The sequence below is a fragment of the Onthophagus taurus genome, unplaced genomic scaffold (genome assembly GCF_036711975.1).
Source record: "Onthophagus taurus isolate NC unplaced genomic scaffold, IU_Otau_3.0 ScKx7SY_14, whole genome shotgun sequence".
NCBI lineage: Eukaryota > Metazoa > Arthropoda > Insecta > Coleoptera > Scarabaeidae > Onthophagus > Onthophagus taurus.
Genome location: NW_027248939.1, coordinates 2,077,858 through 2,149,946, shown reverse-complemented (window position 1 = coordinate 2,149,946; position 72,089 = coordinate 2,077,858). Strand labels below are relative to the sequence as shown.

Below are 72,089 nucleotides of genomic sequence, written 5' to 3'. Positions count from 1 at the left end.
GGCGTCTGAATATCACAAATATGGTCAACAGAATTATCGGAACCAAAAGTGATAGAAAGTTCAAACATGTCTCAGAACGGCGTATAACGTCAGAATATCACGTTTTGGGCACATTTTGTTTTTTATCTCCAACAGGCTCCAACATGTCATTTGGCGCCTGAATATCACAAATATGGTCAACAGAATTATCGGAACCAAAAGTGATAGAAAGTTCAAACATGTCTCAGAACGGCGTATAACGTCATAATATCACGTTTTGGGCACATTTTGTTTTTTATCTCCAACATGCTCAAAGATGTCATTTGGCGTCTGTATATCACAAATATGGTCAACAGAATTATCGGAACCAAAAGTGATAGAAAGTTCAAACATGTCTCAGAACGGCGTATAACGTCATAATATCACGTTTTGGGCACATTTTGTTTTTTATCTCCAACATGCTCCAACATGTCATTTGGCGCCTGAATATCACAAATATGGTCAACAGAATTATCGGAACCAAAAGTGATAGAAAGTTCAAACATGTCTCAGAACGGCGTATAACGTCATAATATAACGTTTTGGGCACATTTTGTTTTCTATCTCCAACATGCTCAAAGATGTCATTTGGCGTCTTAATATCACAAATATGGTCAACAGAATTATCGGAACCAAAAGTGATAGAAAGTTCAAACATGTCTCAGAACGGCGTATAACGTCATAATATCACGTTTTGGGCACATTTTGTTTTTTATCTCCAACATGCTCAAAGATGTCATTTGGCGTCTCAATAACACAAATACGGTCAACAGAATTATCGGAACCAAAAGTGATAGAAAGTTCAAACATGTCTCAGAACGGCGTATAACGTCATAATATCACGTTTTGGGCACATTTTGTTTTTTATCTCCAACATGCTCAAAGATGTCATTTGGCGCCTGAATATCACAAATATGGTCAACAGAATTATCGGAACCAAAAGTGATAGAAAGTTCAAACATGTCTCAGAACGGCGTATAACGTCATAATATCACGTTTTGGGCACATTTTGTTTTTTATCTCCAACATGCTCAAAGATGTCATTTGGCGTCTGTATATCACAAATATGGTCAACAGAATTATCGGAACCAAAAGTGATAGAAAGTTCAAACATGTCTCAGAACGGCGTATAACGTCATAATATCACGTTTTGGGCACATTTTGTTTTTTATCTCCAACATGCTCAAAGATGTCATTTGGCGTCTGTATATCACAAATATGGTCAACAGAATTATCGGAACCAAAAGTGATAGAAAGTTCAAACATGTCTCAGAACGGCGTATAACGTCATAATATCACGTTTTGGGCACATTTTGTTTTTTATCTCCAACATGCTCCAACATGTCATTTGGCGCCTGAATATCACAAATATGGTCAACAGAATTATCGGAACCAAAAGTGATAGAAAGTTCAAACATGTCTCAGAACGGCGTATAACGTCATAATATAACGTTTTGGGCACATTTTGTTTTTTATCTCCAACATGCTCAAAGATGTCATTTGGCGTCTGAATATCACAAATATGGTCAACAGAATTATCGGAACCAAAAGTGATAGAAAGTTCAAACATGTCTCAGAACGGCGTATAACGTCAGAATATCACGTTTTGGGCACATTTTGTTTTTTATCTCCAACAGGCTCCAACATGTCATTTGGCGCCTGAATATCACAAATATGGTCAACAGAATTATCGGAACCAAAAGTGATAGAAAGTTCAAACATGTCTCAGAACGCCGTATAACGTCATAATACCACGTTTTGGGCACATTTTGTTTTTTATCTCCAACATGCTCCAACATGTCATTTGGCGCCTGAATATCACAAATATGGTCAACAGAATTATCGGGACCAAAAGTGATAGAAAGTTCAAACATGTCTCAGAACGGCGTATAACGTCATAATATCACGTTTTGGGCACATTTTGTTTTTTATCTCCAACATGCTCAAAGATGTCATTTGGCGTCTGTATATCACAAATATGGTCAACAGAATTATCGGAACCAAAAGTGATAGAAAGTTCAAACATGTCTCAGAACGGCGTATAACGTCATAATATCACGTTTTGGGCACATTTTGTTTTTTATCTCCAACATGCTCAAAGATGTCATTTGGCGTCTGTATATCACAAATATGGTCAACAGAATTATCGGAACCAAAAGTGATAGAAAGTTCAAACATGTCTCAGAACGGCGTATAACGTCATAATATCACGTTTTGGGCACATTTTGTTTTTTATCTCCAACATGCTCCAACATGTCATTTGGCGCCTGAATATCACAAATATGGTCAACAGAATTATCGGAACCAAAAGTGATAGAAAGTTCAAACATGTCTCAGAACGGCGTATAACGTCATAATATAACGTTTTGGGCACATTTTGTTTTCTATCTCCAACATGCTCAAAGATGTCATTTGGCGTCTGAATATCACAAATATGGTCAACAGAATTATCGGAACCAAAAGTGATAGAAAGTTCAAACATGTCTCAGAACGGCGTATAACGTCATAATATCACGTTTTGGGCACATTTTGTTTTTTATCTCCAACATGCTCAAAGATGTCATTTGGCGCCTGAATATCACAAATATGGTCAACAGAATTATCGGAACCAAAAGTGATAGAAAGTTCAAACATGTCTCAGAACGGCGTATAACGTCATAATATTACGTTTTGGGCACATTTCGTTTTTTATCTCCAACATGCTCAAAGATGTCATTTGGCGTCTGTATATCACAAATATGGTCAACAGAATTATCGGAACCAAAAGTGATAGAAAGTTCAAACATGTCTCAGAACGGCGTATAACGTCATAATATCACGTTTTGGGCACATTTTGTTTTTTATCTCCAACATGCTCAAAGATGTCATTTGGCGTCTGTATATCACAAATATGGTCAACAGAATTATCGGAACCAAAAGTGATAGAAAGTTCAAACATGTCTCAGAACGGCGTATAACGTCATAATATCACGTTTTGGGCACATTTTGTTTTTTATCTCCAACATGCTCCAACATGTCATTTGGCGCCTGAATATCACAAATATGGTCAACAGAATTATCGGAACCAAAAGTGATAGAAAGTTCAAACATGTCTCAGAACGGCGTATAACGTCATAATATAACGTTTTGGGCACATTTTGTTTTTTATCTCCAACATGCTCAAAGATGTCATTTGGCGTCTGAATATCACAAATATGGTCAACAGAATTATCGGAACCAAAAGTGATAGAAAGTTCAAACATGTCTCAGAACGGCGTATAACGTCAGAATATCACGTTTTGGGCACATTTTGTTTTTTATCTCCAACAGGCTCCAACATGTCATTTGGCGCCTGAATATCACAAATATGGTCAACAGAATTATCGGAACCAAAAGTGATAGAAAGTTCAAACATGTCTCAGAACGCCGTATAACGTCATAATACCACGTTTTGGGCACATTTTGTTTTTTATCTCCAACATGCTCCAACATGTCATTTGGCGCCTGAATATCACAAATATGGTCAACAGAATTATCGGGACCAAAAGTGATAGAAAGTTCAAACATGTCTCAGAACGGCGTATAACGTCATAATATCACGTTTTGGGCACATTTTGTTTTTTATCTCCAACATGCTCAAAGATGTCATTTGGCGTCTGTATATCACAAATATGGTCAACAGAATTATCGGAACCAAAAGTGATAGAAAGTTCAAACATGTCTCAGAACGGCGTATAACGTCATAATATCACGTTTTGGGCACATTTTGTTTTTTATCTCCAACATGCTCAAAGATGTCATTTGGCGTCTGTATATCACAAATATGGTCAACAGAATTATCGGAACCAAAAGTGATAGAAAGTTCAAACATGTCTCAGAACGGCGTATAACGTCATAATATCACGTTTTGGGCACATTTTGTTTTTTATCTCCAACATGCTCCAACATGTCATTTGGCGCCTGAATATCACAAATATGGTCAACAGAATTATCGGAACCAAAAGTGATAGAAAGTTCAAACATGTCTCAGAACGGCGTATAACGTCATAATATAACGTTTTGGGCACATTTTGTTTTCTATCTCCAACATGCTCAAAGATGTCATTTGGCGTCTGAATATCACAAATATGGTCAACAGAATTATCGGAACCAAAAGTGATAGAAAGTTCAAACATGTCTCAGAACGGCGTATAACGTCATGATATAACGTTTTGGGCACATTTTGTTTTTTATCTCCAACATGCTCCAACATGTCATTTGGCGCCTGAATATCACAAATATGGTCAACAGAATTATCGGAACCAAAAGTGATAGAAAGTTCAAACATGTCTCAGAACGGCGTATAACGTCATAATATAACGTTTTGGGCACATTTTGTTTTTTATCTCCAACATGCTCCAACATGTCATTTGGCGCCTGAATATCACAAATATGGTCAACAGAATTATCGGAACCAAAAGTGATAGAAAGTTCAAACATGTCTCAGAACGGCGTATAACGTCATAATATCACGTTTTGGGCACATTTTGTTTTTTATCTCCAACATGCTCAAAGATGTCATTTGGCGTCTGAATATCACAAATATGGTCAACAGAATTATCGGAACCAAAAGTGATAGAAAGTTCAAACATGTCCCAGAACGGTGTATAACGTCATAATATCACGTTTTGGGCACATTTTGTTTTTTATCTCCAACATGCTCAAAGATGTCATTTGGCGTCTGAATATCACAAATATGGTCAACAGAATTATCGGAACCAAAAGTGATAGAAAGTTCAAACATGTCTCAGACCGGCGTATAACGTCATAATATCACGTTTTGGGCACATTTTGTTTTTTATCTCCAACATGCTCCAACATGTCATTTGGCGCCTGAATATCACAAATATGGTCAACAGAATTATCGGAACCAAAAGTGATAGAAAGTTCAAACATGTCTCAGAACGGCGTATAACGTCATAATATCACGTTTTGGGCACATTTTGTTTTTTATCTCCAACATGCTCCAACATGTCATTTGGCGCCTGAATATCACAAATATGGTCAACAGAATTATCGGAACCAAAAGTGATAGAAAGTTCAAACATGTCTCAGAACGGCGTATAACGTCATAATATAACGTTTTGGGCACATTTTGTTTTTTATCTCCAACATGCTCCAACATGTCATTTATCGCCTGAATATCACAAATATGGTCAACAGAATTATCGGAACCAAAAGTGATAGAAAGTTGAAACATGTCTCAGAACGGCGTATAACGTCATAATATCACGTTTTGGGCACATTTTGTTTTTTATCTCCAACATGCTCCAACATGTCATTTGGCGCCTGAATATCACAAATATGGTCAACAGAATTATCGGAACCAAAAGTGATAGAAAGTTCAAACATGTCTCAGAACGGCGTATAACGTCATAATATCACGTTTTGGGCACATTTTGTTTTTTATCTCCAACATGCTCAAAGATGTCATTTGGCGTCTGAATATCACAAATATGGTCAACAGAATTATCGGAACCAAAAGTGATAGAAAGTTCAAACATGTCCCAGAACGGTGTATAACGTCATAATATCACGTTTTGGGCACATTTTGTTTTTTATCTCCAACATGCTCAAAGATGTCATTTGGCGTCTGAATATCACAAATATGGTCAACAGAATTATCGGAACCAAAAGTGATAGAAAGTTCAAACATGTCTCAGACCGGCGTATAACGTCATAATATCACGTTTTGGGCACATTTTGTTTTTTATCTCCAACATGCTCCAACATGTCATTTGGCGCCTGAATATCACAAATATGGTCAACAGAATTATCGGAACCAAAAGTGATAGAAAGTTCAAACATGTCTCAGAACGGCGTATAACGTCATAATATCACGTTTTGGGCACATTTTGTTTTTTATCTCCAACATGCTCCAACATGTCATTTGGCGCCTGAATATCACAAATATGGTCAACAGAATTATCGGAACCAAAAGTGATAGAAAGTTCAAACATGTCTCAGAACGGCGTATAACGTCATAATATAACGTTTTGGGCACATTTTGTTTTTTATCTCCAACATGCTCCAACATGTCATTTATCGCCTGAATATCACAAATATGGTCAACAGAATTATCGGAACCAAAAGTGATAGAAAGTTGAAACATGTCTCAGAACGGCGTATAACGTCATAATATCACGTTTTGGGCACATTTTGTTTTTTATCTCCAACATGCTCCAACATGTCATTTGGCGCCTGAATATCACAAATATGGTCAACAGAATTATCGGAACCAAAAGTGATAGAAAGTTCAAACATGTCTCAGAACGGCGTATAACGTCATAATATCACGTTTTGGGCACATTTTGTTTTTTATCTCCAACATGCTCAAAGATGTCATTTGGCGTCTGTATATCACAAATATGGTCAACAGAATTATCGGAACCAAAAGTGATAGAAAGTTCAAACATGTCTCAGAACGGCGTATAACGTCATAATATCACGTTTTGGGCACATTTTGTTTTTTATCTCCAACATGCTCAAAGATGTCATTTGGCGTCTGAATAACACAAATACGGTCAACAGAATTATCGGAACCAAAAGTGATAGAAAGTTCAAATATGTCTGAGAACGGCGTATAACGTCATAATATCACGTTTTGGGCACATTTTGTTTTTTATCTCCAACATGCTCCAACATGTCATTTGGCGCCTGAATATCACAAATATGGTCAACAGAATTATCGGAACCAAAAGTGATAGAAAGTTCAAACATGGCTCAGAACGGCGTATAACGTCATAATATCACGTTTTGGGCACATTTTGTTTTTTATCTCCAACATGCTCCAACATGTAATTTGGCGTCTGAATATCACAAATATGGTCAACAGAATTATCGGAACCAAAAGTGATAGAAAGTTCAAACATGTCTCAGAACGCCGTATAACGTCATAATATCACGTTTTGGGCACATTTTGTTTTTTATCTCCAACATGCTCCAACATGTAATTTGGCGTCTGAATATCACAAATATGGTCAACAGAATTATCGGAACCAAAAGTGATAGAAAGTTCAAACATGTCTCAGAACGCCGTATAACGTCATAATATCACGTTTTGGGCACATTTTGTTTTTTATCTCCAACATGCTCAAAGATGTCATTTGGCGTCTGAATAACACAAATACGGTCAACAGAATTATCGGAACCAAAAGTGATAGAAAGTTCAAATATGTCTCAGAACGGCGTATAACGTCATAATATCACGTTTTGGGCACATTTTGTTTTTTATCTCCAACATGCTCCAACATGTCATTTGGCGCCTGAATATCACAAATATGGTCAACAGAATTATCGGAACCAAAAGTGATAGAAAGTTCAAACATGTCTCAGAACGGCGTATAACGTCATAATATAACGTTTTGGGCACATTTTGTTTTTTATCTCCAACATGCTCAAAGATGTCATTTGGCGTCTGAATATCACAAATATGGTCAACAGAATTATCGGAACCAAAAGTGATAGAAAGTTCAAACATGGCTCAGAACGGCGTATAACGTCATAATATCACGTTTTGGGCACATTTTGTTTTTTATCTCCAACATGTAATTTGGCGTCTGAATATCACAAATATGGTCAACAGAATTATCGGAACCAAAAGTGATAGAAAGTTCAAACATGTCTCAGAACGGCGTATAACGTCATAATATCACGTTTTGGGCACATTTTGTTTTTTATCTCCAACATGCTCAAAGATGTCATTTGGCGTCTGTATATCACAAATATGGTCAACAGAATTATCGGAACCAAAAGTGATAGAAAGTTCAAACATGTCTCAGAACGGCATATAACGTCATAATATCACGTTTTGGGCACATTTTGTTTTTTATCTCCAACATGCTCAAAGATGTCATTTGGCGTCTGAATAACACAAATACGGTCAACAGAATTATCGGAACCAAAAGTGATAGAAAGTTCAAATATGTCTCAGAACGGCGTATAACGTCATAATATCACGTTTTGGGCACATTTTGTTTTTTATCTCCAACATGCTCCAACATGTCATTTGGCGCCTGAATATCACAAATATGGTCAACAGAATTATCGGAACCAAAAGTGATAGAAAGTTCAAACATGTCTCAGAACGGCGTATAACGTCATAATATAACGTTTTGGGCACATTTTGTTTTTTATCTCCAACATGCTCAAAGATGTCATTTGGCGTCTGAATATCACAAATATGGTCAACAGAATTATCGGAACCAAAAGTGATAGAAAGTTCAAACATGGCTCAGAACGGCGTATAACGTCATAATATCACGTTTTGGGCACATTTTGTTTTTTATCTCCAACATGCTCCAACATGTAATTTGGCGTCTGAATATCACAAATATGGTCAACAGAATTATCGGAACCAAAAGTGATAGAAAGTTCAAACATGTCTCAGAACGCCGTATAACGTCATAATATCACGTTTTGGGCACATTTTGTTTTTTATCTCCAACATGCTCCAACATGTCATTTGGCGCCTGAATATCACAAATATGGTCAACAGAATAATCGGAACCAAAAGTGATAGAAAGTTCAAACATGTTTCAGAACGGCGTATAACGTCAAAATATAACGTTTTGGGCACATTTTGTTTTTTATCTCCAACATGCTCAAAGATGTCATTTGGCGTCTGAATATCACAAATATGGTCAACAGAATTATCGGAACCAAAAGTGATAGAAAGTTCAAACATGTCTCAGAACGGCGTATAACGTCAGAATATCACGTTTTGGGCACATTTTGTTTTTTATCTCCAACAGGCTCCAACATGTCATTTGGCGCCTGAATATCACAAATATGGTCAACAGAATTATCGGAACCAAAAGTGATAGAAAGTTCAAACATGTCTCAGAACGCCGTATAACGTCATAATACCACGTTTTGGGCACATTTTGTTTTTTATCTCCAACATGCTCAAAGATGTCATTTGGCGCCTGAATATCACAAATATGGTCAACAGAATTATCGGAACCAAAAGTGATAGAAAGTTCAAACATGTCTCAGAACGGCGTATAACGTCATAATATCACGTTTTGGGCACATTTTGTTTTTTATCTCCAACATGCTCAAAGATGTCATTTGGCGCCTGAATATCACAAATATGGTCAACAGAATTATCGGAACCAAAAGTGATAGAAAGTTCAAACATGTCTCAGAACGCCGTATAACGTCATAATATCACGTTTTGGGCACATTTTGTTTTTTATCTCCAACATGCTCCAACATGTCATTTGGCGCCTGAATATCACAAATATGGTCAACAGAATAATCGGAACCAAAAGTGATAGAAAGTTCAAACATGTTTCAGAACGGCGTATAAGTCAAAATATAACGTTTTGGGCACATTTTGTTTTTTATCTCCAACATGCTCAAAGATGTCATTTGGCGTCTGAATATCACAAATATGGTCAACAGAATTATCGGAACCAAAAGTGATAGAAAGTTCAAACATGTCTCAGAACGGCGTATAACGTCAGAATATCACGTTTTGGGCACATTTTGTTTTTTATCTCCAACAGGCTCCAACATGTCATTTGGCGCCTGAATATCACAAATATGGTCAACAGAATTATCGGAACCAAAAGTGATAGAAAGTTCAAACATGTCTCAGAACGGCGTATAACGTCATAATATCACGTTTTGGGCACATTTTGTTTTTTATCTCCAACATGCTCAAAGATGTCATTTGGCGTCTGTATATCACAAATATGGTCAACAGAATTATCGGAACCAAAAGTGATAGAAAGTTCAAACATGTCTCAGAACGGCGTATAACGTCATAATATCACGTTTTGGGCACATTTTGTTTTTTATCTCCAACATGCTCAAAGATGTCATTTGGCGTCTGAATATCACAAATATGGTCAACAGAATTATCGGAACCAAAAGTGATAGAAAGTTCAAACATGGCTCAGAACGGCGTATAACGTCATAATATCACGTTTTGGGCACATTTTGTTTTTTATCTCCAACATGCTCCAACATGTAATTTGGCGTCTGAATATCACAAATATGGTCAACAGAATTATCGGAACCAAAAGTGATAGAAAGTTCAAACATGTCTCAGAACGCCGTATAACGTCATAATATCACGTTTTGGGCACATTTTGTTTTTTATCTCCAACATGCTCCAACATGTCATTTGGCGCCTGAATATCACAAATATGGTCAACAGAATAATCGGAACCAAAAGTGATAGAAAGTTCAAACATGTTTCAGAACGGCGTATAACGTCAAAATATAACGTTTTGGGCACATTTTGTTTTTTATCTCCAACATGCTCAAAGATGTCATTTGGCGTCTGAATATCACAAATATGGTCAACAGAATTATCGGAACCAAAAGTGATAGAAAGTTCAAACATGTCTCAGAACGGCGTATAACGTCAGAATATCACGTTTTGGGCACATTTTGTTTTTTATCTCCAACAGGCTCCAACATGTCATTTGGCGCCTGAATATCACAAATATGGTCAACAGAATTATCGGAACCAAAAGTGATAGAAAGTTCAAACATGTCTCAGAACGCCGTATAACGTCATAATACCACGTTTTGGGCACATTTTGTTTTTTATCTCCAACATGCTCAAAGATGTCATTTGGCGCCTGAATATCACAAATATGGTCAACAGAATTATCGGAACCAAAAGTGATAGAAAGTTCAAACATGTCTCAGAACGGCGTATAACGTCATAATATCACGTTTTGGGCACATTTTGTTTTTTATCTCCAACATGCTCAAAGATGTCATTTGGCGCCTGAATATCACAAATATGGTCAACAGAATTATCGGAACCAAAAGTGATAGAAAGTTCAAACATGTCTCAGAACGCCGTATAACGTCATAATATCACGTTTTGGGCACATTTTGTTTTTTATCTCCAACATGCTCCAACATGTCATTTGGCGCCTGAATATCACAAATATGGTCAACAGAATAATCGGAACCAAAAGTGATAGAAAGTTCAAACATGTTTCAGAACGGCGTATAACGTCAAAATATAACGTTTTGGGCACATTTTGTTTTTTATCTCCAACATGCTCAAAGATGTCATTTGGCGTCTGAATATCACAAATATGGTCAACAGAATTATCGGAACCAAAAGTGATAGAAAGTTCAAACATGTCTCAGAACGGCGTATAACGTCAGAATATCACGTTTTGGGCACATTTTGTTTTTTATCTCCAACAGGCTCCAACATGTCATTTGGCGCCTGAATATCACAAATATGGTCAACAGAATTATCGGAACCAAAAGTGATAGAAAGTTCAAACATGTCTCAGAACGGCGTATAACGTCATAATATCACGTTTTGGGCACATTTTGTTTTTTATCTCCAACATGCTCAAAGATGTCATTTGGCGTCTGTATATCACAAATATGGTCAACAGAATTATCGGAACCAAAAGTGATAGAAAGTTCAAACATGTCTCAGAACGGCGTATAACGTCATAATATCACGTTTTGGGCACATTTTGTTTTTTATCTCCAACATGCTCCAACATGTCATTTGGCGCCTGAATATCACAAATATGGTCAACAGAATTATCGGAACCAAAAGTGATAGAAAGTTCAAACATGTCTCAGAACGGCGTATAACGTCATAATATAACGTTTTGGGCACATTTTGTTTTCTATCTCCAACATGCTCAAAGATGTCATTTGGCGTCTTAATATCACAAATATGGTCAACAGAATTATCGGAACCAAAAGTGATAGAAAGTTCAAACATGTCTCAGAACGGCGTATAACGTCATAATATCACGTTTTGGGCACATTTTGTTTTTTATCTCCAACATGCTCAAAGATGTCATTTGGCGCCTGAATATCACAAATATGGTCAACAGAATTATCGGAACCAAAAGTGATAGAAAGTTCAAACATGTCTCAGAACGGCGTATAACGTCATAATATCACGTTTTGGGCACATTTTGTTTTTTATCTCCAACATGCTCAAAGATGTCATTTGGCGTCTGTATATCACAAATATGGTCAACAGAATTATCGGAACCAAAAGTGATAGAAAGTTCAAACATGTCTCAGAACGGCGTATAACGTCATAATATCACGTTTTGGGCACATTTTGTTTTTTATCTCCAACATGCTCAAAGATGTCATTTGGCGTCTGTATATCACAAATATGGTCAACAGAATTATCGGAACCAAAAGTGATAGAAAGTTCAAACATGTCTCAGAACGGCGTATAACGTCATAATATCACGTTTTGGGCACATTTTGTTTTTTATCTCCAACATGCTCCAACATGTCATTTGGCGCCTGAATATCACAAATATGGTCAACAGAATTATCGGAACCAAAAGTGATAGAAAGTTCAAACATGTCTCAGAACGGCGTATAACGTCATAATATAACGTTTTGGGCACATTTTGTTTTTTATCTCCAACATGCTCAAAGATGTCATTTGGCGTCTGAATATCACAAATATGGTCAACAGAATTATCGGAACCAAAAGTGATAGAAAGTTCAAACATGTCTCAGAACGGCGTATAACGTCAGAATATCACGTTTTGGGCACATTTTGTTTTTTATCTCCAACAGGCTCCAACATGTCATTTGGCGCCTGAATATCACAAATATGGTCAACAGAATTATCGGAACCAAAAGTGATAGAAAGTTCAAACATGTCTCAGAACGCCGTATAACGTCATAATACCACGTTTTGGGCACATTTTGTTTTTTATCTCCAACATGCTCCAACATGTCATTTGGCGCCTGAATATCACAAATATGGTCAACAGAATTATCGGGACCAAAAGTGATAGAAAGTTCAAACATGTCTCAGAACGGCGTATAACGTCATAATATCACGTTTTGGGCACATTTTGTTTTTTATCTCCAACATGCTCAAAGATGTCATTTGGCGTCTGTATATCACAAATATGGTCAACAGAATTATCGGAACCAAAAGTGATAGAAAGTTCAAACATGTCTCAGAACGGCGTATAACGTCATAATATCACGTTTTGGGCACATTTTGTTTTTTATCTCCAACATGCTCCAACATGTCATTTGGCGCCTGAATATCACAAATATGGTCAACAGAATTATCGGAACCAAAAGTGATAGAAAGTTCAAACATGTCTCAGAACGGCGTATAACGTCATAATATAACGTTTTGGGCACATTTTGTTTTCTATCTCCAACATGCTCAAAGATGTCATTTGGCGTCTGAATATCACAAATATGGTCAACAGAATTATCGGAACCAAAAGTGATAGAAAGTTCAAACATGTCTCAGAACGGCGTATAACGTCATAATATCACGTTTTGGGCACATTTTGTTTTTTATCTCCAACATGCTCAAAGATGTCATTTGGCGTCTGAATATCACAAATATGGTCAACAGAATTATCGGAACCAAAAGTGATAGAAAGTTCAAACATGTCTCAGAACGGCGTATAACGTCATAATATCACGTTTTGGGCACATTTTGTTTTTTATCTCCAACATGCTCAAAGATGTCATTTGGCGTCTGAATATCACAAATATGGTCAACAGAATTATCGGAACCAAAAGTGATAGAAAGTTCAAACATGTCTCAGAACGGCGTATAACGTCATAATATAACGTTTTGGGCACATTTTGTTTTTTATCTCCAACATGCTCAAAGATGTCCTTTGGCGTCTGAATATCAAAAATATGGTCAACAGAATTATCGGAACCAAAAGTGATAGAAGGTTCAAACATGGCTCAGAACGGCGTATAACGTTATAATATCACGTTTTGGGCACATTTTGTTTTTTATCTCCAACATGCTCCAACATGTCATTTGGCGCCTGAATATCACAAATATGGTCAACAGAATTATCGGAACCAAAAGTGATAGAAAGTTCAAACATGTCTCAGAACGGCGTATAACGTCATAATATCACGTTTTGGGCACATTTTGTTTTTTATCTCCAACATGCTCCAACATGTCATTTGGCGCCTGAATATCACAAATATGGTCAACAGAATTATCGGAACCAAAAGTGATAGAAAGTTCAAACATGTCTCAGAACGGCGTATAACGTCATAATATCACGTTTTGGGCACATTTTGTTTTTTATCTCCAACATGCTCCAACATGTCATTTGGCGCCTGAATATCACAAATATGGTCAACAGAATTATCGGAACCAAAAGTGATAGAAAGTTCAAACATGTCTCAGAACGGCGTATAACGTCATAATATAACGTTTTGGGCACATTTTGTTTTCTATCTCCAACATGCTCAAAGATGTCATTTGGCGTCTTAATATCACAAATATGGTCAACAGAATTATCGGAACCAAAAGTGATAGAAAGTTCAAACATGTCTCAGAACGGCGTATAACGTCATAATATCACGTTTTGGGCACATTTTGTTTTTTATCTCCAACATGCTCAAAGATGTCATTTGGCGTCTCAATAACACAAATACGGTCAACAGAATTATCGGAACCAAAAGTGATAGAAAGTTCAAACATGTCTCAGAACGGCGTATAACGTCATAATATCACGTTTTGGGCACATTTTGTTTTTTATCTCCAACATGCTCAAAGATGTCATTTGGCGCCTGAATATCACAAATATGGTCAACAGAATTATCGGAACCAAAAGTGATAGAAAGTTCAAACATGTCTCAGAACGGCGTATAACGTCATAATATCACGTTTTGGGCACATTTTGTTTTTTATCTCCAACATGCTCAAAGATGTCATTTGGCGTCTGTATATCACAAATATGGTCAACAGAATTATCGGAACCAAAAGTGATAGAAAGTTCAAACATGTCTCAGAACGGCGTATAACGTCATAATATCACGTTTTGGGCACATTTTGTTTTTTATCTCCAACATGCTCAAAGATGTCATTTGGCGTCTGTATATCACAAATATGGTCAACAGAATTATCGGAACCAAAAGTGATAGAAAGTTCAAACATGTCTCAGAACGGCGTATAACGTCATAATATCACGTTTTGGGCACATTTTGTTTTTTATCTCCAACATGCTCCAACATGTCATTTGGGGCCTGAATATCACAAATATGGTCAACAGAATTATCGGAACCAAAAGTGATAGAAAGTTCAAACATGTCTCAGAACGGCGTATAACGTCATAATATAACGTTTTGGGCACATTTTGTTTTTTATCTCCAACATGCTCAAAGATGTCATTTGGCGTCTGAATATCACAAATATGGTCAACAGAATTATCGGAACCAAAAGTGATAGAAAGTTCAAACATGTCTCAGAACGGCGTATAACGTCAGAATATCACGTTTTGGGCACATTTTGTTTTTTATCTCCAACAGGCTCCAACATGTCATTTGGCGCCTGAATATCACAAATATGGTCAACAGAATTATCGGAACCAAAAGTGATAGAAAGTTCAAACATGTCTCAGAACGCCGTATAACGTCATAATACCACGTTTTGGGCACATTTTGTTTTTTATCTCCAACATGCTCCAACATGTCATTTGGCGCCTGAATATCACAAATATGGTCAACAGAATTATCGGGACCAAAAGTGATAGAAAGTTCAAACATGTCTCAGAACGGCGTATAACGTCATAATATCACGTTTTGGGCACATTTTGTTTTTTATCTCCAACATGCTCAAAGATGTCATTTGGCGTCTGTATATCACAAATATGGTCAACAGAATTATCGGAACCAAAAGTGATAGAAAGTTCAAACATGTCTCAGAACGGCGTATAACGTCATAATATCACGTTTTGGGCACATTTTGTTTTTTATCTCCAACATGCTCAAAGATGTCATTTGGCGTCTGTATATCACAAATATGGTCAACAGAATTATCGGAACCAAAAGTGATAGAAAGTTCAAACATGTCTCAGAACGGCGTATAACGTCATAATATATCGTTTTGGGCACATTTTGTTTTTTATCTCCAACATGCTCCAACATGTCATTTGGCGCCTGAATATCACAAATATGGTCAACAGAATTATCGGAACCAAAAGTGATAGAAAGTTCAAACATGTCTCAGAACGGCGTATAACGTCATAATATCACGTTTTGGGCACATTTTGTTTTTTATCTCCAACATGCTCGAAGATGTCATTTGGCGTCTGAATATCACAAATATGGTCAACAGAATTATCGGAACCAAAAGTGATAGAAAGTTCAAACATGTCTCAGAACGGCGTATAACGTCATGATATAACGTTTTGGGCACATTTTGTTTTTTATCTCCAACATGCTCCAACATGTCATTTGGCGCCTGAATATCACAAATATGGTCAACAGAATTATCGGAACCAAAAGTGATAGAAAGTTCAAACATGTCTCAGAACGGCGTATAACGTCATAATATCACGTTTTGGGCACATTTTGTTTTTTATCTCCAACATGCTCAAAGATGTCGTTTGGCGTCTGAATATCACAAATATGGTCAACAGAATTATCGGAACCAAAAGTGATAGAAAGTTCAAACATGTCCCAGAACGGTGTATAACGTCATAATATCACGTTTTGGGCACATTTTGTTTTTTATCTCCAACATGCTCAAAGATGTCATTTGGCGTCTGAATATCACAAATATGGTCAACTGAATTATCGGAACCAAAAGTGATAGAAAGTTCAAACATGTCTCAGAACGGCGTATAACGTCATAATATCACGTTTTGGGCACATTTTGTTTTTTATCTCCAACATGCTCCAACATGTCATTTGGCGCCTGAATATCACAAATATGGTCAACAGAATTATCGGAACCAAAAGTGATAGAAAGTTCAAACATGTCTCAGAACGGCGTATAACGTCATAATATCACGTTTTGGGCACATTTTGTTTTTTATCTCCAACATGCTCCAACATGTCATTTGGCGCCTGAATATCACAAATATGGTCAACAGAATTATCGGAACCAAAAGTGATAGAAAGTTCAAACATGTCTCAGAACGGTGTATAACGTAATAATATATCGTTTTGGGCACATTTTGTTTTTTATCTCCAACATGCTCCAACATGTCATTTGGCGCCTGAATATCACAAATATGGTCAACAGAATTATCGGAACCAAAAGTGATAGAAAGTTCAAACATGTCTCAGAACGGCGTATAACGTCATAATATCACGTTTTGGGCACATTTTGTTTTTTATCTTCAACACGCTCCAACATGTCATTTGGCGCCTGAATGTCACAAATATGGTCAACAGAATTATCGGAACCAAAAGTGATAGAAAGTTCAAACATGTCTCAGAACGGCGTATAACGTCATAATATCACGTTTTGGGCACATTTTATTTTTTATCTCCAACATGCTCCAACATGTCATTTGGCGCCTGAATATCACAAATATGGTCAACAGAATTATCGGAACCAAAAGTTATAGAAAGTTCAAACATGTCTCAGAACGGCGTATAACGTCATAATATAACGTTTTGGGCACATTTTGTTTTTTATCTCCAACATGCTCCAACATGTCATTTGGCGCCTGAATATCACAAATATGGTCAACAGAATTATCGGAACCAAAAGTGATAGAAAGTTGAAACATGTCTCAGAACGGCGTATAACGTCATAATATCACGTTTTGGGCACATTTTGTTTTTTATCTCCAACATGCTCAAAGATGTCATTTGGCGCCTGAATATCACAAATATGGTCAAAAGAATTATCGGAACCAAAAGTGATAGAAAGTTCAAACATGTCTCAGAACGGCGTATAACGTCATAATATCACGTTTTGGGCACATTTTGTTTTCTATCTCCAACATGCTCAAAGATGTCATTTGGCGTCTGAATAACACAAATACGGTCAACAGAATTATCGGAACCAAAAGTGATAGAAAGTTCAAACATATCTCAGAACGGCGTATAACGTCATAATATATCGTTTTGGGCACATTTTGTTTTTTATCTCCAACATGCTCCAACATGTCATTTGGCGCCTGAATATCACAAATATGGTCAACAGAATTATCGGAACCAAAAGTGATAGAAAGTTCAAACATGTCTCAGAACGGCGTATAACGTCATAATATCACGTTTTGGGCACATTTTGTTTTTTATCTCCAACATGCTCAAAGATGTCATTTGGCGCCTGAATATCACAAATATGGTCAAAAGAATTATCGGAACCAAAAGTGATAGAAAGTTCAAACATGTCTCAGAACGGCGTATAACGTCATAATATCACGTTTTGGGCACATTTTGTTTTCTATCTCCAACATGCTCAAAGATGTCATTTGGCGTCTGAATAACACAAATACGGTCAACAGAATTATCGGAACCAAAAGTGATAGAAAGTTCAAACATATCTCAGGACGGCGTATAACGTCATAATATATCGTTTTGGGCACATTTTGTTTTTTATCTCCAACATGCTCCAACATGTCATTTGGCGCCTGAATATCACAAATATGGTCAACAGAATTATCGGAACCAAAAGTGATAGAAAGTTCAAACATGTCTCAGAACGGCGTATAACGTCATAATATCACGTTTTGGGCACATTTTGTTTTTTATCTCCAACATGCTCAAAGATGTCATTTGGCGTCTGAATATCACAAATATGGTCAACAGAATTATCGGAACCAAAAGTGATAGAAAGTTCAAACATGTCTCAGAACGGCGTATAACGTCATGATATAACGTTTTGGGCACATTTTGTTTTTTATCTCCAACATGCTCCAACATGTCATTTGGCGCCTGAATATCACAAATATGGTCAACAGAATTATCGGAACCAAAAGTGATAGAAAGTTCAAACATGTCTCAGAACGGCGTATAGCGTCATAATATCACGTTTTGGGCACATTTTGTTTTTTATCTCCAACATGCTCAAAGATGTCATTTGGCGTCTGAATATCACAAATATGGTCAACAGAATTATCGGAACCAAAAGTGATAGAAAGTTCAAACATGTCTCAGAACGGCGTATAACGTCATAATATCACGTTTTGGGCACATTTTGTTTTTTATCTCCAACATGCTCCAACATGTCATTTGGCGCCTGAATATCACAAATATGGTCAACAGAATTATCGGAACCAAAAGTGATAGAAAGTTCAAACATGTCTCAGAACGGCGTATAACGTCATAATATCACGTTTTGGGCACATTTTGTTTTTTATCTCCAACATGCTCCAACATGTCATTTGGCGCCTGAATATCACAAATATGGTCAACAGAATTATCGGAACCAAAAGTGATAGAAAGTTCAAACATGTCTCAGAACGGCGTATAACGTCATAATATCACGTTTTGGGCACATTTTGTTTTTTATCTCCAACATGCTCCAACATGTCATTTGGCGGCTGAATATCACAAATATGGTCAACAGAATTATCGGAACCAAAAGTGATAGAAAGTTCAAACATGTCTCAGAACGGCGTATAACGTCATAATATAACGTTTTGGGCACATTTTGTTTTTTATCTCCAACATGCTCCAACATGTCATTTATCGCCTGAATATCACAAATATGGTCAACAGAATTATCGGAACCAAAAGTGATAGAAAGTTGAAACATGTCTCAGAACGGCGTATAACGTCATAATATCACGTTTTGGGCACATTTTGTTTTCTATCTCCAACATGCTCAAAGATGTCATTTGGCGTCTGAATAACACAAATACGGTCAACAGAATTATCGGAACCAAAAGTGATAGAAAGTTCAAACATATCTCAGAACGGCGTATAACGTCATAATATATCGTTTTGGGCACATTTTGTTTTTTATCTCCAACATGCTCAAAGATGTCATTTGGCGTCTGAATATCACAAATATGGTCAACTGAATTATCGGAACCAAAAGTGATAGAAAGTTCAAACATGTCTCAGAACGGCGTATAACGTCATAATATCACGTTTTGGGCACATTTTGTTTTTTATCTCCAACATGCTCCAACATGTCATTTGGCGCCTGAATATCACAAATATGGTCAACAGAATTATCGGAACCAAAAGTGATAGAAAGTTCAAACATGTCTCAGAACGGCGTATAACGTCATAATATAACGTTTTGGGCACATTTTGTTTTTTATCTCCAACATGCTCCAACATGTCATTTATCGCCTGAATATCACAAATATGGTCAACAGAATTATCGGAACCAAAAGTGATAGAAAGTTGAAACATGTCTCAGAACGGCGTATAACGTCATAATATCACGTTTTGGGCACATTTTGTTTTCTATCTCCAACATGCTCAAAGATGTCATTTGGCGTCTGAATAACACAAATACGGTCAACAGAATTATCGGAACCAAAAGTGATAGAAAGTTCAAACATATCTCAGAACGGCGTATAACGTCATAATATATCGTTTTGGGCACATTTTGTTTTTTATCTCCAACATGCTCAAAGATGTCATTTGGCGTCTGAATATCACAAATATGGTCAACTGAATTATCGGAACCAAAAGTGATAGAAAGTTCAAACATGTCTCAGAACGGCGTATAACGTCATAATATCACGTTTTGGGCACATTTTGTTTTTTATCTCCAACATGCTCCAACATGTCATTTGGCGCCTGAATATCACAAATATGGTCAACAGAATTATCGGAACCAAAAGTGATAGAAAGTTCAAACATGTCTCAGAACGGCGTATAACGTCATAATATCACGTTTTGGGCACATTTTGTTTTTTATCTCCAACATGCTCCAACATGTCATTTGGCGCCTGAATATCACAAATATGGTCAACAGAATTATCGGAACCAAAAGTGATAGAAAGTTCAAACATGTCTCAGAACGGCGTATAACGTCATAATATATCGTTTTGGGCACATTTTGTTTTTTATCTCCAACATGCTCCAACATGTCATTTGGCGCCTGAATATCACAAATATGGTCAACAGAATTATCGGAACCAAAAGTGATAGAAAGTTCAAACATGTCTCAGAACGGCGTATAACGTCATAATATCACGTTTTGGGCACATTTTGTTTTTTATCTTCAACACGCTCCAACATGTCATTTGGCGCCTGAATGTCACAAATATGGTCAACAGAATTATCGGAACCAAAAGTGATAGAAAGTTCAAACATGTCTCAGAACGGCGTATAACGTCATAATATCACGTTTTGGGCACATTTTGTTTTTTATCTCCAACATGCTCCAAAATGTCATTTGGCGCCTGAATATCACAAATATGGTCAACAGAATTATCGGAACCAAAAGTTATAGAAAGTTCAAACATGTCTCAGAACGGCGTATAACGTCATAATATAACGTTTTGGGCACATTTTGTTTTTTATCTCCAACATGCTCCAACATGTCATTTGGCGCCTGAATATCACAAATATGGTCAACAGAATTATCGGAACCAAAAGTGATAGAAAGTTCAAACATGTCTCAGAACGGCGTATAACGTCATAATATCACGTTTTGGGCACATTTTGTTTTTTATCTCCAACATGCTCCAAAATGTCATTTGGCGCCTGAATATCACAAATATGGTCAACAGAATTATCGGAACCAAAAGTTATAGAAAGTTCAAACATGTCTCAGAACGGCGTATAACGTCATAATATAACGTTTTGGGCACATTTTGTTTTTTATCTCCAACATGCTCCAACATGTCATTTGGCGCCTGAATATCACAAATATGGTCAACAGAATTATCGGAACCAAAAGTGATAGAAAGTTGAAACATGTCTCAGAACGGCGTATAACGTCATAATATCACGTTTTGGGCACATTTTGTTTTTTATCTCCAACATGCTCAAAGATGTCATTTGGCGCCTGAATATCACAAATATGGTCAAAAGAATTATCGGAACCAAAAGTGATAGAAAGTTCAAACATGTCTCAGAACGGCGTATAACGTCATAATATCACGTTTTGGGCACATTTTGTTTTCTATCTCCAACATGCTCAAAGATGTCATTTGGCGTCTGAATAACACAAATACGGTCAACAGAATTATCGGAACCAAAAGTGATAGAAAGTTCAAACATATCTCAGAACGGCGTATAACGTCATAATATATCGTTTTGGGCACATTTTGTTTTTTATCTCCAACATGCTCCAACATGTCATTTGGCGCCTGAATATCACAAATATGGTCAACAGAATTATCGGAACCAAAAGTGATAGAAAGTTCAAACATGTCTCAGAACGGCGTATAACGTCATAATATCACGTTTTTTGCACATTTTGTTTTTTATCTCCAACATGCTCAAAGATGTCATTTGGCGTCTGAATATCACAAATATGGTCAACAGAATTATCGGAACCAAAAGTGATAGAAAGTTCAAACATGTCTCAGAACGGCGTATAACGTCATGATATAACGTTTTGGGCACATTTTGTTTTTTACCTCCAACATGCTCCAACATGTCATTTGGCGCCTGAATATCACAAATATGGTCAACAGAATTATCGGAACCAAAAGTGATAGAAAGTTCAAACATGTCTCAGAACGGCGTATAGCGTCATAATATCACGTTTTGGGCACATTTTGTTTTTTATCTCCAACATGCTCAAAGATGTCATTTGGCGTTTGAATATCACAAATATGGTCAACAGAATTATCGGAACCAAAAGTGATAGAAAGTTCAAACATGTCCCAGAACGGTGTATAACGTCATAATATCACGTTTTGGGCACATTTTGTTTTTTATCTCCAACATGCTCAAAGATGTCATTTGGCGTCTGAATATCACAAATATGGTCAACAGAATTATCGGAACCAAAAGTGATAGAAAGTTCAAACATGTCTCAGAACGGCGTATAACGTCATAATATCACGTTTTGGGCACATTTTGTTTTTTATCTCCAACATGCTCCAACATGTCATTTGGCGCCTGAATATCACAAATATGGTCAACAGAATTATCGGAACCAAAAGTGATAGAAAGTTCAAACATGTCTCAGAACGGCGTATAACGTCATAATATCACGTTTTGGGCACATTTTGTTTTTTATCTCCAACATGCTCCAACATGTCATTTGGCGCCTGAATATCACAAATATGGTCAACAGAATTATCGGAACCAAAAGTGATAGAAAGTTCAAACATGTCTCAGAACGGCGTATAACGTCATAATATAACGTTTTGGGCACATTTTGTTTTTTATCTCCAACATGCTCCAACATGTCATTTATCGCCTGAATATCACAAATATGGTCAACAGAATTATCGGAACCAAAAGTGATAGAAAGTTGAAACATGTCTCAGAACGGCGTATAACGTCATAATATCACGTTTTGGGCACATTTTGTTTTCTATCTCCAACATGCTCAAAGATGTCATTTGGCGTCTGAATAACACAAATACGGTCAACAGAATTATCGGAACCAAAAGTGATAGAAAGTTCAAACATATCTCAGAACGGCGTATAACGTCATAATATATCGTTTTGGGCACATTTTGTTTTTTATCTCCAACATGCTCAAAGATGTCATTTGGCGTCTGAATATCAAAAATATGGTCAACAGAATTATCGGAACCAAAAGTGATAGAAAGTTCAAACATGTCTCAGAACGGCGTATAACGTCATAATATAACGTTTTGGGCACATTTTGTTTTTTATCTCCAACATGCTCAAAGATGTCATTTGGCGTCTGAATATCACAAATATGGTCAACAGAATTATCGGAACCAAAAGTGATAGAAAGTTCAAACATGTCTCAGAACGGCGTATAACGTCATAATATCACGTTTTGGGCACATTTTGTTTTTTATCTCCAACATGCTCAAAGATGTCATTTGGCGTCTGAATATCACAAATATGGTCAACAGAATTATCGGAACCAAAAGTGATAGAAAGTTCAAACATGTCTCAGAACGGCGTATAACGTCATGATATAACGTTTTGGGCACATTTTGTTTTTTATCTCCAACATGCTCCAACATGTCATTTGGCGCCTGAATATCACAAATATGGTCAACAGAATTATCGGAACCAAAAGTGATAGAAAGTTCAAACATGTCTCAGAACGGCGTATAACGTCATAATATAACGTTTTGGGCACATTTTGTTTTTTATCTCCAACATGCTCCAACATGTCATTTGGCGCCTGAATATCACAAATATGGTCAACAGAATTATCGGAACCAAAAGTGATAGAAAGTTCAAACATGTCTCAGAACGGCGTATAACGTCATAACATCACGTTTTGGGCACATTTTGTTTTTTATCTCCAACATGCTCAAAGATGTCATTTGGCGTCTGAATATCACAAATATGGTCAACAGAATTATCGAAACCAAAAGTGATAGAAAGTTCAAACATGTCTCAGAACGGCGTATAACGTCATAATATCACGTTTTGGGCACATTTTGTTTTTTATCTCCAACATGATCCAACATGTCATTTGGCGCCTGAATATCACAAATATGGTCAACAGAATTATCGAAACCAAAAGTGATAGAAAGTTCAAACATGTCTCAGAACGGCGTATAACGTCATAATATCACGTTTTGGGCACATTTTGTTTTTTATCTCCAACATGCTCAAAGATGTCATTTGGCGTCTGAATATCACAAATATGGTCAACAGAATTATCGGAACCAAAAGTGATAGAAAGTTCAAACATGTGCCAGAACGGCGTATAACGTCATAATATCACGTTTTGGGCACATTTTGTTTTTTATCTCCAACATGCTCAAAGATGTCATTTGGCGTCCGAATATCACAAATATGGTCAACAGAATTATCGGAACCAAAAGTGATAGAAAGTTCAAACATGTCTCAGAACGGCGTATAACGTCGTAATATCACGTTTTGGGCACATTTTGTTTTTTATCTCCAACATGCTCCAACATGTCATTTGGCGCCTGAATATCACAAATATGGTCAACAGAATTATCGGAACCAAAAGTGATAGAAAGTTCAAACATGTCTCAGAATGGCGTATAACGTCATAATATCACGTTTTGGACACATTTTGTTTTTTATCTCCAACATGCTCAAAGATGTCATTTGGCGTCTGAATATCACAAATATGATCAACAGAATTATCGGAACCAAAAGTGATAGAAAGTTCAAACATGTCTCAGAACGGCGTATAACGTCATAATATCACGTTTTGGGCACATTTTGTTTTTTATCTCCAACATGCTCCAACATGTCACTTGGCGCCTGAATATCACAAATATGGTCAACAGAATTATTGGAACCAAAAGTGATAGAAAGTTCAAACATGTCTCAGAACGGCGTATAACGTCATAATATAACGTTTTGGGCACATTTTGTTTTTTATCTCCAACATGCTCCAACATGTCATTTGGCGCCTGAATATCACAAATATGGTCAACAGAATTATCGGAACCAAAAGTGATAGAAAGTTCAAACATGTCTCAGAACGGCGTATAACGTCATAATATCACGTTTTGGGCACATTTTGTTTTTTATCTCCAACATGCTCCAACATGTCCTTTGGCGCCTGAATATCACAAATATGGTCAACAGAATTATCGGAACCAAAAGTGATAGAAAGTTCAAACATGTCTCAGAACGGCGTATAACGTCATAATATAACGTTTTGGGCACATTTTGTTTTTTATCTCCAACATGCTCAAAGATGTCATTTGGCGTCTGAATATCACAAATATGGTCAACAGAATTATCGGAACCAAAAGTGATAGAAAGTTCAAACATGTCTCAGAACGGCGTATAACGTCATAATATAACGTTTTGGGCACATTTTGTTTTTTATCTCCAACATGCTCCAACATGTCATTTGGCGCCTGAGTATCACAAATATGGTCAACAGTATTATCGGAACCAAAAGTGATAGAAAGTTCAAACATGTCTCAGAACGGCGTATAACGTCATAAGATAACGTTTTGGGCACATTTTGTTTTTTATCTCCAACATGCTCAAAGATGTCATTTGGCGTCTGAATATCACAAATATGGTCAACAGAATTATCGGAACCAGAAGTGATAGAAAGTTCAAACATGTCTCAGAACGGCGTATAACGTCATAATATAACGTTTTGGACACATTTTGTTTTTTATCTCCAACATGCTCAAAGATGTCATTTGGCGTCTGAATATCACAAATATGGTCAACAGAATTATCGGAGCCAGAAGTGATAGAAAGTTCAAACATGTCTCAGAACGGCGTATAACGTCATAATATAACGTTTTGGACACATTTTGTTTTTTGTCTCCAACATGCTCAAAGATGTCATTTGGCGTCTGAATATCACAAATATGGTCAACAGAAGTATCGGAACCAAAAGTGATAGAAAGTTCAAACATGTCTTAGAACGGCGTATAACGTCATAATATAACGTTTTGGACACATTTTGTTTTTTATCTCCAACATGCTAAAAGATGTCATTTGGCGTCTGAATATCACAAATATGGTCAACAGAATTATCGGAACCAAAAGTGATAGAAAGTTCAAACATGTCTCAGAACGGCGTATAACTTCATAATATAACGTTTTGGGCACATTTTGTTTTTTATCTCCAACATGCTCAAAGATGTCCTTTGGCGTCTGAATATCAAAAATATGGTCAACAGAATTATCGGAACCAAAAGTGATAGAAAGTTCAAACATGTCTCAGAACGGCGTATAACGTCATAATATCACGTTTTGGACACATTTTGTTTTTTATCTCCAACATGCTCAAAGATGTCATTTGGCGTCTGAATATCACAAATATGGTCAACAGAATTATCGGAACCAAAAGTGATAGAAAGTTCAAACATGTCTCAGAACGGCGTATAACGTCATAATATCACGTTTTGGGCACATTTTGTTTTTTATCTCCAACATGCTCATAGATGTCATTTGGCGTCTGAATATCACAAATATGGTCAACAGAATTATCGGAACCAAAAGTGATAGAAAGTTCAAACATGTCTCAGAACGGCGTATAACGTCATAATATAACGTTTTGAGCACATTTTGTTTTTTATCTCCAACATGCTCAAAGATGTCATTTGGCGTCTGAATATCAAAAATATGGTCAACAGAAGTATCGGAACCAAAAGTGATAGAAAGTTCAAACATGTCTCAGAACGGCGTATAACGTCATAATATAACGTTTTGGACACATTTTGTTTTTTATCTCCAACATGCTCAAAGATTGTAACGGTTCCGTTCGAGGTTATTGAATTTCCTTGTGATTTGTCTGTAATTGTTAGAAGTCGGGGAATTATATACCATTTTGTTTATTTACCTTGTTATAATTTTTGTTTTTTTGTTACAGCAAGCCGAACTTGGAAACACTTGAAAATCCTTTCCTTTTCATCACTTTTCTTAAATCCTTTCCTTTCGCTCATTTTAAACGCCTTTTTCTTTTTCATTACCTTCATTACAATCACACAATAGATCTTAACCTTAAAACTTTTCTTTTTCTCTTCTTCGTTACTATCATGAATTTTGTTTACATTTTTAAGTTCGGACTGTCAATAATAGAGGGAGGGAGTGATTTTGAATTCTTGGCACCGCGCGATTTTATAACGAGTTTTTTGGTTAAAATCTTGGGAAATGAATACCCGTGCGCGATTTTACTCTTCCTCTTTTGAAACCAGCCTTTGTAGTGTTTGGATGGTTAACAAGAATTTTAAGTCGACATTTTGGTATAATTCTGTGTAGAATTTTGGATCGATTTATATCCGTATTTATCGGGATCTGAGTTAATTAATCCTTTAATTTTTCGTTTGGAAATTATTCAACGATTACGGTTTCACCGGATTTATTGCACATTTTTACAAAGACTATTCATTTTGCTGGTTAAAACCTCATACCACCTTGAGGTAGGTTTTTCTTTTTACATTTTCTCTAATTTTGGCTTAATACTAACTTAAACCTAAATTCATTTAAACTCCTTTCACACTACATAAAAACATCCATCCCTACATTCTTGCCTAATTATCTATTTACATTTTTCTTTCTTTTTTTACACGCTAGGTTTTTTTTTTTCTGAGAGCCTTATTCCTTATATAAGTTCTTGGGAAATCTCCCATCCCGGAAACAAGTACTACCTGGAATAAAGAAGTAAATTAGAAGCTACATAACCCAAGTTTCCTGTACTTACCATCGAACAAGTGTTTCCAAAGGAGGTTTGCTGGATTTTGTTGCTGTATCTACGTATAATTGTTGTCATCGTGAAGTCATCATCCTTCGTTCAAAAGAGTTTGGAATAAAGGTCAGAATTTTCCTTTTTATACAAAAAGAATATCAGTGTGGCTAGATACTTTTGTATTTTTTTTATAAAGTAAGATTTTCTTTTGTACTTACCATTTAATTTTTTTGTTAACTTCACTGGTTCATTTTGTTCATTTCACTTTAAACCAGTTCCTTATTATTATTATCTCATTTTAATTGTCAATTAATTTTTCTTGTAAAGTTATCGGATTTATTAGGGGTGTTATTAATTTCGGTATTGATTTCGATTTTGTTTTCTTTTCCGTTCGCCTGATCGAGCGCTCGGGTCAATCGGGGACGTGTCGCGATCATTATTTAGATTTGTTTTAATTTTGTTTTATTCAGCTCATTATTATTTTCTTTCTCTTTTACCCCCCTAATTATTCGGGATTTTTTTTTGAACAATCTCCGTTATTTTATTTACTACTTATATACTTTATATTTTGTTTTACCATATTTTTTTTTCCTTAATAAATTTGTTTTTATATGGTATATGATTTCGCGATTTCTTTGTGTTTTGTTATATGTTGGTGTTGTCGAACCTTTTCCCTTCCAGCCCTCTTCGCAGTTAGAGCGATCTGTAACTGAAACTGCGTGGCGCCTTATAAATTCAAACCCACCCCATCTTCACTGGGAAGCCGAGGTGTTGCAGATCTGTATTTTTTTAAAAGGGGTTCGATTGTGTTGTTGCCGTTTTGTTGAAAAGCCGCCACAAGATGTCATTTGGCGTCTGAATATCACAAATATGGTCAACAGAATTATCGGAACCAGAAGTGATAGAAAGTTCAAACATGTCTCAGAACGGCGTATAACGTCATAATATAACGTTTTGGACACATTTTGTTTTTTATCTCCAACATGCTCAAAGATGTCATTTGGCGTCTGAATATCACAAATATGGTCAACAGAATTATCGGAACCAAAAGTGATAGAAAGTTCAAACATGTCTCAGAACGGCGTATAAAGTCATAATATAACGTTTTGGACACATTTTGTTTTTTATCTCCAACATGCTCAAAGATGTCATTTGGCGTCTGAATATCACAAATATGGTCAACAGAATTATCGGAACCAAAAGTGATAGAAAGTTCAAACATGTCTCAGAACGGCGTATAACTTCATAATATAACGTTTTGGGCACATTTTGTTTTTTATCTCCAACATGCTCAAAGATGTCCTTTGGCGTCTGAATATCAAAAATATGGTCAACAGAATTATCGGAACCAAAAGTGATAGAAAGTTCAAACATGTCTCAGAACGGCGTATAACGTCATAATATCACGTTTTGGACACATTTTGTTTTTTATCTCCAACATGCTCAAAGATGTCATTTGGCGTCTGAATATCACAAATATGGTCAACAGAATTATCGGAACCAAAAGTGATAGAAAGTTCAAACATGTCTCAGAACGGCGTATAACGTCATAATATCACGTTTTGGGCACATTTTGTTTTTTATCTCCAACATGCTCATAGATGTCATTTGGCGTCTGAATATCACAAATATGGTCAACAGAATTATCGGAACCAAAAGTGATAGAAAGTTCAAACATGTCTCAGAACGGCGTATAACGTCATAATATAACGTTTTGGGCACATTTTGTTTTTTATCTCCAACATGCTCAAAGATGTCATTTGGCGTCTGAATAACACAAATACGGTCAACAGAATTATCGGAACCAAAAGTGATACAAAGTTCAAACATGTCTCAGAACGGCGTATAACGTCATAATATAACGTTTTGGGCACATTTTGTTTTTTATCTCCAACATGCTCCAACATGTCATTTGGCGCCTGAATATCACAAATATGGTCAACAGAATTATCGGAACCAAAAGTGATAGAAAGTTCAAACATGTCTCAGAACGGCGTATAACGTCATAATATCACGTTTTTGACACATTTTGTTTTTTATCTCCAACATGCTCAAAGATGTCATTTGGCGTCTGAATATCACAAATATGGTCAACAGAATTATCGGAACCAAAAGTGATAGAAAGTTCAAACATGTCTCAGAACGGCGTATAACTTCATAATATAACGTTTTGGGCACATTTTGTTTTTTATCTCCAACATGCTCAAAGATGTCCTTTGGCGTCTGAATATCAAAAATATGGTCAACAGAATTATCGGAACCAAAAGTGATAGAAAGTTCAAACATGTCTCAGAACGGCGTATAACGTCATAATATCACGTTTTGGACACATTTTGTTTTTTATCTCCAACATGCTCAAAGATGTCATTTGGCGTCTGAATATCACAAATATGGTCAACAGAATTATCGGAACCAAAAGTGATAGAAAGTTCAAACATGTCTCAGAACGGCGTATAACGTCATAATATCACGTTTTGGGCACATTTTGTTTTTTATCTCCAACATGCTCATAGATGTCATTTGGCGTCTGAATATCACAAATATGGTCAACAGAATTATCGGAACCAAAAGTGATAGAAAGTTCAAACATGTCTCAGAACGGCGTATAACGTCATAATATAACGTTTTGGGCACATTTTGTTTTTTATCTCCAACATGCTCAAAGATGTCATTTGGCGTCTGAATAACACAAATACGGTCAACAGAATTATCGGAACCAAAAGTGATACAAAGTTCAAACATGTCTCAGAACGGCGTATAACGTCATAATATAACGTTTTGGGCACATTTTGTTTTTTATCTCCAACATGCTCCAACATGTCATTTGGCGCCTGAATATCACAAATATGGTCAACAGAATTATCGGAACCAAAAGTGATAGAAAGTTCAAACATGTCTCAGAACGGCGTATAACGTCATAATATCACGTTTTGGACACATTTTGTTTTTTATCTCCAACATGCTCAAAGATGTCATTTGGCGTCTGAATATCACAAATATGGTCAACAGAATTATCGGAACCAAAAGTGATAGAAAGTTCAAACAGGTCTCAGAACGGCGTATAACGTCATAATATCACGTTTTGGGCACATTTTGTTTTTTATCTCCAACATGCTCCAACATGTCATTTGGCGCCTGAATATCACAAATATGGTCAACAGAATTATCGGAACAAAAGGTGATAGAAATTTCAAACATGTCTCAGAACGGCGTATAACGTCATAATATCACGTTTTGGGCACATTTTGTTTTTTATCTCCAACATGCTCCAACATGTCATTTGGCGCCTGAATATCACAAATATGGTCAACAGAATTATCGGAACCAAAAGTGATAGAAAGTTCAAACATGTCTCAGAACGGCGTATAACGTCATAATATCACGTTTTGGGCACATTTTGTTTTTTATCTCCAACATGCTCCAACATGTCATTTGGCGCCTGAATATCACAAATATGGTCAACAGAATTATCGGAACCAAAAGTGATAGAAAGTTCAAACATGTCTCAGAACGGCGTATAACGTCATAATATTACGTTTTGGGCACATTTTGTTTTTTATCTCCAACATGCTCCAACATGTCATTTGGCGTCTGAATATCACAAATATGGTCAACAGAATTATCGGAACCAAAAGTGATAGAAAGTTCAAACATGTCTCAGAACGGCGTATAACGTCATAATATCACGTTTTGGACACATTTTGTTTTTTATCTCCAACATGCTCAAAGATGTCATTTGGCGTCTGAATATCACAAATATGGTCAACAGAATTATCGGAACCAAAAGTGATAGAAAGTTCAAACATGTCTCAGAACGGCGTATAACGTCATAATATCACGTTTTGGGCACATTTTGTTTTTTATCTCCAACATGCTCCAACATGTCATTTGGCGCCTGAATATCACAAATATGGTCAACAGAATTATCGGAACCAAAAGTGATAGAAAGTTCAAACATGTCTCAGAACGGCGTATAACGTCATAATATCACGTTTTGGGCACATTTTGTTTTTTATCTCCAACATGCTCCAACATGTCATTTGGCGCCTGAATATCACAAATATGGTCAACAGAATTATCGGAACCAAAAGTGATAGAAAGTTCAAACATGTGTCAGAACGGCGTATAACGTCATAATATCACGTTTTGGGCACATTTTGTTTTTTATCTCCAACATGCTCAAAGATGTCATTTGGCGTCTGAATATCACAAATATGGTCAACAGAATTATCGGAACCAAAAGTGATAGAAAGTTCAAACATGTCTCAGAACGGCGTATAACGTCATAATATCACGTTTTGGGCACATTTTGTTTTTTATCTCCAACATGCTCCAACATGTCATTTGGCGCCTGAATATCACAAATATGGTCAACAGAATTATCGGAACCAAAAGTGATAGAAAGTTCAAACATGTCTCAGAACGGCGTATAACGTCATAATATCACGTTTTGGGCACATTTTGTTTTTTATCTCCAACATGCTCCAACATGTCATTTGGCGCCTGAATATCACAAATATGGTCAACAGAATTATCGGAACCAAAAGTGATAGAAAGTTCAAACATGTCTCAGAACGGCGTATAACGTCATAATATCACGTTTTGGGCACATTTTGTTTTTTATCTCCAACATGCTCAAAGATGTCATTTGGCGTCTGAATATCACAAATATGGTCAACAGAATTATCGGAACCAAAAGTGATAGAAAGTTCAAACATTTCTCGGAACGGCGTATAACGTCATAATATCACGTTTTGGGCACATTTTGTTTTTTATCTCCAACATGCTCCAACATGTCATTTGGCGCCTGAATATCACAAATATGGTCAACAGAATTATCGGAACCAAAAGTGATAGAAAGTTCAAACATGTCTCAGAACGGCGTATAACGTCATAATATAACGTTTTGGGCACATTTTGTTTTTTATCTCCAACATGCTCAAAGATGTCATTTGGCGTCTGAATATCACAAATATGGTCAACAGAATTATCGGAAGCAAAAGTGATAGAAAGTTCAAACATGTCTCAGAACGGCGTATAACGTCATAATATCACGTTTTGGGCACATTTTGTTTTTTATCTCCAACATGCTCCAACATGTCATTTGGCGCCTGAATATCACAAATATGGTCAACAGAATTATCGGAACCAAAAGTGATAGAAAGTTCAAACATGTCTCAGAACGGCGTATAACGTCGTAATATCACGTTTTGGGCACATTTTGTTTTTTATCTCCAACATGCTCAAAGATGTTATTTGGCGTCTGAATATCACAAATATGGTCAACAGAATTATCGGAACCAAAAGTGATAGAAAGTACAAACATGTCTCAGAACGGCGTATAACGTCATAATATCACGTTTTGGGCACATTTTGTTTTTTATCTCCAACATGCTCCAACATGTCATTTGGCGCCTGAATATCACAAATATGGTCAACAGAATTATCGGAACCAAAAGTGATAGAAAGTTCAAACATGTCTCAGAACGGCGTATAACGTCATAATATAACGTTTTGGGCACATTTTGTTTTTTATCTCCAACACGCTCAAAGATGTCATTTGGCGTCTGAATAACACAAATACGGTCAACAGAATTATCGGAACCAAAAGTGATAGAAAGTTCAAACATGTCTCAGAACGGCGTATAACGTCATAATATAACGTTTTGGGCACATTTTGTTTTTTATCTCCAACACGCTCAAAGATGTCATTTGGCGTCTGAATAACACAAATACGGTCAACAGAATTATCGGAACCAAAAGTGATAGAAATTTCAAATATGTCTCAGAACGGCGTATAACGTCATAATATCACGTTTTGGGAACATTTCGTTTTTTATCTCCAACATGCTCCAACATGTCATTTGGCGCCTGAATATCACAAATATGGTCAACAGAATTATCGGAACCAAAAGTGATAGAAAGTTCAAACATGTCTCAGAACGGCGTATAACGTCATAATATAACGTTTTGGGCACATTTTGTTATTTATCTCCAACATGCTCAAAGATGTCATTTGGCGTCTGAATATCACAAATATGGTCAACAGAATTATCGGAACCAAAAGTGATAGAAAGTTCAAACATGTCTCAGAACGGCGTATAACGTCATAATATAACGTTTTGGGCACATTTTGTTTTTTATCTCCAACACGCTCAAAGATGTCATTTGGCGTCTGAATAACACAAATACGGTCAACAGAATTATCGGAACCAAAAGTGATAGAAATTTCAAATATGTCTCAGAACGGCGTATAACGTCATAATATCACGTTTTGGGAACATTTCGTTTTTTATCTCCAACATGCTCCAACATGTCATTTGGCGCCTGAATATCACAAATATGGTCAACAGAATTATCGGAACCAAAAGTGATAGAAAGTTCAAACATGTCTCAGAACGGCGTATAACGTCATAATATAACGTTTTGGGCACATTTTGTTATTTATCTCCAACATGCTCAAAGATGTCATTTGGCGTCTGAATATCACAAATATGGTCAACAGAATTATCGGAACCAAAAGTGATAGAAAGTTCAAACATGTCTCAGAACGGCGTATAACGTCATAATATCACGTTTTGGGCACATTTTGTTTTTTATCTCCAACATGCTCAAAGATGTCATTTGGCGTCTGAATATCACAAATATGGTCAACAGAATTATCGGAACCAAAAGTGATAGAAAGTTCAAACATTTCTCGGAACGGCGTATAACGTCGTAATATCACGTTTTGGGCACATTTTGTTTTTTATCTCCAACATGCTCCAACATGTCATTTGGCGCCTGAATATCACAAATATGGTCAACAGAATTATCGGAACCAAAAGTGATAGAAAGTTCAAACATGTCTCAGAACGGCGTATAACGTCATAATATCACGTTTTGGGCACATTTTGTTTTTTATCTCCAACATGCTCCAACATGTCATTTGGCGCCTGAATATCACAAATATGGTCAACAGAATTATCGGAACCAAAAGTGATAGAAAGTTCAAACATGTCTCAGAACGGCGTATAACGTCATAATATCACGTTTTGGGCACATTTTGTTTTTTATCTCCAACATGCTCAAAGATGTCATTTGGCGTCTGAATATCACAAATATGGTCAACAGAATTATCGGAACCAAAAGTGATAGAAAGTTCAAACATGTCTCAGAACGGCGTATAACGTCATAATATCACGTTTTGGGCACATTTTGTTTTTTATCTCCAACATGCTCCAACATGTCATTTGGCGCCTGAATATCACAAATATGGTCAACAGAATTATCGGAACCAAAAGTGATAGAAAGTTCAAACATGTCTCAGAACGGCGTATAACGTCATAATATCACGTTTTGGGCACATTTTGTTTTTTATCTCCAACATGCTCCAACATGTCATTTGGCGCCTGAATATCACAAATATGGTCAACAGAATTATCGGAACCAAAAGTGATAGAAAGTTCAAACATTTCTCGGAACGGCGTATAACGTCATAATATCACGTTTTGGGCACATTTTGTTTTTTATCTCCAACATGCTCCAACATGTCATTTGGCGCCTGAATATCACAAATATGGTCAACAGAATTATCGGAACCAAAAGTGATAGAAAGTTCAAACATGTCTCAGAACGGCGTATAACGTCATAATATAACGTTTTGGGCACATTTTGTTTTTTATCTCCAACATGCTCAAAGATGTCATTTGGCGTCTGAATATCACAAATATGGTCAACAGAATTATCGGAAGCAAAAGTGATAGAAAGTTCAAACATGTCTCAGAACGGCGTATAACGTCATAATATCACGTTTTGGGCACATTTTGTTTTTTATCTCCAACATGCTCCAACATGTCATTTGGCGCCTGAATATCACAAATATGGTCAACAGAATTATCGGAACCAAAAGTGATAGAAAGTTCAAACATGTCTCAGAACGGCGTATAACGTCGTAATATCACGTTTTGGGCACATTTTGTTTTTTATCTCCAACATGCTCAAAGATGTTATTTGGCGTCTGAATATCACAAATATGGTCAACAGAATTATCGGAACCAAAAGTGATAGAAAGTACAAACATGTCTCAGAACGGCGTATAACGTCATAATATCACGTTTTGGGCACATTTTGTTTTTTATCTCCAACATGCTCCAACATGTCATTTGGCGCCTGAATATCACAAATATGGTCAACAGAATTATCGGAACCAAAAGTGATAGAAAGTTCAAACATGTCTCAGAACGGCGTATAACGTCATAATATAACGTTTTGGGCACATTTTGTTATTTATCTCCAACATGCTCAAAGATGTCATTTGGCGTCTGAATATCACAAATATGGTCAACAGAATTATCGGAACCAAAAGTGATAGAAAGTTCAAACATGTCTCAGAACGGCGTATAACGTCATAATATCACGTTTTGGGCACATTTTGTTTTTTATCTCCAACATGCTCAAAGATGTCATTTGGCGTCTGAATATCACAAATATGGTCAACAGAATTATCGGAACCAAAAGTGATAGAAAGTTCAAACATTTCTCGGAACGGCGTATAACGTCATAATATCACGTTTTGGGCACATTTTGTTTTTTATCTCCAACATGCTCCAACATGTCATTTGGCGCCTGAATATCACAAATATGGTCAACAGAATTATCGGAACCAAAAGTGATAGAAAGTTCAAACATGTCTCAGAACGGCGTATAACGTCATAATATCACGTTTTGGGCACATTTTGTTTTTTATCTCCAACATGCTCCAACATGTCATTTGGCGCCTGAATATCACAAATATGGTCAACAGAATTATCGGAACCAAAAGTGATAGAAAGTTCAAACATGTCTCAGAACGGCGTATAACGTCATAATATCACGTTTTGGGCACATTTTGTTTTTTATCTCCAACATGCTCAAAGATGTCATTTGGCGTCTGAATATCACAAATATGGTCAACAGAATTATCGGAACCAAAAGTGATAGAAAGTTCAAACATGTCTCAGAACGGCGTATAACGTCATAATATCACGTTTTGGGCACATTTTGTTTTTTATCTCCAACATGCTCCAACATGTCATTTGGCGCCTGAATATCACAAATATGGTCAACAGAATTATCGGAACCAAAAGTGATAGAAAGTTCAAACATGTCTCAGAACGGCGTATAACGTCATAATATCACGTTTTGGGCACATTTTGTTTTTTATCTCCAACATGCTCCAACATGTCATTTGGCGCCTGAATATCACAAATATGGTCAACAGAATTATCGGAACCAAAAGTGATAGAAAGTTCAAACATTTCTCGGAACGGCGTATAACGTCATAATATCACGTTTTGGGCACATTTTGTTTTTTATCTCCAACATGCTCCAACATGTCATTTGGCGCCTGAATATCACAAATATGGTCAACAGAATTATCGGAACCAAAAGTGATAGAAAGTTCAAACATGTCTCAGAACGGCGTATAACGTCATAATATAACGTTTTGGGCACATTTTGTTTTTTATCTCCAACATGCTCAAAGATGTCATTTGGCGTCTGAATATCACAAATATGGTCAACAGAATTATCGGAAGCAAAAGTGATAGAAAGTTCAAACATGTCTCAGAACGGCGTATAACGTCATAATATCACGTTTTGGGCACATTTTGTTTTTTATCTCCAACATGCTCCAACATGTCATTTGGCGCCTGAATATCACAAATATGGTCAACAGAATTATCGGAACCAAAAGTGATAGAAAGTTCAAACATGTCTCAGAACGGCGTATAACGTCGTAATATCACGTTTTGGGCACATTTTGTTTTTTATCTCCAACATGCTCAAAGATGTTATTTGGCGTCTGAATATCACAAATATGGTCAACAGAATTATCGGAACCAAAAGTGATAGAAAGTACAAACATGTCTCAGAACGGCGTATAACGTCATAATATCACGTTTTGGGCACATTTTGTTTTTTATCTCCAACATGCTCCAACATGTCATTTGGCGCCTGAATATCACAAATATGGTCAACAGAATTATCGGAACCAAAAGTGATAGAAAGTTCAAACATGTCTCAGAACGGCGTATAACGTCATAATATCACGTTTTGGGCACATTTTGTTTTTTATCTCCAACATGCTCAAAGATGTCATTTGGCGTCTGAATATCACAAATATGGTCAACAGAATTATCGGAACCAAAAGTGATAGAAAGTTCAAACATGTCTCAGAACGGCGTATAACGTCATAATATAACGTTTTGGGCACATTTTGTTTTTTATCTCCAACACGCTCAAAGATGTCATTTGGCGTCTGAATAACACAAATACGGTCAACAGAATTATCGGAACCAAAAGTGATAGAAATTTCAAATATGTCTCAGAACGGCGTATAACGTCATTATATCACGTTTTGGGCACATTTTGTTTTTTATCTCCAACATGCTCAAAGATGTCATTTGGCGTCTGAATATCACAAATATGGTCAACAGAATTATCGGAACCAAAAGTGATAGAAAGTTCAAACATGTCTCAGAACGGCGTATAACGTCATAACATAACGTTTTGGGCACATTTTGTTTTTTATCTCCAACATGCTCCAACATGTCATTTGGCGCCTGAATATCACAAATATGGTCAACAGAATTATCGGAACCAAAAGTGATAGAAAGTTCAAACATGTCTCAGAACGGCGTATAACGTCATAATATAACGTTTTGGGCACATTTTGTTTTTTATCTCCAACACGCTCAAAGATGTCATTTGGCGTCTGAATAACACAAATACGGTCAACAGAATTATCGGAGCCAAAAGTGATAGAAATTTCAAATATGTCTCAGAACGGCGTATAACGTCATAATATCACGTTTTGGGAACATTTTGTTTTTTATCTCCAACATGCTCCAACATGTCATTTGGCGCCTGAATATCACAAATATGGTCAACAGAATTATCGGAACAAAAGGTGATAGAAATTTCAAACATGTCTCAGAACGGCGTATAACGTCATAATATCACGTTTTGGGCACATTTTGTTTTTTATCTCCAACATGCTCCAACATGTCATTTGGCGCCTGAATATCACAAATATGGTCAACAGAATTATCGGAACCAAAAGTGATAGAAAGTTCAAACATGTCTCAGAACGGCGTATAACGTCATAATATCACGTTTTGGGCACATTTTGTTTTTTATCTCCAACATGCTCCAACATGTCATTTGGCGCCTGAATATCACAAATATGGTCAACAGAATTATCGGAACCAAAAGTGATAGAAAGTTCAAACATGTCTCAGAACGGCGTATAACGTCATAATATCACGTTTTGGGCACATTTTGTTTTTTATCTCCAACATGCTCAAAGATGTCATTTGGCGTCTGAATATCACAAATATGGTCAACAGAATTATCGGAACCAAAAGTGATAGAAAGTTCAAACATGTCTCAGAACGGCGTATAACGTCATAACATAACGTTTTGGGCACATTTTGTTTTTTATCTCCAACATGCTCCAACATGTCATTTGGCGCCTGAATATCACAAATATGGTCAACAGAATTATCGGAACCAAAAGTGATAGAAAGTTCAAACATGTCTCAGAACGGCGTATAACGTCATAATATCACGTTTTGGGCACATTTTGTTTTTTATCTCCAACATGCTCAAAGATGTCATTTGGCGTCTGAATATCACAAATATGGTCAACAGAATTATCGGAACCAAAAGTGATAGAAAGTTCAAACATGTCTCAGAACGGCGTATAACGTCATAATATAACGTTTTGGGCACATTTTGTTTTTTATCTCCAACATGCTCAAAGATGTCATTTGGCGTCTGAATATCACAAATATGGTCAACAGAATTATCGGAACCAAAAGTGATAGAAAGTTCAAACATGTCTCAGAACGGCGTATAACGTCGTAATATCACGTTTTGGGCACATTTTGTTTTTTATCTCCAACATGCTCAAAGATGTTATTTGGCGTCTGAATATCACAAATATGGTCAACAGAATTATCGGAACCAAAAGTGATAGAAAGTACAAACATGTCTCAGAACGGCGTATAACGTCATAATATCACGTTTTGGGCACATTTTGTTTTTTATCTCCAACATGCTCCAACATGTCATTTGGCGCCTGAATATCACAAATATGGTCAACAGAATTATCGGAACCAAAAGTGATAGAAAGTTCAAACATGTCTCAGAACGCGTATAACGTCATAATATCACGTTTTGGGCACATTTTGTTTTTTATCTCCAACATGCCCCAACATGTCATTTGGCGCCTGAATATCACAAATATGGTCAACAGAATTATCGGAACCAAAAGTGATAGAAAGTTCAAACATGTCTCAGAACGGCGTATAACGTCATAATATAACGTTTTGGGCACATTTTGTTTTTTATCTCCAACATGCTCAAAGATGTCATTTGGCGTCTGAATATCACAAATATGGTCAACAGAATTATCGGAACCAAAAGTGATAGAAAGTTCTAGCATGTCTCAGAACGGCGTAAAACGTCATAATATAACGTTTTGGGCACATTTTGTTTTTTATCTCCAACATGCTCAAAGATGTCATTTGGCGTCTGAATATCACCAATATGGTCAACACAATTATCGGAACCAAAAGTGATAGAAAGTTCAAACATGTCTCAGAACGGCGTATAACGTCATAATATCACGTTTTGGGCACATTTTGTTTTTTATCTCCAACATGCTCCAACATGTCATTTGGCGCCTGAATATCACAAATATGGTCAACAGAATTATCGGAACCAAAAGTGATAGAAAGTTCAAACATGTCTCAGAACGGCGTATAACGTCATAATATCACGTTTTGGACACATTTTGTTTTTTATCTCCAACATGCTCAAAGATGTCATTTGGCGTCTGAATATCACAAATATGGTCAACAGAATTATAGGAACCAAAAGTGATAGAAAGTTCTAGCATGTCTCAAAACGGCGTAAAACGTCATAATATAACGTTTTGGGCACATTTTGTTTTTTATCTCCAACATGCTCAAAGATGTCATTTGTCGTCTGAATATCACCAATATGGTCAACACAATTATCGGAACCAAAAGTGATAGAAAGTTCAAACATGTCTCAGAACGGCGTATAACGTCATAATATCACGTTTTGGGCACATTTTGTTTTTTATCTCCAACATGCTCCAACATGTCATTTGGCGCCTGAATATCACAAATATGGTCAACAGAATTATCGGAACCAAAAGTGATAGAAAGTTCAAACATGTCTCAGAACGGCGTATAACGACATAATATCACGTTTTGGGCACATTTTGTTTTTTATCTCCAACATGCTCAAAGATGTCATTTGGCGTCTGAATATCACAAATATGGTCAACTGAATTATCGGAACCAAAAGTGATAGAAAGTTCAAACATGTCTCAGAACGGCGTATAACGTCATAATATAACGTTTTAGGCACATTCTGTTTTTTATCTCCAACATGCTCAAAGATGTCATTTGGCGTCTGAATATCACAAATATGGTTAACAGAATTATCGGAACCAAAAGTGATAGAAAGTTCAAACATGTCTCAGAACGGCGTATAACGTCATAATATCACGTTTTGGGCACATTTTCTTTTTTATCTCCAACATGCTCCAACATGTCATTTGGCGCCTGAATATCACAAAAATGGTCAACAGAATTATCGGAACCAAAAGTGATAGAAAGTTCAAACATGTCTCAGAACGGCGTATAACGTCATAATATAACGTTTTGGGCACATTTTGTTTTTTATCTCCAACATGCTCAAAGATGTCATTTGGCGTCTGAATATCACAAATATGGTCAACAGAATTATCGGAACCAAAAGTGATAGAAAGTTCAAACATGTCTCAGAACGGCGTATAACGTCATAATATCACGTTTTGGGCACATTTTGTTTTTTATCTCCAACATGCTCCAACATGTCATTTGGCGCATGAATATCACAAATATGGTCAACAGAATTATCGGAACCAAAAGTGATAGAAAGTTCAAACATGTCTCAGAACGGCGTATAACGTCATAATATAACGTTTTGGGCACATTTTGTTTTTTATCTCCAACATGCTCAAAGATGTCATTTGGCGTCTGAATATCACAAATATGGTCAACAGAATTATCGGAAGCAAAAGTGATAGAAAGTTCAAACATGTCTCAGAACGGCGTATAACGTCATAATATAACGTTTTGGGCACATTTTGTTTTTTATCTCCAACATGCTCCAACATGTCATTTGGCGCCTGAATATCACAAATATGGTCAACAGAATTATCGGAACCAAAAGTGGTAGAAAGTTCAAACATGTCTCAGAACGGCGTATAACGTCATAATATCACGTTTTGAGCACATTTTGTTTTTTATCTCCAACATGCTCAAAGATGTCATTTGGCGTCTGAATATCACAAATATGGTCAACAGAATTATCGGAACCAAAAGTGATAGAAAGTTCAAACATGTCCCAGAACGGCGTATAACGTCATAATATCACGTTTTGGGCACATTTTGTTTTTTATCTCCAACATGCTCAAAGATGTCATTTGGCGTCTGAATATCACCAATATGGTCAACACAATTATCGGAACCAAAAGTGATAGAAAGTTCAAACATGTCTCAGAACGGCGTATAACGTCATAATATCACGTTTTGGGCACATTTTGTTTTTTATCTCCAACATGCTCCAACATGTCATTTGGCGCCTGAATATCACAAATATGGTCAACAGAATTATCGGAACCAAAAGTGGTAGAAAGTTCAAACATGTCTCAGAACGGCGTATAACGTCATAATATCACGTTTTGGGCACATTTTGTTTTTTATCTCCAACATGCTCAAAGATGTCATTTGGCGTCTGAATATCACAAATATGGTCAACAGAATTATAGGAACCAAAAGTGATAGAAAGTTCTAGCATGTCTCAAAACGGCGTAAAACGTCATAATATAACGTTTTGGGCACATTTTGTTTTTTATCTCCAACATGCTCAAAGATGTCATTTGGCGTCTGAATATCACAAATATGGTCAACTGAATTATCGGAACCAAAAGTGATAGAAAGTTCAAACATGTCTCAGAACGGCGTATAACGTCATAATATAACGTTTTGGGCACATTTTGTTTTTTATCTCCAACACGCTCAAAGATGTCATTTGGCGTCTGAATAACACAAATACGGTCAACAGAATTATCGGAACCAAAAGTGATAGAAATTTCAAATATGTCTCAGAACGGCGTATAACGTCATAATATCACGTTTTGGGCACATTTTGTTTTTTATCTCCAACATGCTCCAACATGTCATTTGGCGCCTGAATATCACAAATATGGTCAACAGAATTATCGGAACCAAAAGTGATAGAAAGTTCAAACATGTCTCAGAACGGCGTATAACGTCATAATATAACGTTTTGGGCACATTTTGATTTTTATCTCCAACATGCTCAAAGATGTCATTTGGCGTCTGAATATCACAAAGATGGTCAACAGAATTATCGGAACCAAAAGTGATAGAAAGTTCAAACATGTCTCAGAACGGCGTATAACGTCATAATATAACGTTTTGGGCACATTTTGTTTTTTATCTCCAACATGCTCCAACATGTCATTTGGCGCCTGAATATCACAAATATGGTCAACAGAATTATCGGAACCAAAAGTGATAGAAAGTTCAAACATGTCTCAGAACGGCGTATAACGTCATAATATCACGTTTTGGGCACATTTTGTTTTTTATCTCCAACATGCTCAAAGATGTCATTTGGCGTCTGAATATCACAAATATGGTGAACAGAATTATCGGAACCAAAAGTGATAGAAAGTTCAAACATGTCTCAGAACGGCGTATAACGTCATAATATCACGTTTTGGGCACATTTTGTTTTTTATTTCCAACATGCTCCAACATGTCATTTGGCGCCTGAATATCACAAATATGGTCAACAGAATTATCGGAACCAAAAGTGATAGAAAGTTCAAACATGTCTCAGAACGGCGTATAACGTCATAATATAACGTTTTGGGCACATTTTGTTTTTTATCTCCAACATGCTCAAAGATGTCATTTGGCGTCTGAATATCACAAATATGATCAACAGAATTATCGGAACCAAAAGTGATAGAAAGTTCAAACATGTCTCAGAACGGCGTATAACGTCATAATATAACGTTTTGGGCACATTTTGTTTTTTATCTCCAACATGCTCCAACATGTCATTTGGCGCCTGAATATCACAAATATGGTCAACAGAATTATCGGAACCAAAAGTGATAGAAAGTTCAAACATGTCTCAGAACGGCGTATAACGTCATAATATCACGTTTTGAGCACATTTTGTTTTTTATCTCCAACACGCTCAAAGATGTCATTTGGCGTCTGAATATCACAAATATGGTCAAAAGAATTATCGGAACCAAAAGTGATAGAAAGTTCAAACATGTCCCAGAACGGCGTATAACGTCATAATATCACGTTTTGGGCACATTTTGTTTTTTATCTCCAACATGCTCAAAGATGTCATTTGGCGTCTGAATATCACAAATATGGTCAACAGAATTATCGGAACCAAAAGTGATAGAAAGTTCTAGCATGTCTCAGAACGGCGTAAAACGTCATAATATAACGTTTTGGGCACATTTTGTTTTTTATCTCCAACATGCTCAAAGATGTCATTTGGCGTCTGAATATCACCAATATGGTCAACACAATTATCGGAACCAAAAGTGATAGAAAGTTCAAACATGTCTCAGAACGGCGTATAACGTCATAATATCACGTTTTGGGCACATTTTGTTTTTTATCTCCAACATGCTCCAACATGTCATTTGGCGCCTGAATATCACAAATATGGTCAACAGAATTATCGGAACCAAAAGTGATAGAAAGTTCAAACATGTCTCAGAACGGCGTATAACGTCATAATATAACGTTTTGGGCACATTTTGCTTTCTATCTCCAACATGCTCAAAGATGTCATTTGGCGTCTGAATAACACAAATACGGCCAACAGAATTATCGGAACCAAAAGTGATAGAAAGTTCAAACATGTCTCAGAACGGCGTATAACGTCATAATATCACGTTTTGGGCACATTTTGTTTTTTATCTCCAACATGCTCCAACATGTCATTTGGCGCCTGAATATCACAAATATGGTCAACAGAATTATCGGAACCAAAAGTGATAGAAAGTTCAAACATGTCTCAGAACGGCGTATAACGTCATAATATCACGTTTTGGGCACATTTTGTTTTTTATCTCCAACATGCTCAAAGATGTCATTTGGCGTCTGAATATCACAAATATGGTCAACAGAATTATAGGAACCAAAAGTGATAGAAAGTTCTAGCATGTCTCAGAACGGCGTAAAACGTCATAATATAACGTTTTGGGCACATTTTGTTTTTTATCTCCAACATGCTCAAAGATGTCATTTGGCGTCTGAATATCACCAATATGGTCAACACAATTATCGGAACCAAAAGTGATAGAAAGTTCAAACATGTCTCAGAACGGCGTATAACGTCATAATATCACGTTTTGGGCACATTTTGTTTTTTATCTCCAACATGCTCCAACATGTCATTTGGCGCCTGAATATCACAAATATGGTCAACAGAATTATCGGAACCAAAAGTGATAGAAAGTTCAAACATGTCTCAGAACGGCGTATAACGACATAATATCACGTTTTGGGCACATTTTGTTTTTTATCTCCAACATGCTCAAAGATGTCATTTGGCGTCTGAATATCACAAATATGGTCAACTGAATTATCGGAACCAAAAGTGATAGAAAGTTCAAACATGTCTCAGAACGGCGTATAACGTCATAATATAACGTTTTGGGCACATTTTGTTTTTTATCTCCAACATGCTCCAACATGTCATTTGGCGCCTGAATATCACAAATATGGTCAACAGAATTATCGGAACCAAAAGTGATAGAAAGTTCAAACATGTCTCAGAACGGCGTATAACGTCATAATATCACGTTTTGGGCACATTTTGTTTTTTATCTCCAACATGCTCAAAGATGTCATTTGGCGTCTGAATATCACAAATATGGTGAACAGAATTATCGGAACCAAAAGTGATAGAAAGTTCAAACATGTCTCAGAACGGCGTATAACGTCATAATATCACGTTTTGGGCACATTTTGTTTTTTATTTCCAACATGCTCCAACATGTCATTTGGCGCCTGAATATCACAAATATGGTCAACAGAATTATCGGAACCAAAAGTGATAGAAAGTTCAAACATGTCTCAGAACGGCGTATAACGTCATAATATAACGTTTTGGGCACATTTTGTTTTTTATCTCCAACATGCTCAAAGATGTCATTTGGCGTCTGAATATCACAAATATGGTCAACAGAATTATCGGAACCAAAAGTGATAGAAAGTTCAAACATGTCTCAGAACGGCGTATAACGTCATAATATAACGTTTTGGGCACATTTTGTTTTTTATCTCCAACATGCTCCAACATGTCATTTGGCGCCTGAATATCACAAATATGGTCAACAGAATTATCGGAACCAAAAGTGATAGAAAGTTCAAACATGTCTCAGAACGGCGTATAACGTCATAATATCACGTTTTGAGCACATTTTGTTTTTTATCTCCAACATGCTCAAAGATGTCATTTGGCGTCTGAATATCACAAATATGGTCAAAAGAATTATCGGAACCAAAAGTGATAGAAAGTTCAAACATGTCCCAGAACGGCGTATAACGTCATAATATCACGTTTTGGGCACATTTTGTTTTTTATCTCCAACATGCTCAAAGATGTCATTTGGCGTCTGAATATCACAAATATGGTCAACAGAATTATCGGAACCAAAAGTGATAGAAAGTTCGAGCATGTCTCAGAACGGCGTAAAACGTCATAATATAACGTTTTGGGCACATTTTGTTTTTTATCTCCAACATGCTCAAAGATGTCATTTGGCGTCTGAATAACACAAATACGGCCAACAGAATTATCGGAACCAAAAGTGATAGAAAGTTCAAACATGTCTCAGAACGGCGTATAACGTCATAATATCACGTTTTGGGCACATTTTGTTTTTTATCTCCAACATGCTCCAACATGTCATTTGGCGCCTGAATATCACAAATATGGTCAACAGAATTATCGGAACCAAAAGTGATAGAAAGTTCAAACATGTCTCAGAACGGCGTATAACGTCATAATATCACGTTTTGGGCACATTTTGTTTTTTATCTCCAACATGCTCAAAGATGTCATTTGGCGTCTGAATATCACAAATATGGTCAACAGAATTATAGGAACCAAAAGTGATAGAAAGTTCTAGCATGTCTCAGAACGGCGTAAAACGTCATAATATAACGTTTTGGGCACATTTTGTTTTTTATCTCCAACATGCTCAAAGATGTCATTTGGCGTCTGAATATCACCAATATGGTCAACACAATTATCGGAACCAAAAGTGATAGAAAGTTCAAACATGTCTCAGAACGGCGTATAACGTCATAATATCACGTTTTGGGCACATTTTGTTTTTTATCTCCAACATGCTCCAACATGTCATTTGGCGCCTGAATATCACAAATATGGTCAACAGAATTATCGGAACCAAAAGTGATAGAAAGTTCAAACATGTCTCAGAACGGCGTATAACGACATAATATCACGTTTTGGGCACATTTTGTTTTTTATCTCCAACATGCTCAAAGATGTCATTTGGCGTCTGAATATCACAAATATGGTCAACTGAATTATCGGAACCAAAAGTGATAGAAAGTTCAAACATGTCTCAGAACGGCGTATAACGTCATAATATAACGTTTTGGGCACATTTTGTTTTTTATCTCCAACATGCTCAAAGATGTCATTTGGCGTCTGAATATCACCAATATGGTCAACACAATTATCGGAACCAAAAGTGATAGAAAGTTCAAACATGTCTCAGAACGGCGTATAACGTCATAATATCACGTTTTGGGCACATTTTGTTTTTTATCTCCAACATGCTCCAACATGTCATTTGGCGCCTGAATATCACAAATATGGTCAACAGAATTATCGGAACCAAAAGTGATAGAAAGTTCAAACATGTCTCAGAACGGCGTATAACGTCATAATATCACGTTTTGGGCACATTTTGTTTATTATCTCCAACATGCTCCAACATGTCATTTGGCGCCTGAATATCACAAATATGGTCAACAGAATTATCGGAACCAAAAGTGATAGAAAGTTCAAACATGTCTCAGGACGGCGTATAACGTCATAATATCACGTTTTGGGCACATTTTGTTTTTTATCTCCAACATGCTCAAAGATGTCATTTGGCGTCTGAATATCACAAATATGGTCAACAGAATTATAGGAACCAAAAGTGATAGAAAGTTCAAACATGTCTCAGAACGGCGTATAACGTCATCATATCACGTTTTGGGCACATTTTGTTTTTTATCTCCAACATGCTCAAAGATGTCATTTGGCGTCTGAATATCACAAATATGGTCAACAGAATTATAGGAACCAAAAGTGATAGAAAGTTCTAGCATGTCTCAAAACGGCGTAAAACGTCATAATATAACGTTTTGGGCACATTTTGTTTTTTATCTCCAACATGCTCCAACATGTCATTTGGCGCCTGAATATCACAAATATGGTCAACAGAATTATCGGAACCAAAAGTGATAGAAAGTTCAAACATGGCTCAGAACGGCGTATAACGTCATAATATCACGTTTTGGGCACATTTTGTTTTTTATCTCCAACATGCTCCAACATGTAATTTGGCGTCTGAATATCACAAATATGGTCAACAGAATTATCGGAACCAAAAGTGATAGAAAGTTCAAACATGTCTCAGAACGCCGTATAACGTCATAATATCACGTTTTGGGCACATTTTGTTTTTTATCTCCAACATGCTCCAACATGTAATTTGGCGTCTGAATATCACAAATATGGTCAACAGAATTATCGGAACCAAAAGTGATAGAAAGTTCAAACATGTCTCAGAACGCCGTATAACGTCATAATATCACGTTTTGGGCACATTTTGTTTTTTATCTCCAACATGCTCAAAGATGTCATTTGGCGTCTGTATATCACAAATATGGTCAACAGAATTATCGGAACCAAAAGTGATAGAAAGTTCAAACATGTCTCAGAACGGCGTATAACGTCATAATATCACGTTTTGGGCACATTTTGTTTTTTATCTCCAACATGCTCAAAGATGTCATTTGGCGTCTGAATAACACAAATACGGTCAACAGAATTATCGGAACCAAAAGTGATAGAAAGTTCAAATATGTCTCAGAACGGCGTATAACGTCATAATATCACGTTTTGGGCACATTTTGTTTTTTATCTCCAACATGCTCCAACATGTCATTTGGCGCCTGAATATCACAAATATGGTCAACAGAATTATCGGAACCAAAAGTGATAGAAAGTTCAAACATGTCTCAGAACGGCGTATAACGTCATAATATAACGTTTTGGGCACATTTTGTTTTTTATCTCCAACATGCTCAAAGATGTCATTTGGCGTCTGAATATCACAAATATGGTCAACAGAATTATCGGAACCAAAAGTGATAGAAAGTTCAAACATGGCTCAGAACGGCGTATAACGTCATAATATCACGTTTTGGGCACATTTTGTTTTTTATCTCCAACATGCTCCAACATGTAATTTGGCGTCTGAATATCACAAATATGGTCAACAGAATTATCGGAACCAAAAGTGATAGAAAGTTCAAACATGTCTCAGAACGGCGTATAACGTCATAATATCACGTTTTGGGCACATTTTGTTTTTTATCTCCAACATGCTCAAAGATGTCATTTGGCGTCTGTATATCACAAATATGGTCAACAGAATTATCGGAACCAAAAGTGATAGAAAGTTCAAACATGTCTCAGAACGGCATATAACGTCATAATATCACGTTTTGGGCACATTTTGTTTTTTATCTCCAACATGCTCAAAGATGTCATTTGGCGTCTGAATAACACAAATACGGTCAACAGAATTATCGGAACCAAAAGTGATAGAAAGTTCAAATATGTCTCAGAACGGCGTATAACGTCATAATATCACGTTTTGGGCACATTTTGTTTTTTATCTCCAACATGCTCCAACATGTCATTTGGCGCCTGAATATCACAAATATGGTCAACAGAATTATCGGAACCAAAAGTGATAGAAAGTTCAAACATGTCTCAGAACGGCGTATAACGTCATAATATAACGTTTTGGGCACATTTTGTTTTTTATCTCCAACATGCTCAAAGATGTCATTTGGCGTCTGAATATCACAAATATGGTCAACAGAATTATCGGAACCAAAAGTGATAGAAAGTTCAAACATGGCTCAGAACGGCGTATAACGTCATAATATCACGTTTTGGGCACATTTTGTTTTTTATCTCCAACATGCTCCAACATGTAATTTGGCGTCTGAATATCACAAATATGGTCAACAGAATTATCGGAACCAAAAGTGATAGAAAGTTCAAACATGTCTCAGAACGCCGTATAACGTCATAATATCACGTTTTGGGCACATTTTGTTTTTTATCTCCAACATGCTCCAACATGTCATTTGGCGCCTGAATATCACAAATATGGTCAACAGAATAATCGGAACCAAAAGTGATAGAAAGTTCAAACATGTTTCAGAACGGCGTATAACGTCAAAATATAACGTTTTGGGCACATTTTGTTTTTTATCTCCAACATGCTCAAAGATGTCATTTGGCGTCTGAATATCACAAATATGGTCAACAGAATTATCGGAACCAAAAGTGATAGAAAGTTCAAACATGTCTCAGAACGGCGTATAACGTCAGAATATCACGTTTTGGGCACATTTTGTTTTTTATCTCCAACAGGCTCCAACATGTCATTTGGCGCCTGAATATCACAAATATGGTCAACAGAATTATCGGAACCAAAAGTGATAGAAAGTTCAAACATGTCTCAGAACGCCGTATAACGTCATAATACCACGTTTTGGGCACATTTTGTTTTTTATCTCCAACATGCTCAAAGATGTCATTTGGCGCCTGAATATCACAAATATGGTCAACAGAATTATCGGAACCAAAAGTGATAGAAAGTTCAAACATGTCTCAGAACGGCGTATAACGTCATAATATCACGTTTTGGGCACATTTTGTTTTTTATCTCCAACATGCTCAAAGATGTCATTTGGCGCCTGAATATCACAAATATGGTCAACAGAATTATCGGAACCAAAAGTGATAGAAAGTTCAAACATGTCTCAGAACGCCGTATAACGTCATAATATCACGTTTTGGGCACATTTTGTTTTTTATCTCCAACATGCTCCAACATGTCATTTGGCGCCTGAATATCACAAATATGGTCAACAGAATAATCGGAACCAAAAGTGATAGAAAGTTCAAACATGTTTCAGAACGGCGTATAACGTCAAAATATAACGTTTTGGGCACATTTTGTTTTTTATCTCCAACATGCTCAAAGATGTCATTTGGCGTCTGAATATCACAAATATGGTCAACAGAATTATCGGAACCAAAAGTGATAGAAAGTTCAAACATGTCTCAGAACGGCGTATAACGTCAGAATATCACGTTTTGGGCACATTTTGTTTTTTATCTCCAACAGGCTCCAACATGTCATTTGGCGCCTGAATATCACAAATATGGTCAACAGAATTATCGGAACCAAAAGTGATAGAAAGTTCAAACATGTCTCAGAACGGCGTATAACGTCATAATATCACGTTTTGGGCACATTTTGTTTTTTATCTCCAACATGCTCAAAGATGTCATTTGGCGTCTGTATATCACAAATATGGTCAACAGAATTATCGGAACCAAAAGTGATAGAAAGTTCAAACATGTCTCAGAACGGCGTATAACGTCATAATATCACGTTTTGGGCACATTTTGTTTTTTATCTCCAACATGCTCAAAGATGTCATTTGGCGTCTGAATATCACAAATATGGTCAACAGAATTATCGGAACCAAAAGTGATAGAAAGTTCAAACATGGCTCAGAACGGCGTATAACGTCATAATATCACGTTTTGGGCACATTTTGTTTTTTATCTCCAACATGCTCCAACATGTAATTTGGCGTCTGAATATCACAAATATGGTCAACAGAATTATCGGAACCAAAAGTGATAGAAAGTTCAAACATGTCTCAGAACGCCGTATAACGTCATAATATCACGTTTTGGGCACATTTTGTTTTTTATCTCCAACATGCTCCAACATGTCATTTGGCGCCTGAATATCACAAATATGGTCAACAGAATAATCGGAACCAAAAGTGATAGAAAGTTCAAACATGTTTCAGAACGGCGTATAACGTCAAAATATAACGTTTTGGGCACATTTTGTTTTTTATCTCCAACATGCTCAAAGATGTCATTTGGCGTCTGAATATCACAAATATGGTCAACAGAATTATCGGAACCAAAAGTGATAGAAAGTTCAAACATGTCTCAGAACGGCGTATAACGTCAGAATATCACGTTTTGGGCACATTTTGTTTTTTATCTCCAACAGGCTCCAACATGTCATTTGGCGCCTGAATATCACAAATATGGTCAACAGAATTATCGGAACCAAAAGTGATAGAAAGTTCAAACATGTCTCAGAACGCCGTATAACGTCATAATACCACGTTTTGGGCACATTTTGTTTTTTATCTCCAACATGCTCAAAGATGTCATTTGGCGCCTGAATATCACAAATATGGTCAACAGAATTATCGGAACCAAAAGTGATAGAAAGTTCAAACATGTCTCAGAACGGCGTATAACGTCATAATATCACGTTTTGGGCACATTTTGTTTTTTATCTCCAACATGCTCAAAGATGTCATTTGGCGCCTGAATATCACAAATATGGTCAACAGAATTATCGGAACCAAAAGTGATAGAAAGTTCAAACATGTCTCAGAACGCCGTATAACGTCATAATATCACGTTTTGGGCACATTTTGTTTTTTATCTCCAACATGCTCCAACATGTCATTTGGCGCCTGAATATCACAAATATGGTCAACAGAATAATCGGAACCAAAAGTGATAGAAAGTTCAAACATGTTTCAGAACGGCGTATAACGTCAAAATATAACGTTTTGGGCACATTTTGTTTTTTATCTCCAACATGCTCAAAGATGTCATTTGGCGTCTGAATATCACAAATATGGTCAACAGAATTATCGGAACCAAAAGTGATAGAAAGTTCAAACATGTCTCAGAACGGCGTATAACGTCAGAATATCACGTTTTGGGCACATTTTGTTTTTTATCTCCAACAGGCTCCAACATGTCATTTGGCGCCTGAATATCACAAATATGGTCAACAGAATTATCGGAACCAAAAGTGATAGAAAGTTCAAACATGTCTCAGAACGGCGTATAACGTCATAATATCACGTTTTGGGCACATTTTGTTTTTTATCTCCAACATGCTCAAAGATGTCATTTGGCGTCTGTATATCACAAATATGGTCAACAGAATTATCGGAACCAAAAGTGATAGAAAGTTCAAACATGTCTCAGAACGGCGTATAACGTCATAATATCACGTTTTGGGCACATTTTGTTTTTTATCTCCAACATGCTCCAACATGTCATTTGGCGCCTGAATATCACAAATATGGTCAACAGAATTATCGGAACCAAAAGTGATAGAAAGTTCAAACATGTCTCAGAACGGCGTATAACGTCATAATATAACGTTTTGGGCACATTTTGTTTTCTATCTCCAACATGCTCAAAGATGTCATTTGGCGTCTTAATATCACAAATATTGTCAACAGAATTATCGGAACCAAAAGTGATAGAAAGTTCAAACATGTCTCAGAACGGCGTATAACGTCATAATATCACGTTTTGGGCACATTTTGTTTTTTATCTCCAACATGCTCAAAGATGTCATTTGGCGCCTGAATATCACAAATATGGTCAACAGAATTATCGGAACCAAAAGTGATAGAAAGTTCAAACATGTCTCAGAACGGCGTATAACGTCATAATATCACGTTTTGGGCACATTTTGTTTTTTATCTCCAACATGCTCAAAGATGTCATTTGGCGTCTGTATATCACAAATATGGTCAACAGAATTATCGGAACCAAAAGTGATAGAAAGTTCAAACATGTCTCAGAACGGCGTATAACGTCATAATATCACGTTTTGGGCACATTTTGTTTTTTATCTCCAACATGCTCAAAGATGTCATTTGGCGTCTGTATATCACAAATATGGTCAACAGAATTATCGGAACCAAAAGTGATAGAAAGTTCAAACATGTCTCAGAACGGCGTATAACGTCATAATATCACGTTTTGGGCACATTTTGTTTTTTATCTCCAACATGCTCCAACATGTCATTTGGCGCCTGAATATCACAAATATGGTCAACAGAATTATCGGAACCAAAAGTGATAGAAAGTTCAAACATGTCTCAGAACGGCGTATAACGTCATAATATAACGTTTTGGGCACATTTTGTTTTTTATCTCCAACATGCTCAAAGATGTCATTTGGCGTCTGAATATCACAAATATGGTCAACAGAATTATCGGAACCAAAAGTGATAGAAAGTTCAAACATGTCTCAGAACGGCGTATAACGTCAGAATATCACGTTTTGGGCACATTTTGTTTTTTATCTCCAACAGGCTCCAACATGTCATTTGGCGCCTGAATATCACAAATATGGTCAACAGAATTATCGGAACCAAAAGTGATAGAAAGTTCAAACATGTCTCAGAACGCCGTATAACGTCATAATACCACGTTTTGGGCACATTTTGTTTTTTATCTCCAACATGCTCCAACATGTCATTTGGCGCCTGAATATCACAAATATGGTCAACAGAATTATCGGGACCAAAAGTGATAGAAAGTTCAAACATGTCTCAGAACGGCGTATAACGTCATAATATCACGTTTTGGGCACATTTTGTTTTTTATCTCCAACATGCTCAAAGATGTCATTTGGCGTCTGTATATCACAAATATGGTCAACAGAATTATCGGAACCAAAAGTGATAGAAAGTTCAAACATGTCTCAGAACGGCGTATAACGTCATAATATCACGTTTTGGGCACATTTTGTTTTTTATCTCCAACATGCTCAAAGATGTCATTTGGCGTCTGTATATCACAAATATGGTCAACAGAATTATCGGAACCAAAAGTGATAGAAAGTTCAAACATGTCTCAGAACGGCGTATAACGTCATAATATCACGTTTTGGGCACATTTTGTTTTTTATCTCCAACATGCTCCAACATGTCATTTGGCGCCTGAATATCACAAATATGGTCAACAGAATTATCGGAACCAAAAGTGATAGAAAGTTCAAACATGTCTCAGAACGGCGTATAACGTCATAATATAACGTTTTGGGCACATTTTGTTTTCTATCTCCAACATGCTCAAAGATGTCATTTGGCGTCTGAATATCACAAATATGGTCAACAGAATTATCGGAACCAAAAGTGATAGAAAGTTCAAACATGTCTCAGAACGGCGTATAACGTCATAATATCACGTTTTGGGCACATTTTGTTTTTTATCTCCAACATGCTCAAAGATGTCATTTGGCGTCTGAATATCACAAATATGGTCAACAGAATTATCGGAACCAAAAGTGATAGAAAGTTCAAACATGTCTCAGAACGGCGTATAACGTCATAATATCACGTTTTGGGCACATTTTGTTTTTTATCTCCAACATGCTCAAAGATGTCATTTGGCGTCTGAATATCACAAATATGGTCAACAGAATTATCGGAACCAAAAGTGATAGAAAGTTCAAACATGTCTCAGAACGGCGTATAACGTCATAATATAACGTTTTGGGCACATTTTGTTTTTTATCTCCAACATGCTCAAAGATGTCCTTTGGCGTCTGAATATCAAAAATATGGTCAACAGAATTATCGGAACCAAAAGTGATAGAAGGTTCAAACATGGCTCAGAACGGCGTATAACGTTATAATATCACGTTTTGGGCACATTTTGTTTTTTATCTCCAACATGCTCCAACATGTCATTTGGCGCCTGAATATCACAAATATGGTCAACAGAATTATCGGAACCAAAAGTGATAGAAGGTTCAAACATGTCTCAGAACGGCGTATAACGTCATAATATCACGTTTTGGGCACATTTTGTTTTTTATCTCCAACATGCTCCAACATGTCATTTGGCGCCTGAATATCACAAATATGGTCAACAGAATTATCGGAACCAAAAGTGATAGAAAGTTCAAACATGTCTCAGAACGGCGTATAACGTCATAATATCACGTTTTGGGCACATTTTGTTTTTTATCTCCAACATGCTCCAACATGTCATTTGGCGCCTGAATATCACAAATATGGTCAACAGAATTATCGGAACCAAAAGTGATAGAAAGTTCAAACATGTCTCAGAACGGCGTATAACGTCATAATATAACGTTTTGGGCACATTTTGTTTTCTATCTCCAACATGCTCAAAGATGTCATTTGGCGTCTTAATATCACAAATATGGTCAACAGAATTATCGGAACCAAAAGTGATAGAAAGTTCAAACATGTCTCAGAACGGCGTATAACGTCATAATATCACGTTTTGGGCACATTTTGTTTTTTATCTCCAACATGCTCAAAGATGTCATTTGGCGTCTCAATAACACAAATACGGTCAACAGAATTATCGGAACCAAAAGTGATAGAAAGTTCAAACATGTCTCAGAACGGCGTATAACGTCATAATATCACGTTTTGGGCACATTTTGTTTTTTATCTCCAACATGCTCAAAGATGTCATTTGGCGCCTGAATATCACAAATATGGTCAACAGAATTATCGGAACCAAAAGTGATAGAAAGTTCAAACATGTCTCAGAACGGCGTATAACGTCATAATATCACGTTTTGGGCACATTTTGTTTTTTATCTCCAACATGCTCAAAGATGTCATTTGGCGTCTGTATATCACAAATATGGTCAACAGAATTATCGGAACCAAAAGTGATAGAAAGTTCAAACATGTCTCAGAACGGCGTATAACGTCATAATATCACGTTTTGGGCACATTTTGTTTTTTATCTCCAACATGCTCAAAGATGTCATTTGGCGTCTGTATATCACAAATATGGTCAACAGAATTATCGGAACCAAAAGTGATAGAAAGTTCAAACATGTCTCAGAACGGCGTATAACGTCATAATATCACGTTTTGGGCACATTTTGTTTTTTATCTCCAACATGCTCCAACATGTCATTTGGGGCCTGAATATCACAAATATGGTCAACAGAATTATCGGAACCAAAAGTGATAGAAAGTTCAAACATGTCTCAGAACGGCGTATAACGTCATAATATAACGTTTTGGGCACATTTTGTTTTTTATCTCCAACATGCTCAAAGATGTCATTTGGCGTCTGAATATCACAAATATGGTCAACAGAATTATCGGAACCAAAAGTGATAGAAAGTTCAAACATGTCTCAGAACGGCGTATAACGTCAGAATATCACGTTTTGGGCACATTTTGTTTTTTATCTCCAACAGGCTCCAACATGTCATTTGGCGCCTGAATATCACAAATATGGTCAACAGAATTATCGGAACCAAAAGTGATAGAAAGTTCAAACATGTCTCAGAACGCCGTATAACGTCATAATACCACGTTTTGGGCACATTTTGTTTTTTATCTCCAACATGCTCCAACATGTCATTTGGCGCCTGAATATCACAAATATGGTCAACAGAATTATCGGGACCAAAAGTGATAGAAAGTTCAAACATGTCTCAGAACGGCGTATAACGTCATAATATCACGTTTTGGGCACATTTTGTTTTTTATCTCCAACATGCTCAAAGATGTCATTTGGCGTCTGTATATCACAAATATGGTCAACAGAATTATCGGAACCAAAAGTGATAGAAAGTTCAAACATGTCTCAGAACGGCGTATAACGTCATAATATCACGTTTTGGGCACATTTTGTTTTTTATCTCCAACATGCTCAAAGATGTCATTTGGCGTCTGTATATCACAAATATGGTCAACAGAATTATCGGAACCAAAAGTGATAGAAAGTTCAAACATGTCTCAGAACGGCGTATAACGTCATAATATATCGTTTTGGGCACATTTTGTTTTTTATCTCCAACATGCTCCAACATGTCATTTGGCGCCTGAATATCACAAATATGGTCAACAGAATTATCGGAACCAAAAGTGATAGAAAGTTCAAACATGTCTCAGAACGGCGTATAACGTCATAATATCACGTTTTGGGCACATTTTGTTTTTTATCTCCAACATGCTCGAAGATGTCATTTGGCGTCTGAATATCACAAATATGGTCAACAGAATTATCGGAACCAAAAGTGATAGAAAGTTCAAACATGTCTCAGAACGGCGTATAACGTCATGATATAACGTTTTGGGCACATTTTGTTTTTTATCTCCAACATGCTCCAACATGTCATTTGGCGCCTGAATATCACAAATATGGTCAACAGAATTATCGGAACCAAAAGTGATAGAAAGTTCAAACATGTCTCAGAACGGCGTATAACGTCATAATATCACGTTTTGGGCACATTTTGTTTTTTATCTCCAACATGCTCAAAGATGTCGTTTGGCGTCTGAATATCACAAATATGGTCAACAGAATTATCGGAACCAAAAGTGATAGAAAGTTCAAACATGTCCCAGAACGGTGTATAACGTCATAATATCACGTTTTGGGCACATTTTGTTTTTTATCTCCAACATGCTCAAAGATGTCATTTGGCGTCTGAATATCACAAATATGGTCAACTGAATTATCGGAACCAAAAGTGATAGAAAGTTCAAACATGTCTCAGAACGGCGTATAACGTCATAATATCACGTTTTGGGCACATTTTGTTTTTTATCTCCAACATGCTCCAACATGTCATTTGGCGCCTGAATATCACAAATATGGTCAACAGAATTATCGGAACCAAAAGTGATAGAAAGTTCAAACATGTCTCAGAACGGCGTATAACGTCATAATATCACGTTTTGGGCACATTTTGTTTTTTATCTCCAACATGCTCCAACATGTCATTTGGCGCCTGAATATCACAAATATGGTCAACAGAATTATCGGAACCAAAAGTGATAGAAAGTTCAAACATGTCTCAGAACGGTGTATAACGTCATAATATATCGTTTTGGGCACATTTTGTTTTTTATCTCCAACATGCTCCAACATGTCATTTGGCGCCTGAATATCACAAATATGGTCAACAGAATTATCGGAACCAAAAGTGATAGAAAGTTCAAACATGTCTCAGAACGGCGTATAACGTCATAATATCACGTTTTGGGCACATTTTGTTTTTTATCTTCAACACGCTCCAACATGTCATTTGGCGCCTGAATGTCACAAATATGGTCAACAGAATTATCGGAACCAAAAGTGATAGAAAGTTCAAACATGTCTCAGAACGGCGTATAACGTCATAATATCACGTTTTGGGCACATTTTATTTTTTATCTCCAACATGCTCCAACATGTCATTTGGCGCCTGAATATCACAAATATGGTCAACAGAATTATCGGAACCAAAAGTTATAGAAAGTTCAAACATGTCTCAGAACGGCGTATAGCGTCATAATATAACGTTTTGGGCACATTTTGTTTTTTATCTACAACATGCTCCAACATGTCATTTGGCGCCTGAATATCACAAATATGGTCAACAGAATTATCGGAACCAAAAGTTATAGAAAGTTGAAACATGTCTCAGAACGGCGTATAACGTCATAATATCACGTTTTGGGCACATTTTGTTTTTTATCTCCAACATGCTCAAAGATGTCATTTGGCGCCTGAATATCACAAATATGGTCAAAAGAATTATCGGAACCAAAAGTGATAGAAAGTTCAAACATGTCTCAGAACGGCGTATAACGTCATAATATCACGTTTTGGGCACATTTTGTTTTCTATCTCCAACATGCTCAAAGATGTCATTTGGCGTCTGAATAACACAAATACGGTCAACAGAATTATCGGAACCAAAAGTGATAGAAAGTTCAAACATATCTCAGAACGGCGTATAACGTCATAATATATCGTTTTGGGCACATTTTGTTTTTTATCTCCAACATGCTCCAACATGTCATTTGGCGCCTGAATATCACAAATATGGTCAACAGAATTATCGGAACCAAAAGTGATAGAAAGTTCAAACATGTCTCAGAACGGCGTATAACGTCATAATATCACGTTTTGGGCACATTTTGTTTTTTATCTCCAACATGCTCAAAGATGTCATTTGGCGCCTGAATATCACAAATATGGTCAAAAGAATTATCGGAACCAAAAGTGATAGAAAGTTCAAACATGTCTCAGAACGGCGTATAACGTCATAATATCACGTTTTGGGCACATTTTGTTTTCTATCTCCAACATGCTCAAAGATGTCATTTGGCGTCTGAAAAACACAAATACGGTCAACAGAATTATCGGAACCAAAAGTGATAGAAAGTTCAAACATATCTCAGGACGGCGTATAACGTCATAATATATCGTTTTGGGCACATTTTGTTTTTTATCTCCAACATGCTCCAACATGTCATTTGGCGCCTGAATATCACAAATATGGTCAACAGAATTATCGGAACCAAAAGTGATAGAAAGTTCAAACATGTCTCAGAACGGCGTATAACGTCATAATATCACGTTTTGGACACATTTTGTTTTTTATCTCCAACATGCTCAAAGATGTCATTTGGCGTCTGAATATCACAAATATGGTCAACAGAATTATCGGAACCAAAAGTGATAGAAAGTTCAAACATGTCTCAGAACGGCGTATAACGTCATGATATAACGTTTTGGGCACATTTTGTTTTTTATCTCCAACATGCTCCAACATGTCATTTGGCGCCTGAATATCACAAATATGGTCAACAGAATTATCGGAACCAAAAGTGATAGAAAGTTCAAACATGTCTCAGAACGGCGTATAGCGTCATAATATCACGTTTTGGGCACATTTTGTTTTTTATCTCCAACATGCTCAAAGATGTCATTTGGCGTCTGAATAACACAAATACGGTCAACAGAATTATCGGAACCAAAAGTGATAGAAAGTTCAAACATATCTCAGGACGGCGTATAACGTCATAATATATCGTTTTGGGCACATTTTGTTTTTTATCTCCAACATGCTCCAACATGTCATTTGGCGCCTGAATATCACAAATATGGTCAACAGAATTATCGGAACCAAAAGTGATAGAAAGTTCAAACATGTCTCAGAACGGCGTATAACGTCATAATATCACGTTTTGGGCACATTTTGTTTTTTATCTCCAACATGCTCAAAGATGTCATTTGGCGTCTGAATATCACAAATATGGTCAACAGAATTATCGGAACCAAAAGTGATAGAAAGTTCAAACATGTCTCAGAACGGCGTATAACGTCATGATATAACGTTTTGGGCACATTTTGTTTTTTATCTCCAACATGCTCCAACATGTCATTTGGCGCCTGAATATCACAAATATGGTCAACAGAATTATCGGAACCAAAAGTGATAGAAAGTTCAAACATGTCTCAGAACGGCGTATAGCGTCATAATATCACGTTTTGGGCACATTTTGTTTTTTATCTCCAACATGCTCAAAGATGTCATTTGGCGTCTGAATATCACAAATATGGTCAACAGAATTATCGGAACCAAAAGTGATAGAAAGTTCAAACATGTCTCAGAACGGCGTATAACGTCATAATATCACGTTTTGGGCACATTTTGTTTTTTATCTCCAACATGCTCCAACATGTCATTTGGCGCCTGAATATCACAAATATGGTCAACAGAATTATCGGAACCAAAAGTGATAGAAAGTTCAAACATGTCTCAGAACGGCGTATAACGTCATAATATCACGTTTTGGGCACATTTTGTTTTTTATCTCCAACATGCTCCAACATGTCATTTATCGCCTGAATATCACAAATATGGTCAACAGAATTATCGGAACCAAAAGTGATAGAAAGTTGAAACATGTCTCAGAACGGCGTATAACGTCATAATATCACGTTTTGGGCACATTTTGTTTTCTATCTCCAACATGCTCAAAGATGTCATTTGGCGTCTGAATAACACAAATACGGTCAACAGAATTATCGGAACCAAAAGTGATAGAAAGTTCAAACATATCTCAGAACGGCGTATAACGTCATAATATATCGTTTTGGGCACATTTTGTTTTTTATCTCCAACATGCTCAAAGATGTCATTTGGCGTCTGAATATCACAAATATGGTCAACTGAATTATCGGAACCAAAAGTGATAGAAAGTTCAAACATGTCTCAGAACGGCGTATAACGTCATAATATCACGTTTTGGGCACATTTTGTTTTTTATCTCCAACATGCTCCAACATGTCATTTGGCGCCTGAATATCACAAATATGGTCAACAGAATTATCGGAACCAAAAGTGATAGAAAGTTCAAACATGTCTCAGAACGGCGTATAACGTCATAATATCACGTTTTGGGCACATTTTGTTTTTTATCTCCAACATGCTCCAACATGTCATTTGGCGCCTGAATATCACAAATATGGTCAACAGAATTATCGGAACCAAAAGTGATAGAAAGTTCAAACATGTCTCAGAACGGCGTATAACGTCATAATATATCGTTTTGGGCACATTTTGTTTTTTATCTCCAACATGCTCCAACATGTCATTTGGCGCCTGAATATCACAAATATGGTCAACAGAATTATCGGAACCAAAAGTGATAGAAAGTTCAAACATGTCTCAGAACGGCGTATAACGTCATAATATCACGTTTTGGGCACATTTTGTTTTTTATCTTCAACACGCTCCAACATGTCATTTGGCGCCTGAATGTCACAAATATGGTCAACAGAATTATCGGAACCAAAAGTGATAGAAAGTTCAAACATGTCTCAGAACGGCGTATAACGTCATAATATCACGTTTTGGGCACATTTTGTTTTTTATCTCCAACATGCTCCAAAATGTCATTTGGCGCCTGAATATCACAAATATGGTCAACAGAATTATCGGAACCAAAAGTTATAGAAAGTTCAAACATGTCTCAGAACGGCGTATAACGTCATAATATAACGTTTTGGGCACATTTTGTTTTTTATCTCCAACATGCTCCAACATGTCATTTGGCGCCTGAATATCACAAATATGGTCAACAGAATTATCGGAACCAAAAGTGATAGAAAGTTCAAACATGTCTCAGAACGGCGTATAACGTCATAATATCACGTTTTGGGCACATTTTGTTTTTTATCTCCAACATGCTCCAAAATGTCATTTGGCGCCTGAATATCACAAATATGGTCAACAGAATTATCGGAACCAAAAGTTATAGAAAGTTCAAACATGTCTCAGAACGGCGTATAACGTCATAATATAACGTTTTGGGCACATTTTGTTTTTTATCTCCAACATGCTCCAACATGTCATTTGGCGCCTGAATATCACAAATATGGTCAACAGAATTATCGGAACCAAAAGTGATAGAAAGTTGAAACATGTCTCAGAACGGCGTATAACGTCATAATATCACGTTTTGGGCACATTTTGTTTTTTATCTCCAACATGCTCAAAGATGTCATTTGGCGCCTGAATATCACAAATATGGTCAAAAGAATTATCGGAACCAAAAGTGATAGAAAGTTCAAACATGTCTCAGAACGGCGTATAGCGTCATAATATCACGTTTTGGGCACATTTTGTTTTTTACCTCCAACATGCTCCAACATGTCATTTGGCGCCTGAATATCACAAATATGGTCAACAGAATTATCGGAACCAAAAGTGATAGAAAGTTCAAACATGTCTCAGAACGGCGTATAACGTCATAATATATCGTTTTGGGCACATTTTGTTTTTTATCTCCAACATGCTCCAACATGTCATTTGGCGCCTGAATATCACAAATATGGTCAACAGAATTATCGGAACCAAAAGTGATAGAAAGTTCAAACATGTCTCAGAACGGCGTATAACGTCATAATATCACGTTTTGGGCACATTTTGTTTTTTATCTTCAACACGCTCCAACATGTCATTTGGCGCCTGAATGTCACAAATATGGTCAACAGAATTATCGGAACCAAAAGTGATAGAAAGTTCAAACATGTCTCAGAACGGCGTATAACGTCATAATATCACGTTTTGGGCACATTTTGTTTTTTATCTCCAACATGCTCCAAAATGTCATTTGGCGCCTGAATATCACAAATATGGTCAACAGAATTATCGGAACCAAAAGTTATAGAAAGTTCAAACATGTCTCAGAACGGCGTATAACGTCATAATATAACGTTTTGGGCACATTTTGTTTTTTATCTCCAACATGCTCCAACATGTCATTTGGCGCCTGAATATCACAAATATGGTCAACAGAATTATCGGAACCAAAAGTGATAGAAAGTTCAAACATGTCTCAGAACGGCGTATAACGTCATAATATCACGTTTTGGGCACATTTTGTTTTTTATCTCCAACATGCTCCAAAATGTCATTTGGCGCCTGAATATCACAAATATGGTCAACAGAATTATCGGAACCAAAAGTTATAGAAAGTTCAAACATGTCTCAGAACGGCGTATAACGTCATAATATAACGTTTTGGGCACATTTTGTTTTTTATCTCCAACATGCTCCAACATGTCATTTGGCGCCTGAATATCACAAATATGGTCAACAGAATTATCGGAACCAAAAGTGATAGAAAGTTGAAACATGTCTCAGAACGGCGTATAACGTCATAATATCACGTTTTGGGCACATTTTGTTTTTTATCTCCAACATGCTCAAAGATGTCATTTGGCGCCTGAATATCACAAATATGGTCAAAAGAATTATCGGAACCAAAAGTGATAGAAAGTTCAAACATGTCTCAGAACGGCGTATAACGTCATAATATCACGTTTTGGGCACATTTTGTTTTCTATCTCCAACATGCTCAAAGATGTCATTTGGCGTCTGAATAACACAAATACGGTCAACAGAATTATCGGAACCAAAAGTGATAGAAAGTTCAAACATATCTCAGAACGGCGTATAACGTCATAATATATCGTTTTGGGCACATTTTGTTTTTTATCTCCAACATGCTCCAACATGTCATTTGGCGCCTGAATATCACAAATATGGTCAACAGAATTATCGGAACCAAAAGTGATAGAAAGTTCAAACATGTCTCAGAACGGCGTATAACGTCATAATATCACGTTTTTTGCACATTTTGTTTTTTATCTCCAACATGCTCAAAGATGTCATTTGGCGTCTGAATATCACAAATATGGTCAACAGAATTATCGGAACCAAAAGTGATAGAAAGTTCAAACATGTCTCAGAACGGCGTATAACGTCATGATATAACGTTTTGGGCACATTTTGTTTTTTACCTCCAACATGCTCCAACATGTCATTTGGCGCCTGAATATCACAAATATGGTCAACAGAATTATCGGAACCAAAAGTGATAGAAAGTTCAAACATGTCTCAGAACGGCGTATAGCGTCATAATATCACGTTTTGGGCACATTTTGTTTTTTATCTCCAACATGCTCAAAGATGTCATTTGGCGTTTGAATATCACAAATATGGTCAACAGAATTATCGGAACCAAAAGTGATAGAAAGTTCAAACATGTCCCAGAACGGTGTATAACGTCATAATATCACGTTTTGGGCACATTTTGTTTTTTATCTCCAACATGCTCAAAGATGTCATTTGGCGTCTGAATATCACAAATATGGTCAACAGAATTATCGGAACCAAAAGTGATAGAAAGTTCAAACATGTCTCAGAACGGCGTATAACGTCATAATATCACGTTTTGGGCACATTTTGTTTTTTATCTCCAACATGCTCCAACATGTCATTTGGCGCCTGAATATCACAAATATGGTCAACAGAATTATCGGAACCAAAAGTGATAGAAAGTTCAAACATGTCTCAGAACGGCGTATAACGTCATAATATCACGTTTTGGGCACATTTTGTTTTTTATCTCCAACATGCTCCAACATGTCATTTGGCGCCTGAATATCACAAATATGGTCAACAGAATTATCGGAACCAAAAGTGATAGAAAGTTCAAACATGTCTCAGAACGGCGTATAACGTCATAATATAACGTTTTGGGCACATTTTGTTTTTTATCTCCAACATGCTCCAACATGTCATTTATCGCCTGAATATCACAAATATGGTCAACAGAATTATCGGAACCAAAAGTGATAGAAAGTTGAAACATGTCTCAGAACGGCGTATAACGTCATAATATCACGTTTTGGGCACATTTTGTTTTCTATCTCCAACATGCTCAAAGATGTCATTTGGCGTCTGAATAACACAAATACGGTCAACAGAATTATCGGAACCAAAAGTGATAGAAAGTTCAAACATATCTCAGAACGGCGTATAACGTCATAATATATCGTTTTGGGCACATTTTGTTTTTTATCTCCAACATGCTCAAAGATGTCATTTGGCGTCTGAATATCAAAAATATGGTCAACAGAATTATCGGAACCAAAAGTGATAGAAAGTTCAAACATGTCTCAGAACGGCGTATAACGTCATAATATAACGTTTTGGGCACATTTTGTTTTTTATCTCCAACATGCTCAAAGATGTCATTTGGCGTCTGAATATCACAAATATGGTCAACAGAATTATCGGAACCAAAAGTGATAGAAAGTTCAAACATGTCTCAGAACGGCGTATAACGTCATAATATCACGTTTTGGGCACATTTTGTTTTTTATCTCCAACATGCTCAAAGATGTCATTTGGCGTCTGAATATCACAAATATGGTCAACAGAATTATCGGAACCAAAAGTGATAGAAAGTTCAAACATGTCTCAGAACGGCGTATAACGTCATGATATAACGTTTTGGGCACATTTTGTTTTTTATCTCCAACATGCTCCAACATGTCATTTGGCGCCTGAATATCACAAATATGGTCAACAGAATTATCGGAACCAAAAGTGATAGAAAGTTCAAACATGTCTCAGAACGGCGTATAACGTCATAATATAACGTTTTGGGCACATTTTGTTTTTTATCTCCAACATGCTCCAACATGTCATTTGGCGCCTGAATATCACAAATATGGTCAACAGAATTATCGGAACCAAAAGTGATAGAAAGTTCAAACATGTCTCAGAACGGCGTATAACGTCATAACATCACGTTTTGGGCACATTTTGTTTTTTATCTCCAACATGCTCAAAGATGTCATTTGGCGTCTGAATATCACAAATATGGTCAACAGAATTATCGAAACCAAAAGTGATAGAAAGTTCAAACATGTCTCAGAACGGCGTATAACGTCATAATATCACGTTTTGGGCACATTTTGTTTTTTATCTCCAACATGATCCAACATGTCATTTGGCGCCTGAATATCACAAATATGGTCAACAGAATTATCGAAACCAAAAGTGATAGAAAGTTCAAACATGTCTCAGAACGGCGTATAACGTCATAATATCACGTTTTGGGCACATTTTGTTTTTTATCTCCAACATGCTCAAAGATGTCATTTGGCGTCTGAATATCACAAATATGGTCAACAGAATTATCGGAACCAAAAGTGATAGAAAGTTCAAACATGTGCCAGAACGGCGTATAACGTCATAATATCACGTTTTGGGCACATTTTGTTTTTTATCTCCAACATGCTCAAAGATGTCATTTGGCGTCTGAATATCACAAATATGGTCAACAGAATTATCGGAACCAAAAGTGATAGAAAGTTCAAACATGTCTCAGAACGGCGTATAACGTCGTAATATCACGTTTTGGGCACATTTTGTTTTTTATCTCCAACATGCTCCAACATGTCATTTGGCGCCTGAATATCACAAATATGGTCAACAGAATTATCGGAACCAAAAGTGATAGAAAGTTCAAACATGTCTCAGAATGGCGTATAACGTCATAATATCACGTTTTGGACACATTTTGTTTTTTATCTCCAACATGCTCAAAGATGTCATTTGGCGTCTGAATATCACAAATATGATCAACAGAATTATCGGAACCAAAAGTGATAGAAAGTTCAAACATGTCTCAGAACGGCGTATAACGTCATAATATCACGTTTTGGGCACATTTTGTTTTTTATCTCCAACATGCTCCAACATGTCACTTGGCGCCTGAATATCACAAATATGGTCAACAGAATTATTGGAACCAAAAGTGATAGAAAGTTCAAACATGTCTCAGAACGGCGTATAACGTCATAATATAACGTTTTGGGCACATTTTGTTTTTTATCTCCAACATGCTCCAACATGTCATTTGGCGCCTGAATATCACAAATATGGTCAACAGAATTATCGGAACCAAAAGTGATAGAAAGTTCAAACATGTCTCAGAACGGCGTATAACGTCATAATATCACGTTTTGGGCACATTTTGTTTTTTATCTCCAACATGCTCCAACATGTCCTTTGGCGCCTGAATATCACAAATATGGTCAACAGAATTATCGGAACCAAAAGTGATAGAAAGTTCAAACATGTCTCAGAACGGCGTATAACGTCATAATATAACGTTTTGGGCACATTTTGTTTTTTATCTCCAACATGCTCAAAGATGTCATTTGGCGTCTGAATATCACAAATATGGTCAACAGAATTATCGGAACCAAAAGTGATAGAAAGTTCAAACATGTCTCAGAACGGCGTATAACGTCATAATATAACGTTTTGGGCACATTTTGTTTTTTATCTCCAACATGCTCCAACATGTCATTTGGCGCCTGAGTATCACAAATATGGTCAACAGTATTATCGGAACCAAAAGTGATAGAAAGTTCAAACATGTCTCAGAACGGCGTATAACGTCATAAGATAACGTTTTGGGCACATTTTGTTTTTTATCTCCAACATGCTCAAAGATGTCATTTGGCGTCTGAATATCACAAATATGGTCAACAGAATTATCGGAACCAGAAGTGATAGAAAGTTCAAACATGTCTCAGAACGGCGTATAACGTCATAATATAACGTTTTGGACACATTTTGTTTTTTATCTCCAACATGCTCAAAGATGTCATTTGGCGTCTGAATATCACAAATATGGTCAACAGAATTATCGGAACCAGAAGTGATAGAAAGTTCAAACATGTCTCAGAACGGCGTATAACGTCATAATATAACGTTTTGGACACATTTTGTTTTTTGTCTCGAACATGCTCAAAGATGTCATTTGGCGTCTGAATATCACAAATATGGTCAACAGAAGTATCGGAACCAAAAGTGATAGAAAGTTCAAACATGTCTTAGAACGGCGTATAACGTCATAATATAACGTTTTGGACACATTTTGTTTTTTATCTCCAACATGCTAAAAGATGTCATTTGGCGTCTGAATATCACAAATATGGTCAACAGAATTATCGGAACCAAAAGTGATAGAAAGTTCAAACATGTCTCAGAACGGCGTATAACTTCATAATATAACGTTTTGGGCACATTTTGTTTTTTATCTCCAACATGCTCAAAGATGTCCTTTGGCGTCTGAATATCAAAAATATGGTCAACAGAATTATCGGAACCAAAAGTGATAGAAAGTTCAAACATGTCTCAGAACGGCGTATAACGTCATAATATCACGTTTTGGACACATTTTGTTTTTTATCTCCAACATGCTCAAAGATGTCATTTGGCGTCTGAATATCACAAATATGGTCAACAGAATTATCGGAACCAAAAGTGATAGAAAGTTCAAACATGTCTCAGAACGGCGTATAACGTCATAATATCACGTTTTGGGCACATTTTGTTTTTTATCTCCAACATGCTCATAGATGTCATTTGGCGTCTGAATATCACAAATATGGTCAACAGAATTATCGGAACCAAAAGTGATAGAAAGTTCAAACATGTCTCAGAACGGCGTATAACGTCATAATATAACGTTTTGAGCACATTTTGTTTTTTATCTCCAACATGCTCCAACATGTCACTTGGCGCCTGAATATCACAAATATGGTCAACAGAATTATTGGAACCAAAAGTGATAGAAAGTTCAAACATGTCTCAGAACGGCGTATAACGTCATAATATCACGTTTTGGGCACATTTTGTTTTTTATCTCCAACATGCTCATAGATGTCATTTGGCGTCTGAATATCACAAATATGGTCAACAGAATTATCGGAACCAAAAGTGATAGAAAGTTCAAACATGTCTCAGAACGGCGTATAACGTCATAATATCACGTTTTGGGCACATTTTGTTTTTTATCTCCAACATGCTCCAACATGTCACTTGGCGAATGAATATCACAAATATGGTCAACAGAATTATTGGAACCAAAAGTGATAGAAAGTTCAAACATGTCTCAGAACGGCGTATAACGTCATAATATAACGTTTTGGGCACATTTTGTTTTTTATCTCCAACATGCTCCAACATGTCATTTGGCGCCTGAATATCACAAATATGGTCAACAGAATTATCGGAACCAAAAGTGATAGAAAGTTCAAACATGTCTCAGAACGGCGTATAACGTCATAATATCACGTTTTGGGCACATTTTGTTTTTTATCTCCAACATGCTCCAACATGTCCTTTGGCGCCTGAATATCACAAATATGGTCAACAGAATTATCGGAACCAAAAGTGATAGAAAGTTCAAACATGTCTCAGAACGGCGTATAACGTCATAATATAACGTTTTGGGCACATTTTGTTTTTTATCTCCAACATGCTCAAAGATGTCATTTGGCGTCTGAATATCACAAATATGGTCAACAGAATTATCGGAACCAAAAGTGATAGAAAGTTCAAACATGTCTCAGAACGGCGTATAACGTCATAATATAACGTTTTGGGCACATTTTGTTTTTTATCTCCAACATGCTCCAACATGTCATTTGGCGCCTGAGTATCACAAATATGGTCAACAGTATTATCGGAACCAAAAGTGATAGAAAGTTCAAACATGTCTCAGAACGGCGTATAACGTCATAAGATAACGTTTTGGGCACATTTTGTTTTTTATCTCCAACATGCTCAAAGATGTCATTTGGCGTCTGAATATCACAAATATGGTCAACAGAATTATCGGAACCAGAAGTGATAGAAAGTTCAAACATGTCTCAGAACGGCGTATAACGTCATAATATAACGTTTTGGACACATTTTGTTTTTTATCTCCAACATGCTCAAAGATGTCATTTGGCGTCTGAATATCACAAATATGGTCAACAGAATTATCGGAACCAGAAGTGATAGAAAGTTCAAACATGTCTCAGAACGGCGTATAACGTCATAATATAACGTTTTGGACACATTTTGTTTTTTGTCTCCAACATGCTCAAAGATGTCATTTGGCGTCTGAATATCACAAATATGGTCAACAGAAGTATCGGAACCAAAAGTGATAGAAAGTTCAAACATGTCTTAGAACGGCGTATAACGTCATAATATAACGTTTTGGACACATTTTGTTTTTTATCTCCAACATGCTAAAAGATGTCATTTGGCGTCTGAATATCACAAATATGGTCAACAGAATTATCGGAACCAAAAGTGATAGAAAGTTCAAACATGTCTCAGAACGGCGTATAACTTCATAATATAACGTTTTGGGCACATTTTGTTTTTTATCTCCAACATGCTCAAAGATGTCCTTTGGCGTCTGAATATCAAAAATATGGTCAACAGAATTATCGGAACCAAAAGTGATAGAAAGTTCAAACATGTCTCAGAACGGCGTATAACGTCATAATATCACGTTTTGGACACATTTTGTTTTTTATCTCCAACATGCTCAAAGATGTCATTTGGCGTCTGAATATCACAAATATGGTCAACAGAATTATCGGAACCAAAAGTGATAGAAAGTTCAAACATGTCTCAGAACGGCGTATAACGTCATAATATCACGTTTTGGGCACATTTTGTTTTTTATCTCCAACATGCTCATAGATGTCATTTGGCGTCTGAATATCACAAATATGGTCAACAGAATTATCGGAACCAAAAGTGATAGAAAGTTCAAACATGTCTCAGAACGGCGTATAACGTCATAAT

The 72,089-nt window shown here is 36.5% G+C and overlaps 1 long non-coding RNA gene across 2 annotated transcripts; it reads right to left on the bottom strand.

The window, feature by feature from the left end:
• Positions 1-27,036: 27,036 nt before the first annotated feature.
• Positions 27,037-28,781, bottom strand: LOC139432315 (uncharacterized). 2 transcript variants are annotated; one of them, XR_011642148.1, is made up of 4 exons: positions 28,195-28,781; positions 27,992-28,114; positions 27,131-27,938; positions 27,037-27,082 (listed from the first exon to the last, which is right to left on the bottom strand). It is a non-coding gene; the product is annotated as an uncharacterized lncRNA (long non-coding RNA). The 2 variants fall into 2 exon arrangements; XR_011642149.1 differs by having other exon boundaries at positions 27,044-27,070.
• Between the last annotated feature and the right edge of the window lie 43,308 nt (positions 28,782-72,089).